The sequence below is a fragment of the Polistes dominula genome, unplaced genomic scaffold, assembly GCF_049000335.1.
Source record: "Polistes dominula isolate Pdom_NZ unplaced genomic scaffold, Pdom_raw_medaka contig_16, whole genome shotgun sequence".
NCBI lineage: Eukaryota > Metazoa > Arthropoda > Insecta > Hymenoptera > Vespidae > Polistes > Polistes dominula.
In genome coordinates, this window is record NW_028301040.1 from 771,285 (window position 1) to 843,373 (window position 72,089).

The 72,089-nt window shown below is 25.0% G+C and overlaps 2 protein-coding genes across 6 annotated transcripts in view; one reads left to right on the forward strand and one right to left on the reverse strand.

The window, feature by feature from the left end:
* Nucleotides 1–4,995: 4,995 nt before the first annotated feature.
* On the reverse strand, nucleotides 4,996–38,200 carry LOC107067214 (cell growth regulator with RING finger domain protein 1). Of its 5 annotated transcripts, none has more exons than XM_015322523.2 (7): nucleotides 37,724–38,200; nucleotides 36,136–36,339; nucleotides 27,073–27,230; nucleotides 11,082–11,253; nucleotides 8,617–8,755; nucleotides 7,923–8,030; nucleotides 4,996–7,066 (listed from the first exon to the last, which is right to left on the reverse strand). In XM_015322523.2, exons 2-7 carry the CDS (start codon nucleotides 36,231–36,233, stop codon nucleotides 6,611–6,613), a joined length of 1,131 nt encoding a protein of 376 aa, XP_015178009.1. In that variant the 5' UTR covers nucleotides 36,234–36,339; nucleotides 37,724–38,200; the 3' UTR covers nucleotides 4,996–6,610. The 5 variants fall into 5 exon arrangements, with proteins under 5 accessions (XP_015178009.1, XP_089030704.1, XP_089030703.1 ...); XM_089174578.1 differs by having other exon boundaries at nucleotides 8,617–8,758; nucleotides 37,932–38,199; XM_089174577.1 differs by having other exon boundaries at nucleotides 8,617–8,758; nucleotides 37,724–38,199.
* A 6,279-nt stretch (nucleotides 38,201–44,479) lies between these two features.
* Nucleotides 44,480–72,089, forward strand: part of LOC149031776 (octopamine receptor beta-3R-like) — an 87,567-nt gene continuing 59,957 nt past the window's right edge. The window contains exons 1-3 of the mRNA XM_089174583.1: nucleotides 44,480–44,842; nucleotides 52,671–53,913; nucleotides 55,259–55,496. Of these exons, the coding sequence (XP_089030709.1) occupies nucleotides 53,245–53,913; nucleotides 55,259–55,496 (907 nt within the window). The 5' untranslated portion in view covers nucleotides 44,480–44,842; nucleotides 52,671–53,244. The remainder of the gene's footprint in view (nucleotides 44,843–52,670; nucleotides 53,914–55,258; nucleotides 55,497–72,089) is intronic.

Here is a 72,089-nt window from a genome sequence, read left to right on the forward strand (position 1 = left end):
AATATAAGAATCAAATAAAAATGAAAATAAAAAATGAAATGAAATTAAATTAAATTAAAAAAAAATAAAAAACAATTGTAAAGATTAGAAGAAGAATCAAATACGTACAAGAAAGTAAGAGACAGACAGAAAGAGAGAATGGGAGAGAGAGACAGAGAGAGAGAGAGAGAGAGAGAAAGAGAAAAAAGGGTAGAGTCGAAGGACTCGAGTAAAAGGTGGAGGAGAAGAAGGGATCGAAAAGGGGCGGTGCCACGTTTGCGCTGTACAAAAACTCTTGGAGGGGAATATAAAAAGAGAAATATGTGAAGAAAATAGTGATAGAAAGAAAGAAAGAGAGAGAGAGAGAGAGAGAGAGAGAGTAAAAGGGGGAAAGAAAAAAAAAGAAAAAAACTCAGTGAGAGTGCAGTTAACATGAAATAGCCCTTAGCCGGTACGATAGCCACTCTTTTAGTCTGATGGACTCCTAGCTCTCTTTCCAAACCCTCTGTCGTCCTTCTTCTTTCCCTCTCTCTCTCTTTCACTCTCTCTCCCTCTATCTGTCTCTCTTTTTCTTTCGTATTATTTATTTTTTTGTTCTTTCTTTCTTTCTTTCTTTCTTTCTTTCTATCTCACTCATCGTCCTTCGCCCGTTTTTGGTCTGGACGACTATCATCACTCTTTTGATTATCTTTTTCTTTCTCTTTCTTTCCTTCTTTCTTTCTTTCTTTCTTTCTTTCTTTATTTATTTATTTCTCTTCGTCTTTTTCTTTTTTTTTTTTTTTTTCATAGATTTATTTTGCTTTCTTTCCTCTTTTTTTCTGTTTTTTTTTCTTCTCTTTTTCATTCGCATACATTTTGTTTCATAAATAATTTAAATTCTTTGAATTTGTTGTTGTTTTTATTTTCTTTTTTTTTTTTTTTTGCTCATAGATTTATTTGGTTTTTCTTTTTTTTCTTTCAATCGCGCATACATTGTGTTCAAAGGATATTTTTTTAATTCTATTAATTTCCAATTTTTTTCTGTTTTTTTTTTATGACTCCTTTTTTGTATTTTTTTATCCTTGTACTGTTGTATAAACGTACCCCACTATTTTATACAGAAAGATTTTTTCTTTTCGTAGATTAAAATAATATAATTTAATATAATTTAGTTAATCTCCAGGAGATGTCATTCTAGTACGGTGAGTCTTATTAAACTTTATTTATCTACTGTTGTTAATGTAGATTTCTATTTCTCAGATATAGAATACTAATAATTTAAAGTATTAAAAGAATTGTAGTTGAATTTATGTAATGTATGTACACGTTGCTTACAATATATTAAATATAACAATAACACATTATCTACAGTTGGTAAGATAGATTTTTTTTACTTATCATCTGATGTTAAGGTTTTACAATTGAAAAAGAAAAGACAAAAGTTAAAAAAAGAAAAAGTAACTGTATAAACACTTTCAATTTTCCCCTTCCTTTTGTTTTATTACGTCAATCATATTCAATCGGATACACACGTCTGTTACGTATATTAAGATATAACATGGCACCATCTATTGGATACTTACTCAATCCAGTCAACGAATTACCTTATATCGCCATCTGTTAGAATCTTATCGAACTAACAGAGTTAATCATGACTTTTTGTTATTAAACAAATATTTGACAATAAAATAATATTGCAATTATAAATTGAGATATAAACTATCGTATCTTTCAAGTTGAATGAAACTGCACACAGTGTGTAAAATTTTATTAAAATCGATTCAGTAGTTTAGGAGTCCATTGCGGACAAACAACGTAACACGTAATTTATATTTATTAAGAAGATATATAATATATTAAAAGAATTACTGTATAATTGTTTCCTCGTTTTATACTTACTGAAATTAAATAATTATATAATATATTATCATTATTTTTATTATTATTATTATTATTATTATTTGTATAATAAAAAATAAATAGGGGGAAAAAAATCTATGATTAAAATTCACAAAATTTATTGAATCGCATCGTATGCTTTATTAAATAAATTATGTACAAATCCTCGCATTCGAAATTTTATAATCGATAGACATACTCGACTAAATACAATATATATATATATATGTATGTATATATATAAATAAGAGTATTGTGATATTTTCTGATACAATACAATATTTTTCTTTGCACGTCGGAGGCCATTACTCTTGTCAAAAAAAAAAGAAAAAAAAATAGAAGAAAAAAAGAAAAAGGAAAAAAAAAGAACAATTAAAATAACAAGAAGAATCGGAAAGTAGAGTGAAAGAAAAAAAAAACAATTTCATTTTCTTCTAATGATCCAAAAAAAAATTGTAAACTAAATTTGTATAATATACAAAAATCATCCAATTGAATGAAACAATACGTTGAAGAGACAACTTTATTAAAAACAAATGAATTATTTATATGCGTCAATTATTGAAAATAACAAACACACAACACATTCTGTCTTCTTCTCTCTTTCTCATTTCATTTTTCTTGTTTATCTTGCATTTAAAAAAACAAAAAACAAAAAACAAAAAACGAAAAAACACGAAAAGTAAACTGTAAAAATAATTTTCATTTTCTCCATCCTTCTTTTTTTTTTTATTCCCTCAATCGTATCTCGCGTTTCTTTTGTTGTCCCTTTATTATTATTTTTTTTTTCTTTTTTTTAGTTTATGTTAGAACAAACAGCGATATTTGTTTTTTTTTTGTTATCATTTGACAATATTTAGAATTATCACAGTCTGTGTAATCTACAGCTTAAACGCTAAATACAATCTTAAATGTTAAGAAAAAAAAAAAGGACGACGACCGTTAACGTTTAACGTCCCTTTTTCATTTTTAATTTCTTTTTCTCTTATTACTATTTTTATCTTTTACCATCATTTCATTCATCATTCATCCCTATTCTCATCTTGGATCTTTATATTTTTTATCTTTATCATTATTTAGTATGCGATAAAGGAAAGAAACGAAATTAATGAAGTTTCATTGCACATAAAACGAACAATTTCATTTTGTCTTCTTATAATTCAAATTTACAGGGGTGTGATGACCCAATTCTGTATATTTTGTTTCCTTCAACACCACCATTTTTTTTCAACACCACCATTTTCCTTTAACACAACCCCACCATCTTCCTTCACTTATTTTATTGTAATAACCACCTTCAGTACCTTTTTTCCCTCCCATTTTTATTTTATTCTCATTTGAGGTTTTATTTTATTTCTTAAATGTTCAACTCTATCGCTGTTTTTCATTTTTTCTTTGTTTTTTTTTTTTTTTCTGGACGGCAGAACATTAACAATAATGACAAAGGAATTTGTTAACAAAATGCGTGCTCTTATTTTTTCTTTTTCTTTTTTTTTTTGTCTTTCTTTCTCTCTGTCGTATATTTTCCTGTTTTTCTTTCTTTTTTTTTTTTTTTTTTAATGGACACATCGAAGCAAAAATATTATCATTTTTCTTTTTTTCTTTTTTTTTTCATATGTGGTTAATTGTAAGAATTAAAAATAGTAGCGGATCTCGTTGAAGACAATTTTTCTTCTTCTTCTTCTTCTTTCTTTTTTCTTTTTTCTTTCTCTTTTTCCTTCTTTTTTTTTCTTCATAATACGTTTTTTTTGTTTTTTTTTTCATTTTTTATCCGGACGTTTCTATATTTTATTTGTATATTCGTTTATTTTTTAATTTTATTTTATTTTTTATTATTTTTTTTTGTTTATACTTTTATCTTTATTTTTAAATAATTAATATTCTCTTTCATATTTACATCTTATGTTTCTTACTTTTTATATTTCTTCTTCTTCTTCTTCTTCTCCTTGTGTGTTTTATTTTATACAAAAAGATTATTATTATTATAATTGATCTTCAAAAAGACAATCATTAATTGAAATATATATTTTTTTCTTATTCTTCTTCTACTATGTAAAATATTTCTTTTTTTCTTTTTTTTTTTTTTTTTAGTCCCGAGCGAAATAATTCGTAATGATATTGTTTAATTTTAAATAACAATAATGTGTCGATTAAACCCCTTAAAAGCAGCACGCTCGAAATAACACTAATTAACTAATTATTTTATATTTCTAGGATTTTTTATACTTAAATATAATAGAAAATGGAAACATAAGAATGTGAAAGCAAAGAAATAGAATCGTTTTTTCTTTTTTTTTTTTTTCCGAAATAGTAATTCAAAAAGAAAGATTAAAAAGCCGACGTACGTGTATAACATCGCAATATTCAGCTCTTCTCTGTAATGTGCAAACAAAATCCCAAAATTAACATAAAAATATTCATTATCACTGTATTTTCTTTTATTTCTCAAAACAATGTTCAAAACTATGTCTTTATGCCAAAAAAAAAAAAAAAAAAGAAAAAAAAAACAGAAAAAAAATGATTTTTTTTTGCCGTTTTTTTTTTTCTTCAAAATCATTGCTGTTTAAGGGTTTAATCATTCACATGTAATATCATATTCTATTTTTTCTTTTTCTCTCAACAACTCTCATTTATATTAATCGTATATTTACATATGGAATAAAAAATAAACAAAAAAAAAAAAGAAAAGAAAACACAAACATATATTCATATATTCATAAAAACGAATATCGAAATAATCTTATTATTCAATAGCATGTTTTTCTTTTTTTTTTTTTTTTGCGAACTCCGATAGAAAAAAAAAAAAAAAAAAAGAAGAAATATTTAAAACTACTTGGTGGCTGTCCGTTCTCATAATTATTATAATATAGTTATTTCATAATATTTTCTACAAATAAAAAATATATAATATATATATATATATATTATATATATATATAATTATAATTATAATTATCTATCTGTTTATACGCGGAATAATAATAATTAATAATTAACAGTAAATAATAATAATAATAATTATTATTATTATTATTATTCTCTTAGGATATATCGAATATTAATAATACTATACAATAATACGTTGGAATTTGTTTATGAATACTAAAATAAATGATATTTTCATGTTTTTCTTCATCATTCTTATTTTTTTTTTTTTTTTTTTAATATTATTATTATTATGTTGCATGTACCGTGTTGCATGTCGTTTTGTTGTTTCTATTTGTTTTTTTGTTTTAATTTTTATATCTTCAATCACTGTATCACAAACTTGTTTATTTCTCTTTCATGTTTTTAAAATAAACTCAAAACGCGCTTTTTTTTTTTTTTTTTTTTTTTAATCGATTAAGAGACAAAATCTCTTCTCTCCGATCGCTGGATACGGAACGTTTTGTTTTTGCTTTTTTTTTTTTTTTTTTCGTATTTGATCCCCGTATTTTTTCGGGAACGTATATATAATACGACCATCGAAACGAAAAAGTTAATAATTATTAATCAGGAATTTTATGATAATTCGAATTCTTGATCGTGAGATTGATGACCTTGTAGTATCTTCGTTTAAAATTCTATTAGATTTTGTATTTGTAATTAGAATTATTTAAAAACTCCTCTCTCTATATCGATAAGTTAGAAATATACATATGCATATATATATATAGATATAGATATATACATATATATCGATGTATTTTTTTTACAGATTTATTTGAATATATGTATACAGATAATTTTCTGTATGCATATACATATATATATTGTATTATTTTATACATAAAAATATAAAATAAAACGTATACGATGTATATATAAGGAGGGGTTTTTAAAATTGTTCCAATCCTTTTCAAAAGATTTCATATACGCAATTTATAATTAACGCGTTATTATTATTATTAAAAGATATTACAAGATAAGAGGAGACTTCATTTATTATCTCTATCCATTGTTTTATCTTTGTTTGTTTTTTTCTTCTTTAAATTATTTCACCAACAACAACACACATTAAATTGTGTATACACATATAAAATTATTATCTCGTCGTCTTTTCTTCTCTTGTTTTTTTTTTTTTTTTTTTCGGTCAATCACACACGAGTTTAATCACATTTGAAAAATATTTATATATATTCTCTCTATCAACGATCATTAATTAATTAATTAATTAATTTAAAGAAAAATAAAAAAAAAGACTTAAACCACACATTGCATTTTCTTTCCCCTCTCTCTCTCTCTCTCTCTCTCTCTCTCTCTCTCTCTCTCTCTTTTGTTTCGTTCATTTTTATCTTCTTCTTTATGTTTTCAAGATAAACTTTGAACTCTCATACGGTTCATAATATATATATAAAAGTAATCACGTAAAATATCCGAGGAGTCACTGAATGATAAATTTGAGCGACCTTGGGACATTAGGATATCATGTCTTGTCAGTTAATCCTTAATTCGAATTGGTGCGAGTATAAGAAGATATATATATATATATATATATATATATATATATAGTATCATTTAAGAATAATTAAAAAAAAAAAAAAAGGTTGGATCGAAAAAATTCGAAATGAAAGAGAATAATATACGTGATGGTAGTAGGAAGATTAAGAGATGGATGTTATGGGACATGAAAGGAACAAATGGAGTAGTAGTAGTAGTAGTAGTAGTAATAGTAGTAGTATGAGAAGAAGGATGTTGGTTGTCAGGAAAGGTTTTAATAATGATTATTAATAAGTGAATGGTTCGCGGTGTTAATGTTGTGAAAAATAATAATTTATCGTGCAAATCCGAGAAAATCTGTGAGTCTGTCGTTCCAATCGTGTAACCAATGAGTTGGCCCATGACTCTGTTGTCTTTGTTTGCAACACGAATTAGTGTCCTTCTCAATTGGCATATATTCTTCTCCGCGAATACAAAAATAACTTTTTATCGGGCTACGGCACATAGGACAACGATCGAGTTTACAGAAACACGATGCACATATGCATGTATGTCTGCACGGTAACAATGCACGTGACAATGGGAAATATTGACAAACAACGCATAATTGTTCACCAGCTGTGTTCCAAAATGAACCCTCTGAATCACTGTTACCCGATGCTACTAATGCACCTCTGGTAGAACTTCCATTGTTGTTACATGGCTCGGCTAATGCCAATGCTGGGCCCAATCCAGATGACACTTCACCCTCGTCGTAATTTGTTGAATTGCCGGTTGCCAAATAGAGTTGCTACAAAGTTTTATTATTATTTATAAGAGTCTAAACAAATCTCAAGAAGATCTAATATATATATTTAAATAAATGATGAAAGATAAAAATTGGTTAATGTTAGAATTCTTCATATGGTTGTTTGTAGACACATATCAAATGGAATGATGAAAGACTTAGTATTTGGGTTTATTTTTATGGATTAATATTATAGATAGTAGATATATATCAAGAGATCATCTGAAGAATCTTCACATTTCTCAATTTTGGTCTTTTATTGTAATATAATATAATATTGTAATATATATATATATATTATAATTAAATATATATTTATTTAGAAATTTTTAAATTAATTAATATTAATAATTTATATAATTTAATAATATATAAATATTTATATATGTTTAAATAATTATGTATATATTAATATATTAATATGTAATTTAAATTATAAAAAAATATATATAATATTTAATTAACACACATTATAAAATATGTATTATATAAAATAATTTAATATTATAATAATATAATATAAATACACATTTAATATAAAAATAATTGTTTCATTTTTGTTTTTGTTTTTATTCTCGAGTTATTTCTAGAAAAATTTTTAAAAAAGAAAAGAAAATGAAAGGAAATCGATTTATACAAATCGATTATCACATATCCGATTAAATTATAAATTGAAAGGTAAGTAAGTAAGTAAGTAAGTAGGAAAGAAAAAAAAACCCCAAGGAGAAAAATCTCGATCGTTTGAATCGTCTAAGTTATAATAAATTGCATTTAAAATTCAATATAACATTCACAGACGACAAAGAAAAAAAGAAAAAAGAAAACCCTAATAAAAATCAAATAATCGAAGGCAACTAACCTTGAGGCAAGATAATTGTCCATTAGCTTGTTTTAAATATTGTGCCAGTATTGAGGTTGGTAAGGTGCATACGTTATCCTTGATATGGACGACATTCACCAAAGCAACCTGTGTAACAAATAGATTAAAAAAAAAAAAAAAAATATAAAACAAACGAAAAGAAAAATGCATGCATTCAAACCTACACAACACTTAATTATTAATCTACATACATTAAATAATGATAGGCAAAACAAAAAAAAAAAGGAAAGAAAAAACAGAACCTTGACTTTTTTTTACTTTTTATGCAATCGTTAAAAGATATAAGTAAAATAAAAAATAAAAATCATGGTATGTAACTTGAACAAAAAAAATAAAAGAAGAAACAAAATAAAAACAAAATTATGGTATGTAACTTGAACAAAAAAAAAAACAAAAAAATAAGTAGACTTATGAATTTTGTCAAGGACTTCGTAATACGTGGAAAATAACACACTTATACAGTAATGTAATAAAAGAAAAATACTATTAATCGTTATATTTAAAAATATATACATATATACTGTTGTAGTAGCAGAAAATATTGACAAATATTGAATATACGTGTGCACTTAATATTAAATTTAATATAAATATATAATAAAAAAAAACGTACATATGTACTTTTGTTGTATAAAGAAGTATAATTTATTATTTCAATATAATTCATACTTACAGTTTCATCGGGATGTGGATCACCATTATCTTTACGTGTTAGAAAGATCACTAATGGATAACAAAGTCGTGGTGGTGTTCCCAGTTCTAATTCTGGGGCCGGAAGTGATAATCTCAATGTTTCTTCTCCGTGAGATTGTCTACTATATTTAATCGGTCAAGAAAATTCTAGTTTATTATTATTATTTATGAATTTCTATTTTCATTCATTTTGTGTGTGTGTGTGTTTAAAACTAATATTTTAATTGTAGTAGTTTGAGTGATTAAATTTAATCACTCGTTTAAATATAATTATTTTTGTAAACTAAAAATTTTTCATTAAAATTTAATCTTCGTATTATTTCACAGTACGATTAAAAACAAATTAAATAAAATATTATTTAATTATATTTAATTATTATTATTATTATTATTGTTAACTGGCATTAGGAACTCGAAAGTTCATTGCTGCAAATACCAAATCCCATCATTGCTGTTTCCCGTCCCTGAGAATAATATTAAATAATAATTTTAATATTAATTATTTAATAATATTTCAATTATTAATCCAATTGAAATTCTTTCAAATTTCTTTATGATTATCATTTAATTTGTCACGTTAAAAAAACAATTCAATTATATTCGTACGCTTATTGGAATTTAATAGCAAAGTTAAACCGTGACATTTTTATAAGTTTAGTTTAAAAGCATATTTCGTTGAACATTACAATTAGCATTTGTTTAAAAATATAAACGACGAATGTGAAATTTGACATTAATTCAAGAAATTAACCTTTGTTTATCAACCTTCTTGGAGTAACACGTTTACCAAACTCGGGTCTTTTGGACCCGGGTGAGAACAATTGTTATAAAAAAAAAACTATTGAATAAATTTACTTCAACATTTTTTTTGACACTTCTTTAATACTTACTTAAAATGATTATATAAGTTGTATAGTTTTAAATTAAATTTAAATATGTTTTAAAAAAAAAATGACCAAAGTTGAACAATTGAGAAAAATGACTCAAGTTGCAAAAAATGGTCTAAGGGGGTTCTTCCTTTGGACGAAGTGTGTGTTAAAGCAAAGGTTAATCCATAATTCAAAATTACCACGGTATATAAAAAACGTATAAATGTTATTGAAATTTTACTTTCGTGAGATAATACAAAAATAACGAGACGACGAGATAAATGAAAAAAAAAAGAAGAAGAAGAAGAAGAAGAAGAAAGACAAAAAAAAAGTGAAGTAAACAAAATAATTAAAAAACAAAAAATAAAAAAAAAAAACAGAACAAAACAAAAATTCCTTTAATAATGATTCAAAACGTTTAGCATTTAAATGTCTCTCCTCGTGTGATTTGTTTTCGAACTATCCTCGTCCTCTGATGGCCGTGAAAAATATGGTTAAAAATAACCAAACCCAAACGTTGTTTATTCGTGAATCTTCTTCTTCTTCTGATGCCTTCTGCTGCTAACTTTTACTTTGCCTGAACAAACAGTTTCTATCGTTTTATTTCTTTATTTTTTCTTTTAAAGCTAATAAAAAAGAAAAAAAAAAGCTTATATCTCTCTGTGATGTATGAACAGATCAAAGGAAAAAAAAAAAAAAAAGAACTTGTCTATAAAATCAATTAAAAGAAGTTTCAGGAGACAAGCATTGACAAATTTTATTAGAAAAAAAAAATATATATATATGTATGTGTGTGTGTGTGTGTGTTTTAACATTTACTTTTGAAAAATGTTTAAAATTTTCATATTATTTAAGAATATATCATCATATGAATAAAAGTTATTTGATCAAGCAATTAAAAGTGCTTAAATTAATCTCAAATATTTATTTTTCTTTCTTTTTCTCTCTTTGTGAGTATACATGTATATCTTTTGTATAAGAAGAAGAAGAAGAAGAAGAAGAAGAAGAAGAAGAAGAAGAAAAAAAAAGAACACTTATTAATGGTAAATCATTTGCTCGAAGCATTTACACAAAATTTTACACGGATTTTACGAATAGAATTTTGTGTTTCGTGCTAAGAAACAACAAATTAACGTAACATTTTTTAAACGAAATCTAATTGAACTAACGTAAATAATATACAATCTCTAAATGATTTTTATTAATAATAATAATAATAATAATAATAATAAAAATAATAATTATTGAAAAACAAAGAAAAGAACACCAAAAAAAAGTCATCACTTACAATCACAAGATTAACATTTAAAGAAAACGCATGTAAAAATGAACATAATCTAATATATAAAATAAAAAATGTATAAATGACATTACTGATAAATGATAATAATTATAATTTAATAATAATAATAATAATAATAATTAAAAACAAATATATAAATCATTAAATTCAAGGTAACATTTAAAAACGAATGTAAAATAGAACGAAGTAGTGATATGAGATAGAAAAATGTAAATGAAATTACTGATAAATAATAATAATAATAATAATAATGATTAGCATATAAAAGGATACGTTTGTGGTGGTGTTAGATATTGAGCGTGGCTTTGAAGAAGCGTACCATTCAAGGACGCTTCTCTGAGATTGCTCCAAGGTTTCCAAAGGGCCAAGTGAAGTTCCCTTATGCTGACACCCCACATTGCTTGTAGTGAGTACTCAACTTGACTGGATACTTCACACTCGACTTCTGAAACAGAGTAAATTTTTTTCATTACTTTTTTTTTTTTTCTTTATTCCTCTCTTCTTCTTCATCTTCATCTTCTTCTTCTTTTTTGTTTATTTTTTTTTTTTTTTTTTATTTGCACTCATTTTATTTTACTTTCTAGTTTCCTTTCTTCTTCTTCTTCTTCTACTTTTACTTTTACTTTTTCTTCATCTACTTTTTATGTTGTTTCTCTTTTTTTTAAGTCGAGAATAATTAACCCTTTCGCTACGGTGGGCCTCGCCGCGAAGTACCTCGTCTAGAACGGAGCGCCGTACCGAAAGTGGGAACATTAAGCGCGCGCAGTCTTTAGCATTCGGAGCCTATTGTCTCAAAAACGACTTTGTGACATTACTTTTAGAACCAAAATGATTTTTGTTCATAATTATGTGACTATAGTCTATGACTATAGTCACCCGTCGCGTATAGGTGGCATCGTGTGACGGGTGACTATAGTCACCCGTCGTGTGCGGGTGTCGTTTTGTGGCGGGTGACTATAGTCACCCGTAGTAGTGAAAGGGTTAAAAACTAGGTCAAGTTTGTTTTTTTTTTCTTTTTCTTTTTCTTTTTCTAGAAAAAGAGTGACAGTTCTCACTTTGATCTTTGTTACCTTACCTCGATGATAAGCATGAACAAAATGAACAGATTTTTGTTTTTTCCAATGTAAGTTGGTGTTTGCTAAAAAAAAAAACAATGATCTTAAAATAGGTTCAAGAGAATTCGAATTTTTCGAATGATTATATTTGAACTTATGTTAAACGGTGAATGATATTATTTATTAATATTATTTTTATTTATTATGAAAAGTTTAGAAAATCATACTGATCAAATGATATAATAAATATGTTTAATAGCACTTTTACGAGATTAGGTGTAGAATTGTTTTTAAAAATACATAGGATAGTACATTATGTACAAATATAAGTTCATTTATATATAAATATTAATATATATTATTCTATATAAATATTATAATATATAAATATATAAAATTATATATTATATATATAATTATTCTAACATATAAATATTAATATATATATTATTATATATAATATATAAATTATAATATACATATTATTATATATTATTATTATTATAATATATATAAATATTATATATAATAAATTTATTACATATAAGTATATATAAAAATATATGCAAATAATAAAATATTCTGAAAATGTAATAAATATTATAAAAATAAGAAAAAATAAAAAAAAAACAAATTGTTATCCTTGCAAATGCAAAAATACAAAAAAATACAAAAAAAAAAATACAAAATACAAAAAATATAAAAAGGCACTTTAAAATCGATTTTATAAAATACTTGCCAATAATTAACATAAAATATATATAAAAAATATATATATATATATATTTTTAATAATAAATATACGAGTTATAAATAAGCCACAATGGATACGACATTATTATATTATTTAAAACATATATAACATATATCACAGATGATTAAATATCGCGTATTATCAACGCAATAATATAAAAACATTTTGGTTTTTATTTTTATTTTTGTTTTTGTTGTTGTTGGTAGTTGTTGTTGTTGTTGATTTGGTTGGTTGTTTTGATTGTTCATTTTTACGTACCCCTTCGTGGCATTGTCAATCGATGTTTTCTTTAGTATTCCACATAGTCTTGGATTTAATCCGTCTTCTTTTATATGCATTCCTTTTATCTTCATTATCCAAGTGCCTTTAAAGAAATACAATCACACGTGAGTAGAAGCTACCATTCGCTTATAATATACTCACTAATCACATGGGAAAGGACTTCTAAACGTTTTTTCATCTCTCATCATCTTTCTCATCATTTTTCTTTTTTTTTTTTTTTTTTATCGATGCCTCGTCGTGTATAATTATTATGATTTTTTTTTTTTGATTAAACACACGTGTTGTTATTAAAAAAAAAAAAAAAAACAAACAAACAACAACAACACGATTTTTCATTGCACGTTAGGTACACATTTAACATTTTTCCAACCGATGCGTTCAGTTTTTTCTTATAATTATTGTTTTTTCTTTTTTTTCTTTTTTATATACCCGGATACGTTACAATCTTTTGATCTTATAATTATTTTAAATTAATCGAAACTTTTATCGTCGTTTGATTTTTATTTTCCAGCAATCACATTACAATGTATGAAAAAATTAAGAAAATTGTTTTTAAATTAATCTAAACTTATCATTTGATTTTTGTTTTTCCTTCTTAACGTTTTTCTCTTGTTTTTTTTTCTTTTCTTTTTTTTTTTTTAGGAACAACCTACGTCATTAAAATAAAAATTAATCGTTGCAATTAATTTACACGTAAGTAGCCTGTTTTTTTTTTCTTTCTTTTTTTTCTCTTTAACTTTTTTTTTTATTTTTTATTTTTTTTTTTTTTGAATTTTATATAACGAAATATAATTCGATTTTTCTCAAGATAAATTGTTCATCTATACTTTATTTCAATCTGATCGTACAATTTAGAAACTTTTGAATTATTTTGCATCAAAAAAAGAAAAAAAAAATAAATAAATAATAAAAAAAAGAAACCAATGAACAAGTTTGATCTTATTTTTATTTTTCCTAGCTTTAAAAATCAAGAAAGACTTGATACTCAATTAGAATATTTTCCTTGTGTTTTAAATGTTCGTTTTAACATTACATAATTATCTATTACATAATTATCTATTACAAATTAGATAATCAATAATCTTGGTATATTATATCATAGAGTAGATCGTTCATTGAATTTTTTCTTTCTCTCTATTTCTTTCTCTTTTTATTTTTTTTCTCTAATAATACCTAATGAATAAATAAATAATCAACGTTAAAAGGAAAAAAAAAAAACAAATCCTATTTGAATAAACAATTTCCTTATTGATTATAATTGCATTGCATTAATTAATTAATTATCATGTTACTTCATATAAAAATTTGTTAATACCGATCTCGAATGTTGATTATTTCTTTTAACACGTGACCAACGAAAAAATTCTATATATAATAAATAATAAAATAATAATCAAAAGAAAATGAATAAATAAAAAAGAAGAAGAAGTAGAAAGAAAAAAAAGAAAAAATTATTTATAATTTTAAACATTTTCTTCTTCGTCGTATTCATCATCATCATTATCATCATTATCATCAACATCATTGTGATCATATTCACATTTCTTGCAATAATTTACAATATAAATAATTAATATAGTTTGTTTTTTCTTTTTTTTTTTTTTTTTTTCTATATACAATTATAAACAGTTACTTTTACAGTTTGAAATTCTAATCATTTGTTTGTCTCTCTCTCTTTCTTTCCTCTTATTATATATATATATTTTTTTTTCTTAGTATTATTAAATATATGTTTCTTCATACACGTTGATATTTCTTAACAAGAATTTCAAGATTTTTTTATAATAACAAATAAAAAAAAAAAAAAAGGAGAATTAATTAACGTGATCATTTTCATTTATATTTTTTTTTTCTAATTAACAGCAGCACGTAATTATAAATGATTCGATAAAGTAACACAAATAATGAATAATTCTTATTGATAATAACAAAGCAGATTATTCAAAATAATAACATTACTCATGTGGTTTATTGATGAATTCATCAAAATCGGCATAACTCAATTTTAAATGATTCATAGAGAGACTATGTATAAGTATAAAGAGAAAGAGTGAAACAAAAGAGAAAGGAAAACTTTGAATTTACATTAAGATATCATTTTTTTACATTTTCCTTATTTCAATCAAAATGCACAGATTAATTCATGAACTTTCTTAATACAAAAAAAAAAAAACATAAAAATTTGCACATTAAAAATTAACTGAATTAATTGATACGTTGGTAATATTTTCTCTTAACATACTTGTTTAAACATTATTCCCTATTATATGTAAATTAAAGAAGATAAAAGAAGACAGTAAAATAATCAAATGAATGTGATTTATATTACGAGGCATCGATATTAATTATTATTATTATGAATAATAATATATATATTTACATATTAAAAAAAGTATTTTGTGTGATTCAGAGTATTCATTATATTTATCAGAGTGAGTATGTTTAATACATATATATATATATATATATATATATATATATAAGTTAAGCACGAACTTAACGAACGTAGCTTCTACTTACAGGATAATTGAATTTATTCTAAAGCATTGAATTTGAATTTAAAAGGAAAACACAAATATAACGAAATATAACAAAATAATAATTATAACCTTAATAATAAATTAGGTTCATTGTTTTTTTTTTTTTAGTTAATCATATACATATTCATGATTTTTGTATTAACATTATGGAGGTTGAGAGGTAAGGAGAACAATCTCTTATGGGTGGGGGTCTATGGGTCCAGTGTTTTCTAGAAATAATAATTGAAAAACCTTCCAAAATGGTGCTGGGTTTAAATAGAAGGTATGGTATAAATATAACAATTATAATAATATAGTATTATATTAGAGTATAATATATAATATTAATATTCTACTATATATAATTATAATATAATAATTAATATATTTTTTTTTATTTATTTATATTTCCAGGTATACCCTACATAGGCCCCCCCCCCTACATGTTCGTTCCCCTTGACAATATACTTAATTCTAATATAATAACTAATATAATATATATATATATTATTATATTAGTATTATTATATATATTCGAATTGTAATATTTTAATCAAAAATCGTGAAAAAAAAAAATAATATATGCCATTATGTTAGTATAAATATTTAATAATGATTACTATTTTATAAAAAAAAAAAAACCATAAAACAAAAAAACAATTCGAATTTAAGATATGGTTTAAATTTTCCGTCAAATATTTTATCATGAAAAAATATTCGATGGTGATATGATGGCTATAATAACGTCAAGGTCATCCAATGGTGTCTCGGTTCTATGGTGACGAGAAAATGAAAGAAATTTATGGTAGCAATGAATATATATATATATATATATATATATATATATATATATATATATATATATATATATATATATGTGTACATTATCATTTAATAAGGTTTGGTAGACCGTGGATGACGTAATTCAGCGCAAGAAAACGAGTCAACGCAATATGTATATATATATATATATATAAGAAACGAGTCGAATAAAAGTATCCTTAATGTTTTACGAGTTATCTCTTTCTTTCTCTAGTCCTTTTTCACTTCTGACAATGAGTTACCTTTTACTCTGTACTATAGTATACTATAAAACGTAACGAATGTATACCTAACGGTTGATTATTATTAAATGTCGTTACATAATCAAGAACTCAGTAGTGTTGCTTTTAGTTTCTCGACAAGTTCTTTTTATCTCTCTCTCTCCCTCTCTATATATATATATATATATCTTTAATTATGTTAATTTATTTATCATTCGTTTTTCTTTTTATTCTATCGTTTGTTTTTTTCTTCTTCTTTTTTTTTCTATTTAAATCAATTGTTATCTGTTGTAACTTTCTATTATTATTATTATTATTATTATTATTATTCTATAACGTGTAAACGCGTTATTTTGATATTTTCCTTTAGGTATTTTCTTAAGATTCACTTGCCAATAGATAACTGTATTTTCTTGGCTTGGAAAGTTAACTGTTATCTCTCTCTCTCTCTCTCTCTCTCTCTCTTTCTTATTCTTTTTCCATTTAGAATGTTAACTGTATTTAAAAGTATAATATTCCAAGATAACCAATACAAAAATCATACTAATTTAATATTTACTGTTATATATATAGCAATAGGTCTATTTAAACATGAAGAATGTGTTTTTATTCACAAATGTGCTCATAATTATAAAAATGGTCTAAGTGAAAATTAATAGAAAAATGAGTTTATCCGTTGTTTCACATGACATTACACTTTTGAAATTAAATAAATTCAAATGTAATTTGAAAACGATATTATGACAAATAAATCGTTAAAGATAATATATTTGTTATTTTGATATTAAATAGAATTCATTTAGTGTTCAAGTATAAATCTTATCTTGAAATATCTCGAAACAAGAGATACATGAACTTAGATCACTTTTTATAATTATGGTCACAAATATTGGTGGTTGTTCTAAAAGTTTCTTCTGGTTTTTTTTTTTTTTTTTTTTAAATAATAACTTAGTAGCACAAAATATTGACAAATATTATTGAATACATATTTATTTAATATTAAAAAGACATTAATACTCTTTTCAATAATTAGTTATAAGTAAAATAACATTACAAATATTAAGCATACGATGATATTGTGCAACTTATCATTAAAAAAAGGAAGAAATTGTCAGGACTATTAAGGATGATATTAGAAATGATAATATTTACAGCTTATAATGTCTCTTACAAAATCTTTTGTTTTTCACGTTTTCACTCTTATCAAAAAAATGAATGCACTTTGTAGTTACAATTCATTCTCAAGCTTTTGTCGACGAAGAATATATAATGCATATATATATATATATATATAGGTATGCAGCAAATGTATAAAGTGTCCTAATTATAATAGAAATACAAAAATATACATTATTACAACTTATATACAATTTTTTGGAAAAAAGAGATACATTTAAAAAGAAAAAAAATATAAGAAGATAAAAAATTGATCGTTGAAGTATCAATTATATCTGATATAATTTGCAATGATATTTGTAAGGTTTTGTAATTCGATAAAATTTCGATTAAAAAAAAATTATACAGCAAATGACTTATTTTAATAGTCCCTCTATTTAATAAATATATTCTATACAACTTTCAATTTGATTTCAAATATTGATTATTATTTGAAAAAAAAAACAAAAAAACAAAGGAATAAAAAAATTTCAGAGATGTGTTTGAATTTATCATTTAAATCGAGCCACCTTGTATATATGTTACACTGGGAGTGCCAGTTTCGCTATAAGATTTTCTGAAAGGAGGTCTCAACTTCTTTTATTTGTCCGAGAAGAAACAAGGTAATATACATATATATATATATATACACACACACACATTTATAATAAAACACAAAATAAAAATAGAGAGAAAGAGAGAGAGAGAGAGAGAGAGAGAGAGAAAGAGAGATACAAAAAATGAATGAAAAAAAAACTAAAAAATAGAAATAAAAAAAAAAAAATATCAGTTAAAAAGAAAAAAAAGAAAAGAAAAGAAAAAAAGAAAAAGATCGTTCAAATAAATTAAACTTAAAATGTACCGTAAAAAACGATGTGCGTTAAAATGAATTGTAAATAACACTGCCGATAGAGACGAAAAGAAAAAGAAAAAAGAAGTTAAGGTTAAAAAAAAAAGATACTTCAAAATTCGATCCTCTGGCGCTAGTCTAGCTAACGTGAGTTAAATGATTCATACATACGTAAGGCCACCACATGCACGTATCATAAGAGATATATACATAATATTGTACAGTGTTTCTCAATCGAATTGAAAACAAATAAATCGATATGAAGAAGAAGAAGATGAAGAAGAAAAAGAAGAAGAAACGAAGAAAATTATTCAATTTTGATTTTTGTTAAGTTTTTTTAAGTTAGTAAGAGTTTTATTTTTTTTTTTACTCCATCTTTTTTCTTTACGACGATTTCGAAATGATACTCCTGACAATATTATATTAAGATGGCGTCAAACAAATATGGCGCTCATTAAGCTACAAATATAACAAATGTAATAGAAATTTTGATTTTTTTATTGTTTTTAAGTTAATAAGAGTTTTATTTTGTTTACTCCATCTTTTTTTTTACGACGATTTCGAAATGATATCCTGACAATATATTATTGTACATCAAGATGGCGTCAAACAAATATGGCGCTCATTAAGCTACAAATATAACAAATGTAATAGAAATTTTGATGTTTATTAAGTTTTTAAGTTAGTAAATTTTATTTCTCTTCCTAAATCTTTTTCTTTTGCGACGACTTCAAAATGATACCCTGACAATATTATATCAAGATGGCGTCAAACAAATATGACACTCATTAAACTACAAATATAACCTTAAATAATAGCGTTTCAATTTTATAGAAGAGAAATAACAAACAGTAAAAAACGCGAAAGAAAATTTATTAAAAAGAATATAGAAAAAGAGAGAGAGAGAGAGAGAGAGAGAGAGAGAGAGAATGAGAAAGAAGAAAAAGAGGGAGGAGGGATAATCAATATTCGTTTGATTTTTCACGAGAAAATCACGTTGACGTATTTATTTCTAGTTATACATATATCACATGATCTATATAAATGGAAATAGCGAGGTTGGTATCTCTTTCGCGACGACCTTGAACGTTCTCTACGGCTATTCAGTCACGTAGGCAACCTCGAGGAATTTCATTTCATCTTGAAAGAAATATATTTTATATATTTTATATATATAAATTGGAAAACTTTCGTTCATATTTGTTTGTCTTGTTCTCTTTTTCTTTCTCTTTCCCACTTTCTCTCTTTCTCTCTTTATTTGTTTGTTTGTTTGTTTTTTTTTTTTTTAAATAATCGTACGATATTTAATTCATATTACACACGTATTTCGTTCGTATTAAACATATTTTGATCCTCATTAATTTTAATAATACAGGAATATGCATCTCTTTTTCTTGACAATTCATCAACAAATCATTTAAATAGATCTTTTTTTTTTTTTCGTTTGTTTCATAGAGTTGTTTCATTCGTCTGTATAATAGTTTATTTGTTTTTCTTTTTTTCTTTCTTTCTTTTTGTTCTTTTTAGTTCAAACGTTTATACTATAATTATGTATCTTGTTGTAATTTGTGTCGACAGATTTCTTTTGAATTATATGTTTTTTTCACGCAAACACTGTGACTATTACCATTTACTTTTTTTTTTTTCTTCTTCTTTCTCTCTCTCTCTCTCTCTCTTTTATCATGGAATACAATAAAAAAAAAAAATTATCTTCTTACGTGTAAACGTATATATATATAAAAAAAAAAGAGACTTAGGAAAATTTTCAATCAGTAGATTGAATTGAAAAAGACAATTTGGTCACGTATCGTTTCATTTTTATTTTTTTTATTTTTTTTTTTTTATTTATTAACACGTAATTAATATTTTCAATAGAGAGAAGAAGAACGTGTTTTTGCATATAATTATTATATTAATTTATATTGTAATATTTACTTTTTACTTTAATAAATACAATTTACATTTGTATGTATTCATTGGACACTACTACTACGTTTTTTTTTATTAGTTACGTTAAAAATCATCTTTTACATTGCCGAACAAACAATATTATTATATTTCAGTTGGTAAAGATGATTTTTTTTTTTTTAATACAATCTTCTTCAAATCTTTTTACGATTCTGTTAATATAATCTTTTTCTTTGTTTTTTTTTTTTTTTTTTTTAATATACCTCCGAGGTCTAAAGTATAAAAGTCTACCGTAAGTCGTTAAAAGTAAATTGTTAAGAGAAACAAAAAAACAAAAGGAAATAATTGAAAATAATTTTGTATGATATAAAAATTTAAATTTTTTATTTTACACAAATGTAAAATGATTATTAAATAAATTTTTGTAATGATTAAATAAATCAACAAAATATTGAAAAATGTTGATTAACATGTGTAATTATTAAATTTTCGAATATTAATCAAAATTTCATAAATTTTAATAATATTTAAAAGATATTGTGTGAATCTTTTTTTTTTTTAATATTAAATACACAACTATTCAATATTTTACAATATTTTGTCCTACTAGGGAATATTTTAATTTACTGTCCCCCTCCCCTCTTTTCTTTAACTCCATCTTTCAAAAAGATCAAAGAAAAATGCTTTGATAAAAAAAAATCTTCTAAAAAGATTGAAAATTATGCGAATATTTGTGTACCAACTTGTTAATATATGTGTTAAGTAATTATTACATAATTATATGTATACAAAATTTGACACACGTGGTGATGGTGGTGGTGGTCGCCATATTGGAATCAGAAAAAAAAAAGAGAAAAAAAATAGTAGACAAAAATAAATGAAATAAAAGGAAAGGGAGAGAGAGAAAAAGAAAACAAATTAATCTGTGGCTTCTATTATAACACAACTATGACGATGATTCCTCCAGTCAGCCTTGACACTTACAAAGGATGTCGAAATCGTTTGATGTCTCTTTGGATGGAGATGAAAATAAGGTTATGTCGCGTTACTTATACTTGCTTTCGTTCATTCGTTCATCATTCGTTCATTCTCGTTCGCGATCGAAGTGGAAAAGTAATCTCCTCAACTCGAAGGTTCGACCTCGAGCTGCGAGTTATTTTGTGTGTCAATGTTCGGTTCTTTTAAACGAATAGATTTTTATCTTTTTTTTTCTTTTCTTTTCTTTCCTTTTCTTTTCTTTTCTTTTCTTTCTGTCTGTCTGTCTCTCTTTTTCTCGTATGCTCGCGCATTTTTTTTTTTTTTTATCTTCGTTCATCGTTCGCGAATTATGCATAAGTGGTGAAGAACGTGTCCGTATTACATAATTTTTCTCAATGCAATTCACCACACAACCAAATACTACTACTACTACTACTACTACTACTAACTTATGTATTCAAATCGATGAACTTTGGTGAAAATAAAAATTAAAAAAAAAAAAAAGGTTGATATGAAAAAATTGATAATATTATTAGAAACGTTTGAGTTGAACCAAAAGTTCGGATTGAGTTTAAATAAAGTAGAAATAATTATTGAAATAAAAAAGAAAAGTAGACATAGAAAATTGTGAATAGTTATTATCAATTTATTATTATATTTTTGTCAATAATATTATTGATAATATTATTATTAATGAAATGTCAAACAATACACATTTAAGTTTAACAAAAAGTTCGGATTGACTACAAATAAAATAGATATTTTTATGGCAATTAAAAAAAGTAGATACAGAAAATGAATAACAGTATAAACATTTGAGTTTGACAAAACGTTCGGATTGATTTAAAAAAAAAAAAAATAATAAATAAATAAATAAAAATAAGTTTAGAAATCGTGCAAGAAATTATCTATGTAATTCGAATACATTGTGTCGTGTCGTTTATTATTCATATAATTTATTAGCCATAAAAATGTTGATCTTTTAACAGCGTTATATACCATTATTATTATTTTTATTATTATTATTATTATTAGGAAAATTTATATTCATTATAATTATATATATTGTGCCATTAGAATGAAACGATTACGAAAATACACGTTAAACACAGATGTCTGTGGTTGTGTTTTTTGTTTTTTAATGTGCAATGTCATATCTTGAAAATTTAACAATTTTGACAATGATTTATGTCAATGTAACAAGTTAGTATTGTTTAAATAAATGACTTTTTATTTCAACTGCAAAATTATGTAACGAAAAAAAATAAAGACAAACGAAAACACGTGTAGTCCAATCTTTTTCACAATCATACTTTTGTTAATAGATTTTAATTATAATAATTCTAAAGTTCAAATATTTAACAATAAATAATATTTATCATTTTAAAGTATTTAAAAACTGAAGAACACTTTTTTTATCATTAGTTTTTACGATGTGCATTGAACAAAATTTAATGTTTACAAAAATTAAAATTTATCGAGCATTGCTGCCAAGAGTCACCTATTCGAATTATTAATTGTAGATAGATAAAAGTAAAAAAAAAAAAAAAAACAGAAATATGAACATAAAAGTCTACGATAATAAGCTTTACAAGATTACAAAACAAAGTTGAAATAATTATTATGATCACGTATGTTCTTTGACACCTGTTTACAACACTTTTCTAATTAACAAGAAATATAATCATTCATCAACGTTAAAACAAAACATATATATATTACTCTTTTCTTTTGACTTTTAATTGGAGATATAAAAAAAAATACAAAAAAGAAAAAAAAACAAGAAAAAAAACAGGAAAAATATTTCATTAATTTAATTAAATTAAAAGTGAAATTTAATTCGAAGAAAAAATACGTACCAATTAAAATCATATCAAATGTCAAAGATATATACCAATTGTTATATTATATGCCTAGATATTTGTCTCTCTTTCTCTCTTATTCTTTTTATATATATATATATATATCTTTAGTTTTTTATTTTTTTCCCCTAAATTGTTTATTCGACGAAATACATTTTAATTAGCTTAATTAAATGAAATTAATTATTCCCTATATATGTACAAAACTATACTTGTTTTTTCTTTTCTTTTTTTATTCGTTTCGCTACAATTTTATATATATATATATATATATATATATATTAATAATAATAATAATAATAATATATATTATGTATTAATATAATTATATTTATGTTAATATTTATATATATTGTATATTATAATAATAATAACATTTTATCTTATCTTCTAAATATATATAAATTACGTGTCACGTTGTTTGTCCGCAATGGACTCCTAAACTACTGAACTAATTTTAATAAAATTTTGCACACTGTGTGCAATTCCATCCAACTTGAAAGATAGGATAGTTTATATCTCAATTTATAATCGTAATAAGGCGGTATAAGGTAATTCGTTGACTTAAAGACGTGTGGTATCGGACTGATTGTGAGTTACAGCAACGAAAAAAAGTCATTGATATTGAATTCAAGTATGTAAAAAAAGAAAAAGAAAAAAACAATTAATTGTAAGATAAAGATCATTCTTCTCGTATATTATTTTAATTTATATCATCTTCGTTATTTTATTATCTGTCATATCTTTATCTTATATTCAAACGTAATTAATAAAAAGAAAGAAAACATGAATAAATTATAAAATAATAACACACGACGGGACAAAAAACCACAAACGAATAAATAAAAAACAAAAAAGGAAATAAAAGAGGATTGAGAACACAATATTGTTGATTAATAATTACGTAATATAAATATTCACCAACACAACACATATGAGTTTGTTGAATTTAATATTCATTAAAACAAATGATCTAGTGATCGGGACAATGATTAATAAAAAATCTTCCTGTTACTACTTTACATAATACACATTTTCTTATGCGGAAGCAAAAAAAAAGAAAAAAAAAGTAGTGACGACAACGAAACGGTGAATAAATGAATGCATGTAATTAGTTACAATGAGTATAATATTTGTTATATCATGTGTCATCATTTAATAACGGAAATGAACGATTAATAATGTTTCTTTTTTCTTTTTTTTCCGTTTTTTTTTTTTTTTACTGTCTTTTTTACTTTTCTTAAGTAAACAGTGCACTCTTAACTATCCTTGAATTAATGTAAATGAAAATTCATTGATTTATAAATAAACGCGATATTATTATTATTGCATTACATATATAAACATTTTCTATTTTTTTTGTTCTTCTTTTTATTAATCTCGTTTAGTTTTTGTATAGAAAAAAAAAAATTATTTTCTATTATATATATATAAATAATAATAAATATAATTAAATTTATCCTTAAATAGTATATGTACAATATGCTAGATAATATTTATATAATATTGTGTGTATAAGATAATAATATAATATATATAAGATAATATATATATTATATAAGGTAATATTATATAATTTTAACTTATTAAAGGGTCAATTTTATTTTTTAATAATAGTTAATAGTATTATAGTAGTGTATATACAATATACTTTAATACTATTTGGTATTAGGAAGTAAGATACTATACTATAGTAGTATATATACTATATTATACTAATATATATATATATATATATAATAATTATTATCAAAAATAATGAACTTATATTTAACAAACATGATGTATTGAGAAGTTTAAATATTGATATTATTTCATCAATCATTTATATACATTTCCGTATTTATTGAGGACGATTGATGATCGATATGTTCATAATACAAGAACATAAAACATGATGAACATATAAAATACGAGATTATTAATTTGATTTCAGAACAGGAACAACATTTCAAAATAAGAATATATTATTGATATAATTAAAAATAAAAAAATAAAAATGATGTAAAACAGCGGCGATGTAAAAAAAACTTTTTGACTTCACAGACCCAGTAAATTCATTATTAAAATCTTGCCAATCACTTAATAGGATTTTTTAAGTGTTAATTATAATAAATAAATAAATAAATAAATATCAATTAATTTATATATATATATATAATAAATTAATTTAAATACCTGTTATTTGATCAATTAATTAAAAAGTAATAAACAGAATTAAATGTTAAAATTAATTTCTTCGTAATTTGTCATACACATACACAAAGAGATACACACACACACACACACATTATTATTAAAATCTTCATCTTGTTAAACAGATTATATTTAGTGTTAATAATTATAATTGTTGAGTAATAATTCGTCGTAGAAAAATATTATTACACAATATATTAAATGCACGTACTCGTTTCACCGGGTTTACTCGCTGCGCGTTCATGAATGTGAAATCTCCTATGAGATTAACTTTTAAGTGAATTTACACACAAGCACAAACACACACGTGTAAGAAAAAAAAACAGAATGAAGACTTAAAAAAAAAAAATAAAAAAATAAAAAAGAAAGAGAAAGATGAATATAAAGAAGAAGAAGAAATTATGCGAAAAAGTAACTCGTTTTTTTTCTTCTTTTTTTTTTTTTAACGAGCATATCTTACGAAATAGAATGTAAGAGATTACAATCTTGAATAGAAATTTTATATTTTAATTTAAAGAAAAAAAACCCTCCCCCCCCAAAAAAAAATAAGAAAAAAGTGAAAGAAGATTATATATTAAAATATAATTTGAATAGAGACGGAGGGTGAGGTGTGTGTGTGTGTGTGAGGAGGAGGAGGGGGAGGTTGAATGAATCATTTTAAGGAACGAATATTAAAGTGATATCAACAGGAGGATCTAACGAAATAAATGAGATAATTGCAGGGGGGGTAAAAAAAACCATAAAAATGATGGGAGATATTAGAAAAAATGTGAAATATTTTAATTAACCCTTTCACGTCGAGCGCCGCATATATGCGGCATCCACGCCATGACGTTTGGCGAATCGCCGTTCAGGGTTGGTAACTCGGCGGATGGGAGTGCCCTAGCGAAAGGGTTAAACCAGATAGAAATTGTGAACTAAATTAATAAATGACTGATTTGAATGAGATTTAACCCTTTCGCCATTACGAGCGACTATAGTCGCTCTCCATAAAATGCTACTACTGACGTGTACTACGGGCGACTATAGTCGCTCTCCATAAAATGCTACTACTGACGTGTACTATGGGCAACTGAAGGCACTCTTACATATAAAATGCCACTCACATCATACTACGGGCGACTATAGTCGCTATGCATAAAATGCCGCGTATTGTACATTGTATATAATACATAATATGACAAATGATTAAAGTTAACTTCAAATTGAGTTGAATAAAAAGTTAATATGTTTAAATGTTATATAATTATTTTATATTTGTGGAGTTTTGTTTTTTTTTTCAATAAACATCGTCAAATCAACTAATTCGGGTTGTCATGAAGCATAAAAGTGGCACAACGACCACTGTCGATTTTACTCGAGCACTGTGCACATTTTTGGCGCAGCCGAAATACCCACGGCGAAAGTGAAGTCGCCCATTAGCGAAAGGGTTAAAAAATAAATTATATATATAAATTATTCTCTGTATAATGTGTTGAAATAATAAATAAATAAATAAATAAATAAAAATACAACCATAAGAGATAATATTATGAGATATTAAATGTATTTTACACAGATACAAATTGCATTTGAATGAGTAGTAGTCTTAAGATGAGATCAAAGTGATTTTTGTACAAGAAAAAAAAAATAAAAATAAAAAGTAAAAATTGAAGAACTTACCAGCATAGGTGCTCTTGAAGCTTTCGTGAAGTTTGAAGGTGAAGGGAATGTGAACCTTCATCATTTCCATTTGTGGAATACGTGGTGAATGTGTTATGACGCTGCCCCTGCTGCCAAACAGAAGCTCGTCTCCATGAACTCGTAACACTATCATGTTCCTGCACCAACGAATTGTACTTATTTTAAACGACATTAGTCATATCTTCTAATTTTTTTTATTTATATTTGTTTAACTAAGCTAACGAGATTATCTTCATCTTAAAATTATGAAATGAAATATCTACTTTTTTTTGTTTTTTTTTTAATTTATGTTATAATATAATTATTACAAATAAAATACAAAATAATATCTGTAGATGAGAAATATCATTTTATCAAATAAATTATAAAATTAATATCTGTCATTTGATATTGAAAATTTAAGCAAAAAAAAAGAAAGGAAGAAAAAAAATATATTTTAGAAATAAATTTAATTATTTAGTATAATTGAATTATAGTATTTAATACTATATATTAAATATTATTTATTATATTAAAAAAATATATACTATATTAAATTATATAATAATATTAATATATATATATAATAGGTTTAAAAAAAAAGACACGTTAATATAATTATATGCTCGATATGACCTCGTTTCTAAATTGTAACCATTTCTTGTTCTACCATTGCAATTTGTGTTATTTTAATTTTAATGGCCTGTTTGAACTTTTTGTCATGTTTACTTTTTATTTATTTTTTTTATCTCATGTTTTAGACACATTCAAACAAAACACTCGATATTTTTTAAACGTATTAGTAGATCTATGATAAATCATTTTTTGAAGTTTGCATTCAAGTCATAAGTAGGATATACTTTGAATAGTTTCAATGAAAATTATGTTACAATATTTATTAATATATACAGTATTAATTACATAAGTATAAGTAATATGTATTAATTACATATTATTAATAATATTTATTAATTAAATAATACAGTTACAATTTAGATAATATTTAGGTATATAAAATTGTACGAATGTTTTGTTTGTCTTTTTATTTTATTTTATTTTATTTTATTTTATTTTATTTTATTTTATTTTAGTTTATACTTAAATCATTATGTAAATATTATATTCACATATTTTCAAACAACGGTACATTACAATTTATTTATTAATAATTATTATACAAATAATACAAATGTTTTTCTATATGCTCACATATGTATATATATATATATAATATAATTAAATAAATATAATTAAATAAAGTGACTATGCCGTTTTTAATTTAGTAATCGTTGTTGATAATTTTATCTTAATATTTTATATTAAAAAAAAAAAACAGAAAAAAATAACAAAAACAACTTGTTATAATAAAAGCCATTTAACACGTCATAGCGCGGAAGAAGAAGAAAAAAAAGATGAAGTATTTTGATAATAATATTTGATAAAAAATATTAATAAATGTACTCTTGCTTATATCACGATTATTATCTGCTTGCAATAAATAACACTTGACTGAATAGATTAACATATTAAAATTTTCTAAGGTAAATTTTAAGTCCATAATACTTATTTATACGATTTCAATGATAATAACAAGTTAGCGAGATTATCTCTTCTTCGACTTGTTTGTTTGTACTTTTTGTTTTTTCCTTTTTTAATTTCTTTTTTTAGATGCAGTAAAATATTTATCCCATCACGACCAGTGACTAATTGAATAATACTTCTATTAATTTTAAGTTGTGAATCAAATACTATTAAATATGTTATATATATATATATATATATATATATATATATATATATATATATAAGACTTTGACTCTAACTGTATTATATATATGTATATACTTATCTTGTGTTAGTCAAAAGATTAAAAAAATCTATCAGATTTAAAGTAATATATAAACTATGACAATTTATGCAAACAAAGATGAGATTATTTAATGAATGATATAACATTTCCGGTGAACATTTTTTTAAATGTTTTTTTTTTATCATGAAACAAACAAAAAAGAAAAAGAAAAAAAATATCACTATACCAAAAAAAAAAAAAGAAACTATTAGATATGAGTCAGCCTATATAGATATAGACAAGAAAAGGTGTAAAAGATAATTGCGCTATTCGCAAGTAATATGACCTATATATATATAAAATATGATTTCGCGTGTATGTTGCGTAGATAGGAATGAACATTGCGTAAACAAAAGGTGCAAGGTAAAAAATAAAAAAAATAAAAAAAGAACTATGATGAGATACGATATGCCTAAAGGAAACAGGCGTGACCGTAATGTGTTAACTGAGAATCCTTTTATTGTGCAATAAACATTTTCCTTTTTGTATATATATATATATATATATATATATTTTTTTTTTAAATATACAAGTCGATTCAAAAATTTACTGCTAATGAACTGCTAATTAACACTGATTGTCATATTTTATTTAATTGTTCACGCAAAAATACACAGCTTTTTTTTTGTCAACGTATTACAAAATTAAATTATCTTTCTATTTAATATAATCTATTTTTCATAATTATTATATTAAATAGAAAGATGTTAATTTCTTAATGATATATTTATTTATTTATTTATTTATTTAATATAATTAAATTGTATTAAAAAAAAAATAAAAAAAATCACAATTGATTGATTGACCTTTATAATTTTTATTAAATCTTTCTCTTTAAATTTTTTAGTTCTTTAAAAAAAAAAAAGAAAAAAAAAGCCACGATCGACCTTTGTAATTTTTGTTAAATTTTTTCTCTTTTTTTTTTTTCTTTTATTAACCATTAACTTTAATTTCATTTCACCATGTTTAATACTCTCTTTGACCTATTAAATTTTTTTTGTTTTTTTCTTGTTTTTGTTGTTGTTGTTTTATTTTTTTATTTTTCTTTACTAAAACATCAATCAAACGTTCACACACAATCAGAATTTCCTTTTCCTTGATCTAACCAGAGAACATTTTGAATGAACATCCGAGGAGTGGAGTTACGTAAAACTGCTGTTAAACTATGTACGCTTAGCAACGCCAATGACCCAAAGTAATTCTCGTTTCTGTGACGTCGTGACTTTTTTAGAAAGTAGTTGTGAAGCACACGAGGAATATATGTATAAACGAGAGTTAAAGCTTTTCTAGGATTTTAACAGGATAAGTGTTCTTCCCTTCTTATCTTTAATGATACCGATCAAATCATCGTTTCAATTACGTGCAACAACACGTTTTTTTTTTGTAATTGTTCACATTTTATTTTCACGGTCTTTATATATATATATTTCTTATTCTTACGTTGTAATTACTTTATTTCGAATTTTTTTCTTTTTCTATGCACATTTCTTATTTTTTTCATTGGAAAAATTTAAATAAGTTTTTTTTGAAGTGTTTAGTTAATTGTTTCTTTACATGCATATATTAATTTTTGTTTTTTACAATAATCGTTTAAATTATATTTCAAATGAATTGTGATTTTGTTTTGTCCTATTGTATTTATTATTTATTCATTTTTATATATTATACACACTTTGTTGTTCATTAGACAATTTATATTATTTTGCATAAAGATAATTATATTTTTTTTTTATATTGAACAGATTTGGTTTTTGTTTTTTATTCTATATAATTTATTATTAATTAATTTATATTATTTTGTATGAAGATAATAATATTTTATATGAATTGTGATTTTGTTTTTTCCTATTGTATTTATTATTTATTCATTTTTATATATTATACACACTTTGTTGTTCATTAGACAATTTATATTATTTTGCATAAAGATAATTATATTTTATATAAATAGATTTTTTTTGATTCTATATAATTATATTATTAATATAATTTAATTAATAATAACCGACATTTTGTATATTATTTTATTATATGTATTTAATTATATATATGTTATATTATTTATCATCAAGATTTATATCGTATCTATATCTATAGTTTTTGATATATTATGAAGAAAGAATAGCATAAGTATAGGTTCATTAACAGTTATGAAATTTGTAAGACCATAATTTTCTTTTTTCTATTTGTAATAATTACAATGGGAGAAATTTATAGCAATTTACATTTCCCTTGACATGCTTCATGATAATTTGTGAAAGCAGCAAAATTGTGAGTTCCACGAAAGAGCAAAAAAAGAAAAAGAAAAAGAAAAATAAAAAAAGAAAATAAAAAAAAAAAAAAAAATAAATAAAAACGAAAGATATGTGTCGATGACATACTTTTTGTAGAAAATATATATGTCATCTTAAGATAAAAATGTTCTTTTTTTTTCTGTTTTTTTTTTTTTTTTTTTTTCCATTCATTATAATAGTCTACCAGTGAAATATATTATTCGTCGTTTAGAAATTCTATTCTCTCTCATAAAAAAAAAATAGGTAGCTAAGATATTCATATGACTCACCTGATACCTATATATATATATATATATGTATGTATATACCACTAGTATAAATTTTACTTTTTATTCTTGGCAAACATTAAAAATACAATTACTTTACTATCATAAATATTGTTACTAAATTTTTCTGTTTTTTTCTTCTTATTTTCCAATTTTTATTTATACCATTTTTACCAACTTTAAGAACTGTTCTCTTGTTTTTGTTTCTTAAAAAAAAAAAAAAATAAAACCAAAAGGCAAAAAGAAATTTTTAAATAACAGAAACTAAATAAATTAAAAAAAAAAAAGTTCACGATAAATAATTAAATATTTAAATTATAATATTACAAATATTTACAAAATCGTATCAATTAAATATACATTTAAATAACTAACAACTCATTGACGTATGTAAGATGTTAACATATATGTAATGCTTATTAGTGAATTCAATCGTATTGATCTGTATATATATATATATATATATATATATATATATATATATATATATATATATATATATATATATATATATATATATATATATATATATATATATATATATATATATGTCTATATATTTGATTGACTTATGATTTATTTATGAGAGAAAAAAACAAAATAAAACAAAAAATATAATTTACAATTAGAGACGTCACTTTTTAATAGCCAGCAACAAAAAAGAAAAACAAAAATAAGATCTCGGATGTTATATATTATACATTTGTTACGTTTTTATTATCATGATTATTCATTTATATTATTTTCATAACGTTATATTTAAAAAAAAAAACAATGTAATTAACTGTATGTAAGATAATTGAAAATATTTAGTGGAATAATTATAATATATATATATATATATATTTGAATAATAATACATATAAATGAAAAATATGAAAATCAATTGTAAATAATAATTAATTGTAATAATAATTATGTATTGAAATTAATTGTATGATTTGTATATATATATATATATATCAATTTGTGTATTATTTTAAATCGAATGAAATTTAAATCTAATCAAATTTCTAATCATTTGAACTATAATATTTGTTTCCTTTTTTTAATCCAATGTGATCAATTGTTAACCCTTTGAGTGCTGAATACTTTTACCTGAAAAAGTAGATTTTAATAATAAATTCAAGTTTTTATTTTTAAATATAATTTAATTTAATTAATATAGACATTAATATATAATATATAATAATAATAATAATAATAATGATAAAACAATAATAAAATAATAAATAACAATATAGACATTACATTACATTAATATTAATATTAATATTTTAAATTAATATCAAATCTTACATTAATATTAACAAAATACGTATTATGTGTATATGTGTCGAACGACTAAACTAGTAATTTTTACCAAAAACGCATATATGCGTCTATAGCACTCAAAGGGTTATAAACAAATTTTATATTTCACATACAACAATGTTAATAGATTACTTATTTGATTCAAATTGTACAAAGGATTCTATTAAACAAAAAAACAAAAAAAACATATACACAATTTAGGTTTTACTAAAACACATTTTAAAAAATAATTTTTTAACAAAATAAATATTAGACCTATGTGTAAAAACCAAAATCACAGAAATAGGGAAATTTGTACTTATTTACAATTAGTAAATATATAAGTGTTTTAATGATTTACAAATATATGTATGTATATATACATACACATATATGTATCTACAAAGAAGAAGAAGAAGAAGAAGAAGACACTTTCAAGTTACCTACTTTCAAGAAACGTTCCAGCGAATCTACTTGAAAGTGACTTCATCATTCGAGAAAATCTTCGATATGTCAAAGAGAGAAATGACAGTTACATTGCTAAAATATTAAATCCTTTCAATTTTATTTAAGTACTTTCCATTTTTTTTTTTTTTTTCAATCCAATTCTCATTCATATAAATAGAAAGACGAAACCAAAAAGAAAAAAAGAAAGAAAAAAAAAAAGAGAAAACAAATTTTTTTCTTTTGCTTAATTTAAAGCTTCATCTTTTTGCATTCATTTCTAAAACCTTCAGGTAATAAAATAAAAAGTGTACAAAAAAAAAAAACAATATTATATTGGGTTGTCCAGAAAGTTCGTGCTGATTTTTAGTAGATGATGTGATATACAGTTTTTATTTGTTGAAAAATCTGAGAAATTTTGGAAGGACGATTTTTGTTGTTATTATTCATAAAAATGGAGAAAGGTTGTGGAACAGAATGGCACTTAAAAATAATTTGAATTACGTACGTAAAAGTTATTTAATTTTTTTTGTTTTTTTCACAAAGAGATATCTCATTTAATCGTATTTACGGATATCTAAAATTTACTCGAAACATCAAAAGTAAATTTACAGTCTTGCAACAAACATATCGAGAATGATTTAAAACCTCTTGGCGTTTCGATCTATTGAGTAGCATTTTTTTTTTCTACCATTGCATCACAAATGCATCACAAATGCATCACTTCTTTTTTTTTTTTTTATTACCATAAAGATAATGATACTGTGCAAAAACATAAGTATATATACCAACATAATTATATATCATTTATTGAGAGGGATTTTTATATGAACGTCAATGTTAAATATTCAATTTTAAATCAATTGAAAATCGTATATTTTTATTAATTGGAAAATAATTGAAATTATAAAATACCTAATAGCAGAAAATATTAAAAAAATATTGAATACATGTGTATTTTAATATTAAAAAGAGAATTAATGTCTATTTTAATATTAAAATACATGTGTATTCAATATTTTTCAATATTTTCTGCTATTAGGGTAAATTGAAATTTAAACGAAAATTAAAATACCAGCTGATTGATAAAATACAATACCAATGATTGAAAAACAAAAAAAAAAATAAGTGTAAAACTTACATAAAAAGAAAAAATAATAATTTACAATAATGATGTGAGATCAAATGGAAAATTACAAAGTACAATTTTGAAATTAGGATATTGAATGAGTTCAATGATATTAATAAACGTTGTATAATATAATTATACAGTAAAAAAAAAAAAAAAAATATTCCGATCTAAGTATACACATATAAATAGAAAATTATTGATCAGTGACCAACCTCAGACTTGTAATTTAACTTTTACTTCATTTCATTGCATTAGAAACACGTAATAATTATCTGTCCTTTTTTTTATTTATGTTTTACGTTCTTTTTTTTTTACTTCTTCTTCTTCTTCTGTCTTACGGAAAAGAAAAAAAAACATGTCGTAAGATACGGAAAAGAAAAGAAAAGAAAATAAAATAAAAGAAAAAAATAAAATAAAATCAAGATCTTGATTTATTTATATTTCTCGTCAGTGACATACGTCAGGCATAAAAATTGTTATGCATGACAAGGAATCAATTATACTTCCGGGATTATTCAATTCGATATGAACATAAAAACATAAAAGAGAGGAAATATTTAATAAAATAATAAAAAAAAATAAAATAAAATAAAATAAAAAGGAACAAAAAAATAAGAAGAGTCTTCCGGTTATTATCGTAATTTACATTTTGTATAATAATAATACTACTACTAATAATAATAATAATAATAATAATAATAATAATAATAATAATAATTAAGTGTTGATTGATCAAGATAATTTTATTCGAATATTTGAACGATCAATATAAATATTTTAAGTAAGTAAATATCATTTAACAAAAAGCAATACCATTTAAAATATATTAAATAATTTTGATTAAATTCATAAATGTTAAGAAGAGTCTTCCAGTTATTATCATAATTTCAATTTTGTATAATAATAATAATAATAATAATAAAAATTAAGTGTTAATTAATAAAGATAATTCCATTTGAATATTTGAACGATCAATATTAATATTTTTTTTAATAAGTAAATATCATTTAACAAAACACAATACCATTTAAAATATATTAAATAACTATTTGATCGAATTCATTAATATTAACAACGCCAATCAATATTTTTGTAAGAAAAACAAAGAATCTAAAAAGAAGATTGTGCAATTAAATCTTTCTTGTAATAAAAAAACAAAAAACAGAAATAAAAATAAAAATCGAATGTGTATATTAAAACAGACATTGGCGTTGAATTTTTATGCTGTTTCGACGAAACATTATTTCATTGTCGTATTATATTATATTTTTTTAATAACTTTTTAATAACCCCACTCTCTCTCTCTCTCTCTCTTTCCCCATATTTGTATATCATTTATTTCTAATTATTTACTTTTAAAACGTATTGGTATAATTTTGTGGAAAAAAAAAAAAGAAACAACTAAGAGAGACCATGTATATAATGATGTTGAAACATATGTTCGGCCAAAAGTCACTAACTAATATTTATGTTAATTCTGAGTGATTGCTCGTCAAACAAATTCTTTTTTTTTTTTTTTTGTTAATGGGGAAAAAATAAAGTTGGAGAAAAGTATGCTTTGTTTTTTTTCTTTTTTTTTTTTTTTTTTTAATACTTTTAACGCGCTATTATCGATGCTTTTTTTTAATGAAATAATGTGATTAGTTACTTTTGAATATATAGTAATAATATATTATATTACTATATAGTAAGATATTATTTTATTTTTAGTTTTGTTTGAGCATTATATTAAATTAATATATTATTAAATGAAACATTAAAATATATATTAAAGATAATAATTACCTCATAATAAATAAGAAGACCCCGCAGAAACATATCAGTACAGCTAGGACAGAAAAAATGTTCGACAATTCTGCGACGGACACCAACATTGCCGTCATCTCGTATCAATTCACTATGTTATCCTTCTTCTTCTTTCTTCTTTTTATATTTCTTCTTCTTCTTCTTCTTCTTCTTGCTCCTCTTCTTCCTCTTCTATTTCTTTTTCTTTATTTGTTTACAAAAAGAGTTTTACAAACGAAAAAGAAAAAACAAAAAAAAAAAAAAAATAAATAATAATAATAATGTAATCACAATGCGAAGACACACGCGAAATCGATGTGTAAAAAATAGGATACCGAAATAATTACACAAAATGAAATTAGAAAGAAAGAAAGCAAGAAAATCAAGAAAAGATTGACAAGAGAAAGAGAGAGAGAGAGAGAGAGAGAGAAAGAAAAGAAAAAGAAATATAATATAGAAAGCAAAACTTAAATTTTCACTTTTATTATAGCACGTTTGAGAGATAAATTACGCACGTCAATGATAATTGTATTCCAGAAATAGATTTGTAGGTTATGGAATAAAAAAGAAAGGTTTGAGAAAGGAGAGAGAGAGAAAAAGAAGAAAAGAGAAAGAAAGATAGAAACAGAGAGAGACAGATAAATATATAGAAAGAGAAAGGAGTAGAAGAAAAATGAAAACAATTGAGTGAAATGACATGCGATGTGTGCGTGGGTGTTGTGTTTAACTCGATAAAACGAACGACGACGCGACGACGGCTAACCGTCAATGGCGCGATGCCATCGGATTTTGGCGAACTACCATCGGAATCTTTCGTGCTTCTTCGGTGTTTAAGAGAATAACGCGAAGTGAACGCGTTTAAGGACGAAACAAACCGAATTATTACGAACTGATGAACGACACACGCACACACCACACATACACACTCGCGTCTAACTCGAGTTTGTTTTTAAATGGTCGCTCGCTTGACTGCGATTATTCTTATATTATAAAATAATTAAAAGAAAAGATAAAAGAAAAGAGAGAGAGAGAGAGAGAGAGAGAGAGTGGGAGAGAAAGAATGGGAGAAAGAGAGAGAGAAAAGGAAGTGAATACGCATGCGTGGACAATTTTGCTTTAATTTGTTTAGAAATATATTGTATTTTATTAACGTATTTATATTGAAATAAAAATAAATATTATTGAGGAAGGAAAAAAAGTATTATACGATAATAAATTAGATTAGATTAGACTAGATTAGATGTATGTTGATAAATTACTTTGTTCGCACTTCGTTTTATTTTATTTTATTTTCTTTCTCTCTTTCTCTATGTGCTACATCTCATAGTTAACCTACATATATCTCTTCCTTTCTCTCTCTCTCTCTATCTCTCTTCCTTTCTCTCTATGTTGTTTTTCTTTTTCTTGATCTGTCACACTTTCTTTCTTGCTTTCTTACGTTCTATCTATCTATCTATCTCAATCTATAAATTATTTTTTATATATATATTATTTGTAAATCTCGACGACTGTTTCTTTCTTTTTCTAACCTAACTACTCCCTCTCACCAACCCTCTCTTTCTCTTTCTTTCTTTCTTTTCCTTTTTACCAGAGTAGAATTGTCGTAAAGTAAAGGCGATTAGCCGTTCTCTTCTGACGTTGCATGCCGACACCGAGGTCGCGCAAATCGGTCGATCGATAACTCTCTTCTTCTTGGCGCGGATTATCAAGTATTAGAACTATTTACCGGCTTGCTTCTCTTTCTCTCTTTATCTATCTTATTATCTATATAAACCTATACTGCTTCAATAATATACCTTTTTTTTTATAAGTTTGTATTTTTGTCCACCAAACAAATATTTTCTCAAAAGTCAGTCTCCCTTTTTGTTTTATTATCTCATCTCAATATATTATTTAATTTATCTCACTTGTAGTATCGCGTCGATGTATCTAATATATTATAAACGTAAGAGAGAAAGAGGGAAAGTATGTCGTTAGATTCAAAATAAAAAGATTAAAAACCCGAATAAACAACAACCATCAACGAAACGATCCGTGCTATCTCTTGTATGACCTAAGACTGGCCGTGCCGGAACACGCTTTACTCGACTTATACGCCAATCTTCTATCCTTCTCTTGTTCCCCCACTCCTACTTACTTCTCCACCAACCCTTCCCCCTTCCCCTTACTCTTTTGTTTTCTTTTTGTCTCAATTTAAATACCGACACGACCTCTGGCGGTGCAGTGAACGCTAGGGTAAGGGTAGATATCCGTTGATGTCTACGATCCAGTTATCGAAACGCCACTTAACGGAAATTAATGGTAATTACAATTGAACAAGTATTTCTTCATGTATTTATCTTATTCTTTGTTGTTTTTCGATTACTTTTAATACGGATAATTATTATGCATTGGCTTAACGTGATTATGAATTTTTCTTTAATTTAATTTATAATTTTTTTTTATTTACGTTTAATAGTAAATTATTTATTCAATTGTTGTTGTTGTTTTTTTTAAGTAATACGATTGCAATGATCGAATAACAAGGTTAATCATATGAAATTAAGTTCAATTTGATTCGATTCAGTTAGAAGTATCTGTAGTGTTATTTAATTTATCGGTCGAGTTTATTTTCACGTTTTATTTTTTTATACCATATAAAATGGTGTCTTGATTAATATTGATGAAAAATAATATGATTATAATGTTACATGTATTAAATTACAAAATTTGCATCAAATGCAAAAATACGATTGACATTATAATATTACCGATCGAGTTATTGATAAAACAGAATAATGATACGTCGGTAAGAATGTTTAACGTATTACCGATAACCGTTTGAAATTTTGTAGCTGCATCAAGGAATATAGAAGTACATATATATATATCTATATACTTTAACTGCATCAATGAATGCACATGATCGCGCGCATGAACGACGGTATCGTCAACACGTTTTTATCAAAGCAAAATATGTATATTTGAAACAATGCAAGTATTTATAAATTTATGTAATTTTTCTTTTATTTAATCGTATTTTATATCGTCCTTTTTTTTACGATACGACAAATAATTACATTAACAACGATTTTACATTGCAATACGATCGTTGTTTACATCATGGCTATTACTCGTCAAAGAGCTCGAACTAAATGCATGCTAATTAACGTTATTCAATATATACAATGTAGAGACACAAAGACAGAGAGAGAGAGAGAGAGAGAGAGAGAGAGAGAGGGAGGGTATGAAGTAAGGTGACAGAAACAGAAACAGAGAGAGAGGTTTAACTAAAGCGCCTGTAATTAATAGGATCAATTGTAATTTCGATTTCGCTTGTCGGTTAAATGTATCTGAGCAATCGATCGCCACTGTAACTGGCATATGCATTTATGCGTATATTTTACTGTTAAATTTAATAATACGTACTATTCGTGAAATAACTAGATAATACGTGAAATGATTACACGTTTTAGGGGAAGACCATATAAAAAGAATTTAAATACACGTATTAATTCATTTCTTTTTTCTTTCATAAAATAATTAGGTAATATATATATATATATATTCATGAAAGACGAGAGGAGTTAAAGCATAGAAATTGAAATTTGATCCATCTTTAAAGTTTGCTTTTCTTTCTACACTAATGCTCTTAGTTATCCGGTTATTATCTCTTCTTGTAGTTTGAAAACAAATGTTCTGTTAGACTTGCTGTTCTATTGGAACTAATCTACGGATCAAATTTCAATTTCATACTTTAACAAATCACTTCTTGTAAATTCTTATATTTCGTAGTTAAAGTATGTAATCATATGTGCCTTCTTTTTTTATACTTTATGTGGAAGTATAAAAGTTATTTTAGGATCTAACTAATTATTTGACGAAATAACAGATTTCAGAGCTTCAACGGCAACACATTTGCTTTTGGAACACGTACGTGACGTTCGTACTTAATCAATGAACATCAAACTAAATTTAATCGATGTATGTATGTGTTGTTGAAATTTACATAAATAATTTTTTCAATTGAAATGTGCATCATTCGTATTATATAATAATGTATTGTTATTAGTTTCTGATGTGATAATGGATGATCAGAAAAGTTTATTAATTTATCATCGAAATTTTATTTAATTAAATTGATTGACAAATCAATTTCTTTTGTTTGCAATTTTCAAAACGAACATTTCGTGGCTTCCCTTTTTGTACAGGAGAGATAAATTTACGGAATTTCAATAACGTATATTATATATATGTATTTATAATGAAATTATTTGGTTAGCGCGAATGTGAAATAAATTTTCAAGAGAACATTTCTCATTTTATTCACGTAGTAATAATAATAATTATAATAATTTCTATTATTTATAAGTGAAACATAAATGAATGAATTAGAAAAAAAAATTGTGAAAGCATTTAATGCACTATCTACTTTAACACTTAACCTCTATCTGGTTATTCATTTACATAAATCTCAGCGATTTTTTCGAATGACCTCTAATTTATTTTTAATATATTATTAAAAAAAAAAAAAAAATAAAAAAGAAATAAAAAGAAAAAAATCCCCCAAAAAACGAAGAAGATACTTTTGTTAACGAAAATAATAAAAACAAAAACAAAAAAAAGAAGAAGAAGAAACAGAAACGAAAATAGAAAAAATAAATAACCGAGGAAGAAAATGAGAAGAAAACAAGAGGAGAATGAAAAAAAAATCGATAATGGGGATGTATAAACGGATTCACGAGTGTATAGGGAAGAAAAGGGAGAAATAAAAAAAAAAAAAAACAGAAAAAAGGAAAGAAATAGAAAAGGAAGAGGAGGGGGGGTGAAAAAGGTGGAAAAAAAATGCTGAAAAGTAGATGGAAACTCTCGAGGGTAGCGCTTCCGATTCGGAAGAGGGTATTCGGCAAGAGTCGGGTTATCTCGGTACTTCGTCGCGTTTCTCCGTGCAAAGTCGTCAAGGTCGAGCGTGCGGAGGTCGCATTGCACGGTATTAGTGGTGGGGGTAGGCGTTGCATGTACGGCATCGATTATACACGCGTGACCCTCATTTCGTCGTTGTAGCCGTCGCTGACTTTGCCAATGGCGAGGCTAATCGGCTCTCTCTCTCTCTAAGGGTCGAAAGAGAATAAAGATCAACAAACAGAAATGATGAAACATTACTAACCAAAAAATATATCCCCATTATTCTTATACACACAAAATTTTCTTTGCTATATTATTTAACGTAGACGAATTTATATCGTTTTTTTCTATTTTCTTTTTTCTTTTTTATTTATCAAGGATAATTCTTTATTTACCAAATCATATTATTGGAATGTATTTTTAATAATTAATTTTTAGGATTATTTTACTTTTTTTTTATTTTAAATATATATTTTAATTATATTAATATCAAATTTCGTCTATATATATATAAATCTCCCTAGTTACACTCATCGTATTTATATTCATTGCAATATAAACATTTCTTTTAAATGACTGTATAATTCATTATTAATTGCTATTATATTTTATTTTATTATTATATTATAATATTTAAATATTTATGTATATTAAATATATGTATTTATATAATAATAATTATATTATATTTGTGAATATTTTTTAGACCACTGCTACTTTTGACAAGAGTTGATGTTAAACTTTTAATATTGAAGATTTATTATTGAGAGAAATAGAAAAAATAAAAGTAAATTATGAAAAATTTGTAAATCGATACGATTTCTATTTCAAGGTCTTCTAGTGTAGCGGGTAGATGAGAAGGAAAAATGGTATGAGAAAGTTGAAATTCGTAACGTTGCCAACTATCGTCGTCTCTAGTATCCCATTTTAACGATGGACCAAAAACGAGAGCTACATTGAACTTATCTTCCACCAGCAACGGAAGAACAGAGTATACCTACTTTCGGGTTCCCTGTACTTCCGGCTTGTGAGTCAGCCAAGGCCTTGAGAAAAGAGCAAGGACAGGGATTCTGGCTCGATCGAGACTACTCGACACACTGATCGTGACACTGACTTTTTAAGTTTTTTCATTGTACTCTTTTCTTTTCTTCCCATTTTTTTTATATCGAAACGATTAATTTTTGGAATATAATAACGAATTATTTTAATATATTTTAATATGAGTTCAGTATCAAATTAACTTATAACGATTTTGTGAAAATTATTTAAAAATAATATTTAAATTTATAAAGAGATAAAACGTCCAAGCTAATTTGTTTGAGCTTACGGTTTCATAACACTCTTACCAAATATCAATAATCCCCATAGTACGTAACATTGTGGTTGTACGATGGGGCTTAATCGAAAGATGCTTTCAACATGGAATTATCTTCAAGAGAAGTTTCTATTGTCTTAGACAATTCCTATTATTTATGAGAAATATCGAACACACGATAAAATTATTTCTTAATAATTAATATTAACATAATTTATTTCAATTGACAATTTGATCGTTGATAAAAGAAAGCATACGAGACGTTTGAAAAAATGATATTTTGTAATAGTTTAGAAATACATTTGAATATCTATATCTTAATATATATAAATTACGTGTCACGTTGTTTGTCTACAATGGACTCCTAAACTATTGAACCGACTTTAATCAAATTTTGCACAATGTGTGCAGTTTCATCCAACTTGAAAGATAGAATTGTTTATATCTCAATTTATAATCGCAATATTGTTTGATTGCAGTAAAAGTACGTGTATATCGGACTGATTGTGAGCCACAGCAACGCGTGGCGGGCCACCCCTAGTATTAATTATATCTAAATGTAATTAATTGTAATATCTAATTATGACTATTCGTTTGTAATTACATATAATGTATAATATCAAATTACAATTTTGATATTACGAAAAGGATAGCAATCGTATTATAGAAACCATCTATGAGATCAACACGAATATCGTTAACTTGTCTCTATCGATAAGCTTAAACGTGGCTGTTTATTAGGTCCAATATCGTTTCGAAGGATAGAAAAGGTAATCCGATCAGCGTACTACCTATTTTCGATTGGACTTCTGCAGGGGTGCCGATAAATCGTCATCGTAATTTTCGATTTTCCTCTTTTCTTTTTTTTTTCTTCTTCTTCTTCTTCTTCTTCTTCTTCACGAATCTTTTTACGAAAGAAATGACTTTTTCCGAGTAGATTTATTTTTATCGTGTCTCCATACAATTTTTCTTATTTTTAGTTCTTTTTATAATATATATATATGTATTTCGTACAATAAACTTTTACGGTTTAGTTTAATGCCCATTTTTAGCCTTTTTGGTTCTATAAATAAGATCAATTTTTTCAAATTGAATTTTCAATTATTTAATCATTCATTCGTTCAATATTTTTTGATATTATTATTATTATTATTATTATGAGTTACCATTTGAAAACTCCTGTATTATGGAATTTTATTTAGAATGACTTTAATCCTTTGAGTGCTGTGGACGTATATGTGCGTTTTATTAAAAATTTGAGTATAATATCAATCGAAAATAGGATAAATTGGGATGGAAAAAGTTAATAATAAATGATAATAATTTAGAAGTTACTTTGAGCATGGTCATTTCGTTTTCTCGTTCAACACGCTTATAACGATTTCTCGTTCAATGCTCGGTCATTTACCATAAGAGGATTCGAGCCAGTACACATAGTGAATGGTCGACGACTACGATTTCCCTTGAGTGCGATATTACAGTTTTTCCCTTTTTTACTTTTTCATCTTCTCGTTCTCGTTCTTTTAAGGATTTGTGCATCTCTTGAAAAGCCATAATCTTTTAGAAAAATATAAAAAAAGAAAGAGAAACGCGTAAGGGGTGGCGGGGCGGGGCGGGGCGAGGATTTCTCTCTTTCGTATAAACGATTGTTAACGTCAAAAAGGAAATTTACATTCACCGAACGAAGGATTTGATTAAATTTATTTACAATCTTTCCTACTTTTCGTTATTTAAATTCTTTAAATCGTTTGTATTATATATATATATATATATATATATAAAATGTTCAGAATATTTCGAATTGTATAAAATTGAACCAAAATGGCGGCCAAGATGTTTACCGTACAGATCGTAAATCCTTAGTGCAATAAGAAATTAATTCTGAAACGATCGGGTAGAAAGAGCCAAAAATGGAATGGATAGGGGGTGGATGGGAGGGTGGGTTGGAGTGGGGGGTGGTTGTTGGAAAAAAAGTAAAGTATATAGTGATATGATAAAAGCAGGAGTAAAATAGGAATGATAGTAGTGGGGGTTGTTGGAATCGGTCAAAAGGGTCGTCGTTTCGGCTGCGCCGTCGTTTCGGTACGTTCGTTGGTAACGCCGCGTAGCGGCAACTTCTTGAAATGTTCGATTGTTCATTGGAAGAAGGGACAGTGCGCCCTGACTACGCGGTACGGGCTGAACTTTAAAAGCACGCTTGGTCTTTGCAACCCTTCCGTATTTGCTACTTCGTCGCATGCTACGGTGTCTCGTTTCAAAACGATGAATGAAAGGTTACATTTACGCGCGCGAAAATTACCTTACGCGATACTAAAAACGTTTTATTCGATTTAATTAATTAATTCAACGAATTAATTGTTGCGACAATTTGATCAATTTTTTATGTCAATAATTTATGTGAATGCAAAATTAAAAAACAATTAACATATCCTGATGCTTTAATTAATCATCTCAGTCAGAGTATATTTTTTTTTTTTTTTTTTTTTTTTTAATCCTTTCAATTTATATGTACGTATATGTATGTGTGTCTCTCTGTTTGTGTGTGTGTGTGTGGGCATATGCTCGCGTGCGTGCGTGCGTGAGTGTGCGTGTCTTTTGATACACGATCAAAAGTGTAATTTAGGTGAAATACATGTTTGATTAATTTTGACAAATTTTGTTTATGAAATTAATGATTAATTTTGAGATTAATTTGTCATGTAGGAAAATAAATCTTTTCTTTATTTTTTTTTTTGCTTAAGAAAAAAATTTTTCTTACAAATAACAATACACGTATGTTTTTTTTTCTTTTTTTAAATTGGAGTGTTTACAGGGTAGAAAATAGGGAAATGTATTATATCGGTTGTATTTGATTGTGGTAGAATTTCTTAGGGGGTTGTTTACGGGATCACATGACTATATGTATATACATATACATATATAGACATATAATTACATTTATATGTATGAGATGTACTTACTTAAGTTAGGGTTGCACGATTCGTCGTAGGCTGCACTTCCCGCGGAACTTTAATCGATACTTGACGTTGGATTCATCGAACGGCGTAGACCCTGGACGATGCAGGTTTTAGGGTCAAGAGTCGTCGTGTCAGTCGAGTGTTCTCGATCCGTCGATCTCTCTCTCTCTCTCTCTATCTATCTATCTCTCTCTTTCCCTTTTTTTTCTTTTTTTTTTTTACTTTGAATTTGTATTTCTAAAGACTCTTCTTCTTTCCTCTTTTACTCATACAACCCCTCTTTTCTCCTATACCTCTTATCCTTCCCCTCTTTTTTCTTTTTTTTTTAATCCTTATCGTGAAAAGAAAAGCTTTCAACTTTTTGGATACCACAAAACAAAGATATTAATCACAATGATTAAGATTTGTTTATCAATAATAATCACCAATATAAAACGATAATCAAATTGTTTTCTCTCTTTTTTTTTTTTTGTTTTTGTTTTTTTAATATCAGATGAATCGAAATGAAATTTGATTGAAACGAGATATCGTCTTAATTATTTTGTTATATAATAATGTTAATTATCTATCTGTTGATGATCGTTGACTATGATGATGATGATGATAATTATGATGATGATGATGATGTTTGAGGGGTATGATGATAAAGTAAAGAAGAATGGTAGCAAGTAAACAAAATAGTAGGGAACGATAATAAGATGAATGAATAGAAATTTGAATCTGACGATACTTTTTATTATTTTTTTTTCTTCATCTAATTGTAAGATTAATTAAATTTTTTCAAAAGAAAAAAAAAATAGAAATTTCGATGAAAAAAAATGAAAAAACATGTTACTGTGGTCATTATTAATTAGATTGTACAGTATGTTGGTGACTTTCGTGTGTGTGTTGTCCTTGAAAATGATATTTTTTTTTCTTCTTTTTTTTTTGTGTTTATTTCATCATTTAAGAAAATCGATGGAACCACTCTCGAATTTATAAAAAGATTCTTTTCTTTTTCAATTTATTTGTAATTATGTATTGGATTTGTTCGGAAAGTAATTTCGTTTTTTTTTCCTGATACAATAAAGTCCTTAATTTAATGCAAACCAGTAAATACCAAAAGATCGTAAAATCGGTGAGAGGTTAAATTTATGAAATTCAACTATTTAAGTCAACTTGAAGGGCTCCTAGGTTTAAACCTGGGAACGAAAATTGTCGTCATTTTCACCAAAAAGAAAATAACACAAAATCACTTTTCGATTAATCCAATATATATATATATAAAAAAAAAAATAAGATAGAGAAAGAGGATAAAAAAAGGGAGATTAAAAGAAAAGGGATGGGGAGGGGTGTAGGAGGAAAGTAATATAGTGATAATGAACATAACAGGTACGGCATGCGAAAAGGATGATATGAATATGCATGTGCAAGTTCACGTATTAATTAATTTCAAGACATTTCACCTAACGAATAATAGTGTTAAGACCTTTTAAGTATTAATCTTGCGTTCCTACTTTTTTTTTTATAATAATAATAATAATAATAATAATAATTATTTTTATTTGAAGTTTTTCTCTATCTTCAAAATTCTCCGAACAGATATTTTTCCGTGACTTAATCTTTCTACAAAAATTATATTTTGAAAATTGTCTATCCGTTATTTAACCTAATAATAGACGTTTCAAGAGAATATTTATCGTATTTTAATATTTCTCAAGAAAATTTGTTATTTGGTTTTATAAAATTTGTCATTTTATTTGTAACTTCATGTAATTCGATGATAGTTTAAATTAAAATTAAATACAATTCGAATATTTCATATTTATTTTCTGATAATTCAACACCATTAAGAATTCTTGCAAAAGTTTGTTGTTCTTCGTAATTGATATTAAATAATTGATAAACATTGAATAAAAAATTCATGACGTTTTGAGTTAATTTTATTCGTTTCTTTTTTTCTTGTCTTTTTTTTTTTTTTTTTAAAGATACACACAATTTTCTTTTCTTTTCATACTACGAGATCTCGCGTATTATACCACGTTGAAAAATTATTTTTCTTTATCTTATCTAACTTGTCTGAATATTTAATTTAATAAAATATAATTATCTGTTATTTCTCATGGGACGAATTATTGTTCAACGAATTTTACGTAGATCAATTTTGTTTTTTTCTTTTTTTAATCAAACAGATTTATAAACTCTTGTTTATCATTTTTGCAGTAGGTTTAACAAACGATAGGTATACATATAATAAATAATGAAGAAAAAAAAAAATAATATTGAACACCTTTCTAGTTTATTCGAGCGAATGTCTATTATTTTCGAGATAAAGTTTCCTTTATACATACAACAAGTTCACAGAGATAATAGTTGGAAGTCTCGTATGTTGGTTGTGTTGAAGCTCGTTAAATCGATCTGCATCGTGTGGTATTTTTTTTTTTTTTTGCTATCTTTCCTTTTCTTTGCTATCTTTTTTAAATTATCATTCATCGAAACCACGTAACAGCTGATCCTCGTCCACGGTTTCGTCGATGTTATCATTCATCCCTTATCGCATATCGTACATCGTTCTAGTATTAGAACTGATCGTTTATTTCAGTCACGATCAAACTGTTAAATCGTTTAATTTTTCACGAAGGTTACAAGCAATAACAAATTTCTTTTAAAACCAGTCGGAATATCATTTGTCTTATTTTTTACTTTGTTTTTTTTTCTCCCCGTAAAAAAAAAAATAAAAAAAAAAAATTATACACATCGTTTGCGTTTTATTTTCGTTTTCTTTTTTTTTGCATTATTCTTATTTTCTATGCGATTACGTATAATGTTTTTTTTTTTTTTTTTACTTTTTAATTAAAATCTCTTTTATATTATTAAAATTAATTTACAATAATTATATATATATTAATAATTATAATATATAGAATATATAAATTATAATATCGATAATATATTATTAAAATAATATAAAATTTCTTTCTTTAATTAAAATTATTTTAAAATAAATATATAATATTATATATATAATTATAATTAAATATATTAATAATTATATTAAATAAATATATTATTATACTACATATAATTAAAAAAGTTTAACATTATTTCTTTTTAATTAAAATAATCGTTCAAATTAATTTAATTTTTTGATTTAACAAGTGTAAAGATTAATACGAATAATTTATTCTAATTTCATATGAAAATGTGATATTTAAATCGAATAAACAAAAATGATCCATTTTTTTTTTTCATTGTTTTTATTTTTCAGGAAAAGAAAGGATTAGTATTAAAATCAATAATAGGACTCTTCTATCTGGGAATGAAATTTTTTCGATGCTCGAATCGTCGAATTTGGCCTCGTAGTCGGATATTTGTCAGCAGAACACCAATAGCCTCGTTAATTGTTCCCAATTGGATTTCGTGCTTCGACATCGACAAGTTCATTTGCCATCGTTTTCATCTCGGACACATGTACATATACACACGTATAGCAAAGTATTTACATGTAGTAACCGTGCATTATTTTATTTTTATTTTTATTTTCTTTTTTTTTTTATCTCAATTTTTATTCGATCAATTATTAATACTTTCAAACCGGACATTACTCGACGAATTCGAATTATTTCTATTTTGTTTATCAATGAATAATTAATCATTTTTTATTTTCTCTATTAATGAAAAATTAATCATTTTTATTTTTATCATTTAAGTATTATCTTTCAAATTTTCCACATTCAAAGTTTTGATTCTCTAATTGGATATTCGTTCATAATACTGCAATTATTACAAGTTCGATTTAATCTCAATTAATTGTTCGATTTATAAAACTAGTTGAAAATTATTGAAAAATAATGGAACGAAAAAAAAAAAAAATAGAAAGTATCAAAAAGAAAAGAAGAAAAATGATGAATTTCATTCATGTGTATAAAAATATTCTTTCAAATTTGAAATTTATTGAAAACATTTGTTATTTTTGATGAAAATTCATACTTCGTGTTCGTATCAACGTAAAAAATATAAATTGTGTTTGATGTTTTATAATATAAATATATAAAAGGAGAGAAATTTTATTTTGAGATTTTTTCCTTTTTCCACCAATTGAAGAAAGTAATTTTTTTTTCTTTTTTTTAGATGAAAAATATCACACGTCGAGATACGATTTTTGCATTTGGCGTGTCAATTAAAATCATTCATGCGAATATTATGAAAGATTGAATTTGTGTGGGTTTTTCGAATGAACAAAACTTTATATACATATAAAATAAATTAGTTTATTTGATCTTTTTTTTTTAGTTTTTGTTCGAATTTGATTGAAAAAAAAAAGAATATTTTTACTTTGAAGAAAATTACCAAATACATTTGACGTTTTATTTACGTTCGAATAAATGCAATAATTGCTTTATATTTTATTCTTTTATTATTATTATATTTTATTTTTTTATTTTATATGTTTTCGAACGTGAAAAAAAATATTTAAAAGAAAATAGAAAAAAAAATAAATTAGAAAGAAAAAAAGGTCTTTTTTTATTTCTTTTTCTATTTTTCATTTTTCTTCTATCGAAAACTATCATCGATCTTGAGTGTACTATGCTGGTATAATATCTAATATTTTCCTAGCATACTCTATAAATAACGGATCGAGCAGAAATCGTTATGAAAAATGAAGAATAAGCGTTGAAGTTAGATGGTTCGCGTGGTAATTCATAATAATATTGAAAAGTTGTGTGGGGTTGTTGGATGAATCGACGATATAAATAATGGAGAAAAAATTGACAAGATAAAATAAAATAAAATAAAATAAAAAAATAAAAAAATAAAAACACAACAATATATCGTACTTCAAATCGAATTAAAATGATATTATAAACCGTAATAATATATAAATTATATATTTTTAATTATAACAAATAATGAACAAATACTTAATTATTAATAAATTATTATTAATTAATATTATATATATTATATAATATAATATAATATAACAATTTTATTATTTTTATTATTTTTACTTTATATATATATTATTTATATTATTTTATATATAATTTATTACAAGTTCGCATGGCTCAGTGAGGCAAATCACACCATCCAATAATGTCCATACAGTTAATCGTATGTTCCCGAGTTCAAATCCCGGGGGGAAAAAAAAAATCCATCATGTCCTAGTAAGAAGTTCGGCAACAAACTACTAGACATCTTTTTTATGACTGTGTATAATTTATATTAAATAATAAAATAAATAATATATAATATAATATATAATTAATTATTATATTATATAATTATATAATAATTATGGTAATATAATATATAATTATATAATAATTATTATATTTATATAATATAATCTCATGAAAATAGAAATAAATAATTGCAAAATAAAATAAAGAAAGAAAAAAATATTATAATTTACAAAAAAACTAATTATCAGTGAACACCCTATTCTTCTATTTTAAAACATTGTATAATCATATTCCTAATTATTTATTCAATTAAATGATAATACGTAAATAATCTCAAAAGATTAATTAAAATTGTTCACATGTTACCAAAATCATCCTGTATAAAATATACATTATCTTAACACTTGTATACAATCTTGAATAATAATATTATCTTAGAATTAGATATGACTGAGAATTTGTCATCAGATTTTGTGATATAAAACAGATCAATTTCAGAAAGCTTTCAAATAAATTTCGTACAAACGTAAAAGCTGTGTGTAAGTGTGGATGAGTTAAGAGGAATGTTAGGGAAGGATGGGGGCGGTAGAGGAAGAAGGGGGTAGGTAAGGTAAAATGGTTGAGGGGTAAAATGGCGAGACGTTTTCTATCTCGAGGTCACAGTCGTACTCGAGATATCCGCTTTTCGAGCGGCACGTATCGCTTCCGGGAAGTTGTTAACCTCTTTCCTCTTAAATACAAGTTCCGTCATCTTCTTCTTCTTTTTCTTTTTCTTTTTCTTTTTCGTTGTGTCGTAGTTGACGTTGTCGTTTAACGCGTAAAATTACGTTGATAATGTAATTAAAGTTTACCATCAAATATAAGACAAGTGTTAATTGTTATAAATTGTCTTGTATAATTAATTAACTTTTATTTCTTCTTTTTTTTTCAACCAATTAACCGCCACAATACGAAAATTATTAAATTAAATAAATTCAATTAACTGTATAATGATATTCATATTAACCAAATAAAACTATTTTTGCAACACACACACACACAGACATACAATTTTTCTTTTCTTTTTTTTTATTTAATATTTTAACCCATTTATTTTATATTTATTAAAAATAAAACAATTGTTTGCAAAAAATCGTTCTATTTGATTGAATACGAATATCATTATACAGTAATTTAATATTGTAACAGTTACTAATGAGTTGGTTAATGTGAATTATATTTCAGATATAATTACTTTCATTTGTTTTTTTTTTCTATTGACCCATTTGTCAAAATCTATTTATGCATAAACAAAAATATCACATCAATTCTCTTGTCTTAATATACAACATCACGAAAGAATACAAAAAATTACATAGTAGAATGAATCTAAAAATTCCTTTTTTTCTTTTTTTTTCTACCGTAAAAATTTTACCCTTTTACTGTCGTAATCTACATTGTAATATTATCTATCTAGTATCCATTCTTTTTAATGTATCTGTATATGTGTGTCTGTGTGTGTGTGTGTGGCTCGTGTCTACAAACATTCAGGTCGTTTTTTTATTCACGATATCGTTCGTGTTCACAATCTCTTTATTTTTTCTCCTCCTTCTCCTCCTCCTCCTGCCACCCTCCCACTTTTCGATTCGATTTATCTATCTATCTCTTTCTTTCTCTCTCTCTCTCTCTCTCTCTCTCTCTCTCTTTCCAAATATCATTCTCCAATTCTTTTCTTTTTTTCCTCAGCCCCCTAATATTTATCTTATTTCGATGAAATTTATTTACTCGTAGCACGTCAAACTCTAATCAAGTATTACAGTCAAATTGAAACGTGTATAAGTTTACGAACGAATGTATTATTTGTATTTGTATATTTTTATTTTATTTTTATTTTTATTTTTATTTTTATTTTTATTTTTATTTTTATTTTTATTCTTTCTTTCATTATATTATTTATCTAATATCTAGGAAGATGTTTATCGATATTTATTTCTATAAATACACATGAGGACGCACGCACGTACGAACGCGATTAGATTTTGATTATAATAATAAAAAAAAAACAGAACAAGTCGACGAATAAAATTATAATAATAGATTAATTAATTATTAACACATTCGCGACCGATGACGTGAATTTACGTCATTTTATATTTTAAATATTTTGCCGATTCTTTAGTATTAGATATGGAAAAAATCTATCGGCCATGAATGTGTTAAAATGTGAAATTTTAGTTGCTAGAATTTGAGGAACGAGAAGATAATCGAACGATAATTATAAACAAAGCAGAAGAAGAAGAAGAAGAAGAAAAAGAACACACACGCATACACGACGCACATACAAGCGACGACGCAGCATAACAAAGAAAATTGAAAGAAAACTTTTAGCAATCAACGTTTTATGAACCCAATGAAAAACTCACTGAGATTGTACGACGTGGCTCTTCGGGCCAGAAGAAGAAAATGTCTTATCAAGAATCCACGAGAAAGACTCTCGAGGAGTCGTAAAATAACTGGAAGATGAAATAAAATCTAATTCACGTACATACACAAAAACACACATACACACACATACATACAATAATTCTAATAATTAAATATAAATATATAAAAATAAATGAAAATAATCAATAAGAGGATTCAAATAATCTTCCAATGATATACACACACACACACACATACAAATACACAAATAAATCGACGTAAATGATTTAAATGATTAAATGATTGACATAATGCTGATCGTTAATAAAAAAATATTGAAATTATTGGAAGAGTGGGTCGAGATAATCGAGAGGGCAGTTACGCCATGTTGAACGTAATGGCGGCAGCGGCCGTAACGATGAGTATACCATGTAGGGTGGTGGATCCGACTCAAACTACAGGAAGTAACGCTAGCACGACTTCCGCTGGTGGTGGTGGTGGTGGTGGTAGTAACAACGTTACATCGGTACCGGTTGAAAATCCAACCGTTGAAAATTTACCGGAAAATGTGAATGTATTTGTCGTAGTGATTAAAGGTATTATAATGGGTAGTATAATAACAACAGCTGTATTAGGTAATGCATTGGTCATTGCTAGTGTCAGAAGACACAGAAGATTACGCGTTGTTACAAATTGTTACGTCGTTAGTTTGGCAGCCGCCGATTTGTTGGTTGCCATGTGTGCAATGACCTTCAATGCATCGGTCGAATTATCAGGTGGCAGATGGTTATTCGGTCGTTTCATGTGTGACGTATGGAGTTCGTTGGATGTTTACTTCTCAACCGCATCTATACTCCATCTTTGTTGTATCAGTGTTGATAGATATTATGCAATAGTGAGCCCTCTCGAATATACTGTCATCATGAGACAAGGTACTGTCGGTTGTATGCTTGGAAGTGCATGGATCCTACCAGCTCTAATCAGCTTTATACCTATTTTTATGGGATGGTACACCACAGAAGAACATCTTGAATTCATGGTTAAAAATCCCGAGGTATGTATATGTTTGGTTTTATATTTTTTTTTATATTTGATTTTTTTTTCTTTTTTTTTTGAATGAACAATTCTTTTATTTTAAATTATATTTATTACTTTTCAATATTATTACTCTTATATTTATCCTTAATAAAATTAACTATGTATATCAAATTGTTCATAACTTTTCTTCTTCTTCGTTTTTTTTTCTTACTTTCTTTTTTCTATCTTCTAGATAATATTGAAATTTTTAATTGAAAAATTATTTTCAAGATTACTCTCGGCAAAAGTTATTTTTACATTAATGAGCTACAACGAATCAAAAACACGAAAATAGACACTATCCTTGTTGATGGGAGAACGTAATACTGTTATAAATAAAATTCTTCGGTTGTTATATAAAAAAAGTTACTTTTTAGTTGTTAGATACTCGTTAAGAAAATAAAAAATGAAATAAAAAGAAAAACAAGAAACAACTCGATTTAAAATTATCTTCTCTTTCTTTCTTTCTCTCTATTTTATCTCTCTCTTTGTTAAAGATAAAAATATCTCATGACAGTTCTAAGTACGATGCTCCGGTTACCTAAGGAAGATATAGGTAGGGTAAGGTGGTACGAATCCTTAACTAATATAACGTACATCACCTGTGTGCTAGTCGTTTATAAGAGGATTACTATTGATCGTAGACCTTAAAATGCCTATCACCTGGCTAATATTTCTAATATAACAAAACTGATATACCTTGTTTGAGTTGTTACATTATTTAATAGATTAAATGTATTTTATTCTAGAGATATGTATATATATATATATATATATATATATATATATATATATATATATATATATATATTTTTTTTTTTTCATTAATTCTTCAATTAAATCAAAACATTTAATATATATGATTATTTTATTTATTTATTAATAATCATTTTTATTAAATATTATTGAATATTATTATCGATAAGTTTGTACCTATGGCTAAGAATACCAATCCTGATTATTTTAATGTAATGTAATAGAACAAAAATTGTTCTTTAATATTTTGTTAGAAAATATTATTGATAATTATAATCTATTAATTATATATATTATTTTATTTTATTATTATATAAATTTTATATATTTTTATATTATAAAATATATATAATTATATAATAATAATTAATATTATTAAAATTATATTAAATTAATATTAAATGTAATTACATATATATATTACGATACATATAAATAATATTAATTAATTATAGATAACAAAAAACAAATCTATCATAACTAATATAATATACCTTTATTCGTTTATAATAAAATAAAAATAAAAAAAAAAATAATTATTGAATATCTTCTTTGATTTATTTCAGGTTTGTGCATTCATAGTGAATCGTCCTTATGCAGTGATCAGCTCGTGCGTATCCTTTTGGATACCTGGTCTGGTGATGATAGTGATGTATTGCAAGATCTACAAGGAAGCGGTTAGACAACGTAAAGCATTAAGCAGAACATCGAGCAACATCGTTTTGAACAGCATCCACCATCACAGATCATCGACGAGACAACACCATCATCAGCAGATGCTATTGCAAGCTGCAGCCGAAACCGGTGAGCTAGTTCTTCACACCGCACATTGCAAGATGCCCAACACCAAGCTCCACCCCATTAACGGTGAGTGGAGCTACTCACCGATTTTATTTAATAATGGGTTTGATCATACATTTCTCTTTTGCATCATTCATTATTTTCAATTGTAAACAATTTTTTTTTTATTTTTTTTATTTTACTTCTTTATTTTCTAGACTTTTCATTCTCGTACGAATGAAACGAATTGAATTATTTTACAACAAATGACAAATTTAAATGAATCTTGCATGAACAAAAATAATAAAATAATAATTTTATTTCTTTATTCCTTTTTTTTTTTGCTTTCGATATTTGTCTAATGAGGGAGGGTAAAAATCCTTTTTCAAACTAGTCGGTTGCCAAACGTTCGGGTAGATCTACCCTTTTCATCTGATGAACGCTTTTTTCTCTATAGAGCTTATTTATATTGGGTACAAAATATAATAAAATGCATCAATTTTGGAAATCTTTCATTGCTCATTATTTTTTTTTTCTTTTTTTTTTCTCTACATATATATATATAAATTTTTGTTTGTTTATTTGAGTTTAATGTTGCTTCGAGTTTTCGTTTAAACGATCGATACGTACTTTAAAGTCTGATTTATCGACTCAACTAGAATTAATTGGTACGAATTTACTCGAACTATTTTCTTTTCTTTCTTTTTTTTTTTATCATCACACCTCGCGGTGTCGGTTTTTGCACTAGAATATTTTATTTTCTCTTCTTCTCTTCTTCTTCTCTCTCTCTCTCTCTCTCTCTTATTCTTTCTCTTTATCTTTTTTTATTTTTGAACCGTAAATTTGGTTGCATTAAAACTCATTAAATCGGAGCTTTTAAACACAGTCTCCCATCAAGACAAGGGTTCTTCAAAAAATAACTTAAAAAGCTCTTGCCCTTTTTTTGTGTGTGTGTGTTTTTTTCTTTTCTTTTTTTTTTTTTAATTTACATCGTGCCCTTTTTTTTTTTTTAATTATTTTCCTTTCGTTTCATTTATGTGTTTTCTTCTTCTTCGTTGATTCTTGTCTGTCTTTTTTACTTTTTTTTTTATTTGTTAAATAAAATCTTATTAATTTTCTTTTTTTTTCTTTTTTTCTTAGAGCTTTGAATATTTTTTTCTTGTGTGTGTGTGTGTTTTTTTTTTATATTTCAAAAAGAGAAAAATACGAACGAAGTGTCAAACGAACAAGGAAAATAATGATCGGAGGTACTAGAGATGGTAAATTGCATCATGGCTAGGCTCGTTAGCAGGAAAACGTTTGTCATTTCAGGGAGAAAAAAAAGATAAAAAAAAAGAAGAAGAAGAAAAAACAACCGGAAACATTTAAATGAAAAAGAAAAGAAAAAAATAAAGAATACGAAAAGTGGATTCGTAAAAGGGGGGAAAACGTTGTTCTCTCACGATTTTATCTTTTCTACTCATTTTCTCATTTATAATGATAACAATTGCGATGACGAAAAGACGACGATGATGATGATGATGATGATGATGATGATGATAATGATAATAATAATAATAATAATGTATACTTAACGAGAAGAATTTAAGAAATACACAAAGTAAAATGGGTTTCATTGGTTTCCTTACTTTAAAAATTTATAAAGAAACATCAAACGACGTTTCTTCTTCTTCTTCTTATTATTTTTTTTTAGACTTTTATACTTCTTCTTAATAACAATAATAATAATACTAAAAAAAAGAAAATAAATAATTATGATAATAATGGTATAAATAATTCGCAAAAATTTGTCAAAATTTAATAATTTAAAATTAACAAACGAGATACCCTTATAAATGACGCTATAATTTCATTTAATTACAAATTACAACAAAGTATTCAAGTATAACATGATCAAAAAAAAAAAAAGAAAAAAAAAGTAATAGAAACCTTTAATTACAAATTATAATAATTATTAAAGTATAAAACGTGGTTAAAAAAGGCAAAGAAAAAAGTCATAGTAATAACCTTTAATTTCAAATTATAATAAAATACTCAAGTATAAAACATGATCAAAAAAAAAGGGAATGGAAACCTTCAATTTCAAACTACAATAATTATTAAAGTATAAAACGTGGTCAAAAAAGGAAAAAAAAAAGTCATAGAAATCTTTAATTACATGCTATAATAAATATTAAAGTATAAAACGTAGTTCGAAAGGAAAAAAAAAGTAATAGTAACCCTTAATTACAAATTATAATAATTATTAAAGTATAAAACATGATCAAAAAAAAAAAACAAAAAGGAATATAAACCTTTAATTTCAAATTATAATAATTATTAAAGTATAAAACGTGATCAAAAAAAAAGAAAAAGAAGTAAAAGTAAACCTTATAATGATACGAATAAATTAACAAACAAACAAATGTCACGTTGATGTTTTCTGTCATTTTAATCGAAAATGAAAAATAAATTAACTAAATAAAGAACGGAGGGATGGGTGGGGAGGGGAGGGGGAGGGGAAAAACAGAAAAACAGAAAAACAGAAAAATTCTTTACTTTTTAAATAAATATTCTATATCGAATTACGTTAAATCTGTATTGCAACGGATAAAAGGGCTTTTAGCTTTGACTTAACGCATAAGTGTTTCACTCCTGAAAGCATCTGATTAAATTAAAGCATATAGATTATAATTAATTTATCGTGACCCATGGATAGATAGATAGATAACGTAGCTACTAATTCAGATTTCAAAGTAATAATTAATTAGTCTCGTTGAGAATCGTTTTACGTTTACGTATTCAATGATAATAGTCAAACAGATATATGTATCTATGTATGCGTATACGTTTAGTCAATTTTTATTTACAGTCAGATTGAAAACATTTAATTTTCCAATTAATTTTTTTCTTTCTTTTTATTTTTTTTTTTGGTTGTATTTTTTTCTTTCCATATTTTTTTACAAAAAAAAAAAAAAAAGAAAAAACAAGTTACGTTCTCTTTTTGATACAATTTAATTTGTAACTTTTCTCTCTCATATTTATCAGTAAAAATAAAATATCCGAAAAACGTTTAAATATTATATTTTTATTTGTTATTATATTAATTATATATATATATATATATATATATATTTTTTTTTGTGTGTATTTAAATATGTAATATATAATTTTTAAATGATTAATTATTATTGCTCAATTAATTTATTTATATATAATAATATAATTTTGTTAATATATTATAAATATCGTAAAATCTATTAAAAAAAAGCAATATGATTAGATATAAATAGATTAAAAATCAAATATAGATCAAACAACGTACGATTTCTAAATGCAAACGTATTATTATCTTTGAATACATACATACAATATATATACATATATATATATACGTACAAAACAAACACATCGTTATCATCGTCGCGTGTTCTTTTCTAATATTGTCTAACCAATCGAAATATTATTTTAATCATATCGTAAGAAAAAAAAAATAAATAAAAAAAGAAAGAAATTTACTCTTACGATACAATAATATCTTTTTAATTTTTTTTATTTTTAACGAGATTATTTATTCATACTAATCACATACATATACATATATATATACATACATAGTAAAGCAATCAAGTATATTCGTATGTCCAATTGCTTGCAAATTTTCCGATAAAGATAATAATAATAGAAGTTATGGTAACTTTTGCAAAAACTTGCCCTTTTCCTTTTACCCCCTTTACCCTTATCTTCCCTCTATATTCCCCCATTCCAATCCCCCTTCCAATCCCATTAACAAACTCTGTCAATGATAGGAAATAGATGTCGTTTAATGCTTTGGAAGCGAATGCGTTTAACTATGGTTATCGCATAATCTGTTGGCCATTTTAGAACCACCTCATTCCAAATAAGGTATACACGTGTGTGTGTGTGTGTGTGTGTGTGTATATTGTGTAGTCTATACTTGTGTATACTTATCATGTGCATACATAAGTATGACAGTTACATAGGAAATACGATCGAACCCCTTATTGTCATATTATACACGTACACACGCACATATATATATGTATAACATATACATAGACAAATATAAATACAAATACAAACTCAATCACACTTATGTAACACATGAATATACTTATATATACATACTATATATTTGTAAAGTATATATGTGTAGAGATGTATATACATATATTGATATATGAGAGTTAAGTACATAATGGAAAATGAAATCGACGGTGAAAGGGATGCGACAACGTGAAAATCGTTTTCCAAGGATTTTGGTTAGGGGAAGGTTAATTCGTTGATCGATTAAACCATCAAATGATTGATTTTACGTATAATGAAGGATTTATTGGACTAGTTATATAGGTATATATATATGTATACTTTCAATGAAGTATTTTCACTTACAATTTGAAACACTTATCTCATCGAAGTATGGGAATATAAAAGTTGACGTTTATAAATGATGATGATGGTTAGTGGTGGTAGTTGGTGGTGGTTGGTGATGATAGATATATTTTTGTTGTTTATAATGAAAGAGATTTCTTCAAATAAATCAATTTAAAATGATAATGTTAAAAGATAATTGTATTAGTATATTTAATGAATTTTTTATTTAAACAATCATTGTTTGTTATTAAAATTATGATGATAATCGATGTTTATATTCTCAGCACTGATTATTACAGTTCGATGTATCTTTCGAAAATGAGTATACTCAATGTTTCCCCCAAGTAACATATCCAAGTAAATAAAATTATAATATAGCTATATGATTATCAATCTCATGGGAAATACCTTGGACGATCGATATATACCTTGTCCCTTATCTCCCTTATTGCATCGGCATCCATAATATGATATTTAACGTTCTTCCAATCGAATTAATCCATCATTCTTTATTCTTTCTATTAAATATTATATATATGTATATAAATTGTTAATGAAATGTTGTTTATTTAGTTTTCCGATAATATAATAATTATATAATTATTAATTTATAATTATTATATAAATTATAAATTTATTATATATATATATATATATATATATATATATATATATATATATATATATATATATTATATAAATGATATTAATATTATATTAATATAATTAATATAATAGAATTTAATAATTACATTAATATATCATTTAATAATTTAATATAATAATAATTATATAATTTAATAATTTAATAATTATATTATTAAATTATATTAATATTATATAATAAATTATTATATTATTAATGTAATATATATATATATATATATATGTATATATAATATATAATAATAGTTATTGTTTAAAATAATAATTAATTTATTTAAGTAATAATATTTATTAATTAAATATATGTACTTATTAAGTAAGTACTTATTAAAGTAATAATAATTATTTAAAATAAATCATTATAATATAATTGTTGGTTATATTATAAATAATAATCAACTAATGCAAAAACAATATATCATAGAATATTTTCTTTAAAACTGGGACGGAATTAATTAATGTTTTTTCTCTCTCTCATTTTTAATTCAAATAAAAATAATATTAATATTTTTATTTTTACAAATAAAAACAAAAAATCTGTGCAACAATTTCTATTGACCAATTGGATACTTTGAACAATCCCTTTTTTTTTGTGTTTATTTTTTGAAACCAGTCGTGATATAATACACGTACGCTGAACAACACACAAACTAACACACACATACAGACACAAGTACATCATTGTTTAGATATCATTAGTGAACAAAGCCAAGAATTTTTTCTCTACGAGATTTTTCTTTTTTTTTTTTTCTGCACTTTCAGTATTTTTTTTTCTTTTTTCTTTTTTCTATATTTATCTAGAACAACCGAGTATGACGCAGAGAAAAATTTAATGGTAATTCGAGAGGAGGTGGAGGAGGAGGAGGAAAAGGAGGAGAAGGAGGAGGAGGTCAAAAAACAAATTCCTGAATTAAGGGGTTGCAGTGTACCGTAGTAAAGGGAAAGCAGGGATGAAAAGGGGAGGGGATAGAACAGGACTGGAATAAAAAAAAAAAAAAAACAGAGAAAAAAAGTAAAGCGAAAGCTGCAATGAATTTTTATATTTTTGCAAAACCAACATCTACCTGTCGTGTTAACCTACACCTCCTACGTAGGTGATGTAAGCACTTATATTTACATATATACTACTATTGTATAGTACTATAATACTGTATAGTATATAGTATATAACTTGTATAGTATGGTATATTGTATAAGTTATATATATATGTATATATAGTACTGTGTAATATATAGTATATAAATATATACAGTATAGTATACTACTACTGTATAATACTATAGTACTACATAGTATATAGTATACAACTTATATAGTATAGTATACTGTATAAGTTAAATATATGTATTAAAATACTATACAGTATAGTATACTATATATACAGTACTATACAGTATTGTATACTACTACTGTATTATTCAGTATAGTATACTACTACTATATAGTACTATAGTACTGTATAGTATATAGTATACAACTTATGTAGTATAGTATACTGTATACCTTATATACAGTAATAATTTTCTAATTAACGTCCTTTCAACTTCACGAGTTCAAAGTAGAAGAAGAAGAAAAATAAGGAAAAAAAAAAAGAATAAAAAAAAAACAGGTGAATTTTTTTTTTTTTTATTCATCCCCGTATATATTATATTTCTCTTTTTTTTTTATTCTTTTTCCTCCTTTTTTTTTTCTATGCTTCTGCAGAGTATTACATAACAGAGTTACGTATAATATAATATAAGTGTACGTCAAAAAAGGGGAAGAAAGAACAAAAAAAAGAAAAAAAGAAAAAAAATTAGGAAAAGAAAAAGAAAACGAATGACAAAAAAAAAATATTACCACCGAAGGATCAGAGAAAAAGGGTCTTACGTGGTAGAAGTCTAATGTAAGAAGTCTTAAGGGAATCACGTTTACATATACATGTATACTTATATATACATAAGCATGCTTTTACCCTTTCTCTCTCTCTCTCTCTCGAGCTTGAGCTTTAGAAAAATTCGAAGATCGATTGATGTTCTCGTTTTTTTCCTATTCTTTTTTTTTTTTTTACCCCTTACGAACAACAACAGCAGCAGAAGCAGCAGTAGCAACAACAACAACGTTGGTTGAGTCAATTAAAACGATGAGATTAGGGTACTTACTTTACTCGAAAACGAAGCAAAATAAAAACGGAGAGAGAGAGAGAGAGAGAGAGAGAGAAAGATTGAAAAAATAATAAAAAAAAAAGGAACAGAAAAGAAAAATAGATTAAAGGAAAATCCGATTGACGTAGAAAAATAAAAAAACAAAAAAAGAAGAAAACAAAAAGGCAAAATGAAAAAGAGACAAGTGCTTTTTTAATTAACTTCTCTTGTTTTTGTTACTTTTTTTTTGCCCTTTTTTATTTTATCTCTCTCTCTCTCTCTCTATCTCTCTCTATCTCTCTCGTTTCATGTCAGCTGATAAGCTAAATCTCTACTTTATATATATATATATATATATATATTTTGTTTATGTATATAAATGAAAAAATTTGGACGTTTCTCAACTAAAAAAAAAAAAAAAAACCAAAATAAGTCAAATTAATATATTTCTCCATAATTACATATAAATTGCTAACAAAATACACTAAAAAAAAAAAAAAAAAAAAAAAAAACAAGGTGATTCTTAATTGCGAACAAGTTTTTTTTGCTGGTTCCTAAGCGAACGAATAAATTGTTTATTATTATTATTATTTTTTTTTATCAGACATAAAAATGATTAACGCGCTCGAAAAGTAGGTTAATAGTTTTACAAATTTAATTACAGGACATCAATCTCCTACTCTCTCTCTCTCTCTGTCTCACTCTCATACAAAAACACACATTTAAAAGAGCATTCAATTGAATTTGAGCATTAAATTTGAAAATTATAAAAAAAAAAATATAAATTATATAATATATTTTGAATAAAAAGATTCTTTTCGATATCGAAGTTAAAAAAAAAGAAATTTGACATAAAACATTAAAATATAAGTTTCAATTTTCTTTGTATTTTTTTCTTTTCTTTCCTTTTTTTTTTTTTTTGATACTGTTTGGATGATGAAAAATCGTGCTTTTAGATTAACTTTAGTACAAGGTAAACCCTTAACAACATGGGTTATTACGTTAAACGTTGGCGTAACATTCGATCGTAACTCTAAATCGACCCTTTCTAATATATATAGTTCTATATATATATATATAAAAGAGGGGTTGAAAAAAAGAAGGGAGGAAAAGAAAAATGAAGAAGAAAGAAACGAAGTGGTTACTTACTAAGTTACTTGAGAAAAATAAAGTACAACCAATAAGAAAAGAGAATGGAAAATAATAGCATACCTTGATGTAATTTTACAATATTCTTATTTCATGGAAAAGTAGTGAGGTTTTTTCCGAAAAGTAATGATATTTTTTCCGAAAAGTAGTGAGGTTTTTTCCGAAAAGTAATGAGGTTTTTTTCCGAAAAGTAGTGAGGTTTTTTCCGAAAAGTCCGTAGGGATTTGTTTATACTTTTCAGATGACTCCCATTCCAAAGAAGTGTTCACTTCAAAAAGAAATTGAATATAAAAGATGTTCAATTTTGTAAGACGCAGAAAGAAGGTATAAAAAAAAAAATTCTTCTTTTATCTTTTTTGTGAATTGAAACTTATCCCTGCATTTATAAGTAAGTAGTATAAGTATATATACATATATATATATATATATATATATATATAGTTCGTGTGTACGTTTGCAATTCTCGATGAAGTTTCCAGTTGGCTATTTTGAATGTTCAATTTGCAATGAAACAGATGTTATCCTAGATCGTTGAAACTACAGAGATGGATGTGTATTTTCTGTAACATTTCTCTCATTTGGTATTTGCGAAAACCACGTACACTAGGCTGTCCGTTTGTCAGTATTTTCACTACTTACATTTTACTACTTCTCGGCATTTACAAAAGACTAGTAATAAGCTCGTACTAAATTCAACAAAATTCTCAGTACTCATTAATTCAAATTTTCAAATGGCTAAAACACATATACATACATACATATACATATATATATACAGACAATAATATTAGAATATTTTATTAAAAAAGTGTTTTATTCTTTTTTTTTTCAGAATAATATCTTATTTTATTTTTAATACAAATATTCAAATAAAAAATCTATTATAAATTATTATATTTTAATTATCATTTAATACGAATTTATTTTTAATACAAATTCTCATTTGCAAAATCATTTATTTTCCCATTAAATCCCACGCAGAAAGAGAGACCTTTTAACATCTATTCAAATGAAATAAATAAATTAATTAAAAATTAAATAAATAATATTATAAATAACATATCTAAATTATATTAATATTCTATTAACCTTAAACGAAATAATAAAAAAAAAAAATAGAAACCCCCTGAATATTATTCGTGACACTCTCCACCTACCCTTTTTTTTTTTTTTAAATTTTCATCTTTCTTCCTTTCTTTTCTTTTCTTTTCTTTTCTTTTTTTTTTTTATCATAACCAAAAGCTTTTTGTTCAAAACATCAACGTCGTTTATCGTTTTTGAAAACGTTTATAAATCTCTCTCGAAGGTAATGTTTGTAGTACTATAACATTTTTGATTTATGGTCTAGTACATAGCCACGACGTATACAATACGTTTGCTAACGAAAGATTTGCATTGTTCTCTCATTCTCTCTCTCTCTTACACATGCACACACTCATACACATACATATAAATATAGACACACATATATTCACCAACATTCTTTCTCATTCACTCAGTTTCTCTCACAGTTATTCTCTACTACAAACTATTCAACCGATCGTTTCGGTAAAAGTCAGTGTTAAAGGGTCACCAAGCGATACTGAATGAATAACGGGCTCGTGAGAGGCTTAAAGCTGGATTATATGCGTTTATATATGTGCATATGTATGCACACACTGAGTTGCATTAACGAGAACGATGTATCACATGCAGATAGACTTACTATTGTGTCGTGTTCCTTCTTAAATACATTTACATACACGTGCATACGTACATATATGCAAATGTGTGTGTGTGTGTGTGTGTGTTTGTGTGGTTGTGTGCATAAATATGTGTATGCATATATATAGATGCATTCAAGCTGACTACTCGCTTTTTCGTATCATAAAAGCATAACCCAGATTCTGATTCTTACTATTACATTCTCACTTTCATTCCTGTTATTTTATTGTCAACACGATAAGGAAGCCATTGATTATACGAAATAATACATATGTAATATACATATGTGTGTGTGTAAACAATTGTTATATTAAAATTATTCATTTTAATTATTTCGTTTGAAATTACTTGAAATTACTGTGATTACGTAATCTTTATTAATTTTTGTTTGTTTGTTTATTTGTTTTTTTTTATATAACTTTATTTAATATCGCATCAATTAACCATCGGGGATTATTAGCGACATAAGAGTTATAAATTATAGTTTATTATATATATTAATTTGTTTGAGATATTTGAGTAGATTTATTATAATTGTTTTGAAATTGAGGTTGTCTTTAGTGGTGGTGATTTCGATATGCCTCGAACAATTGTTAATTTGTTGTTTTTTTTTTTGGGGGGAAGTATTTAATTATTATGTAAATTGTTTGGAAAATTTGATATAAAAATTGACACAAATCAAATTGATTTGATATAATATAGAAAATATTAAATAAGAATTATTTTTAACTATTCGATATTTTTCTTAGTTTTTTTTTATCAAATATTTGTCTACATTTTCCTTTCATGTTCGTACCTTGGTATTTTGATCATTATTATTACTATTATTATTATTATTATTATATAGGAACGAGGACAAAGGTATTTCATTTCTCAAGTACTTTCAATGTTAAGATATATATTCACGTGACTATTTTTACCAGGTGCTTACTTACTTGCTTGTTTCTCAGCCATCGTATACTTATCTAATGACGCTTGAGTGGTTTCCTTTAATATTTTACATCATGTCGACATTAAACACTGGTTTTTGCAATGAAAAAGAAAAATACGATGAATATAACGACGACAGGTTTGATTTAAAAAAAAAAAAAAAATATATATATTTATTATTTGTATCGCAATATATAATCGTAAACGTTGCAATAAATAAATCTTTCTATATAACATATTCATATTCATATTATTATTATTATTATTATTATTATTATAACAATATTAAAATATTCTTTTTCATTCGCATTAAAAGAAAATACAAATTATTTTGTACAAATAATACAAAATTTTCCATGATTATATTTACTTGTCTTAATTATAAAAAAATTCAAATTAATCATCTGAACATTTTGAATATTTTTTAGCAATCATTTAACGAAACAAAATCTTAACTAAATTTCGTTAATTAAAAGTCATAAATTTCAACGAACCTTGACGATCGTTAATTCAACATATTCTCTCTATCTCTCTCTCTCTCTCTCTCTCTGTCTTTCTTTCTTTTTTTTCTTTTTTTCTTTTTAAAGTTGGAAATAAGTGGTGTCGAGGAGAAAAGATAAAAGGAGTATATAAGATAAAATTTCCAAATTAATCCATTCGTTCTTGAACAATTCAAAGAGATATCATCACAAAGCTTAAATCAGTGAAAATTAAACGAAATTATTTATGGAGAAGTGATATGTTAATAATCGTTTTCAAATTTTCCAGATGAAATTAATTGACAACATTTCTTCTGTTTCCTTTTTCCTTTCTTTTTTTTTTTGGTTTCGTTTATAAAACTTTTTAATTATTGTTTCGTAATGATGAGAAAAAATGTATCTAATCATTTTATGAATTTAGCTAGTAATTTTTTTTACGTTTGTATTTCTAACTATTTACCATGTACTTGAAAATATATATTTAATGTATTTGTTATGTTAAATTCTTCATCGTTATGCTATCACATTTAACCACGAAACTTCAAGACGTTGTTGATCCTCTTAATATTCTTTTTTCTTCTTTTTTTTTTTTTTCTCATCATCATCATCTTCTTCTTCTTCTTCTTCTTCTTCTTTGGTCTTTATCTACCTATCTATCTTTATCTGTTTAATTATCTTTTTCTCGCAATTACTTTTATAATTCTCGGTTCTAAAGTTATTTGCATTTTACCGAAAGAAAATAATGAAACTTCTCTTGATGTATATTGCAATTACTCGACTCTACATTTACTTGATATAAGAAAAAGTAAATATCAGAATATCAGAATTGTTAATTTTTTTCTTTTTTTTCTTTTTAATGAAAATCATTTGCATATTTCGTATTTTTATTGTAATTATTATTATTATTATTATTATTATTATTATTATTATTTATATGCATCTCTTTTTTCGTTATCGTATTATTAATTATCGAATAATAAAATGATAGTAGAATAAATATTAACACGTCAATGTTAAAAAAAAGAAAAGATATAATAAATTATTACAAAACACAACAAAACGAAATAATTAAAAAAATGTGTGACAATTAATTTTTATCAACATGAACAAAATATAAACAACAATAAAATTCTATAACAACAATAAACAATATAAATACAATACAAACAACCAAAACAATGCACTATTCAAGTAATTTTACTTCGATGTTCAATCCAACTGATATAAAATCCAAATTTCGCGATGTTCGTTGTAATAACCAAATTGTTTGATTAATTTATCAAATGTTTACAATCTTTGATCAATGAATGATCAAATTAATTAATAATATTAATTATCACAATTATTCATCATAAATAATTTCATTAATAATATCAAACGAACGAACAACATATAAAACGTACAGAAAAAAAAAAATGTGGAACGAAATAGTCGTTGATTTAAGCGTGTAAAAAATACCACACACATATATATAATGAAAACACACACACAGACACACACATTGAAAAATAATGTTTATACTTCGACTTACTGAATCGATAATACGAATTCTAACAAAATTTAGATTTATAACATTCGAAAACGTAATTGTACCGACACGATTATGTTATCTGAAAATACACATGGTAGAAAATAAAAAACAAGTATACACATGTATATATATATATATATATATATATAATAGATGGTAGTCGATTGAGATAGAAAACAAAAAATAAGAGAAAGAAAATGATTAAGAGAGAGAGAGAGAGAGAGAGATAGCCTTCGAAAGTAATAACAATAAATTTGAAAGAGTCATGTTGGCCATCGTGCGTTTTTCGTACACAGAATTGCAATGTCAATACGAAAAATGGCTGCAATAAAGAATAAAAAAAAAAAAAATAGAAAAAAAATAGAAAAAAAATAGAAAAGATTAAATGCCAAGTTATGCTATGATGTGGATGAATATTTTTACACACTTACACGATATCTTCATATTTATGTATATATTTGTATGCGTGGGAGTTTTCGTGAGATTTTTTATATAAGTGTGTGTGTGTGAAAAAGAATGAGCAAAAAAAAATGAATATAAGTAAAGGTTAAGGTTATCGTACTGGAAGCCAATTTTTACAACTTGGCTGAAAAGCTCTTTGGCAACTACGTTTGTTAAACTTGACACCGACTTTAAAGGGTTTCTAAAAGGTTTCTCTGTATATATATATATATATTGTTTTCTCTCTCTGTCTCTCTCTTTCTCTCTCTCAGTTTGTTTATTTTCTGTTTTTCTTATCATGAATACTAAAGCTTCATTTAGAAATGAATTTTCTTAACACTTAACGAACGGGCCCCGTAGATCAACATTTTTTCATGAATTTTTAGTATGTTGCATTAGGGTTTTTGCACATTGTTATTTTTTCATGATACCATCAATTACAGATAGAAATATAACGTTAATAAAATATTATAAGAAATATAATTGATTTAAATAAAACTATAACGCATTAAATTCATATATTAATGTTTATTTAATTTTTCTGAAAAATGTCTGAAAACTAAGAAAGACAGAACAGATTCGACCCGTTCAGATTTAATCCATTTAAGACGATGATTTTTTTTCGAACACGGTCTCCAGAAGCGAAATTTCTTTTTTTTCTTTCTTCTTTATATTGTTCATTTTTAATAATAATAATAAAAAAAAAACATGTTTACTATGGAAATCATCCAATTCGTAAGTGAATTCACATAAACAAGATCATTGGACACCGGGTGTGCAATGTTAGGTAAAATGAAGATACATCATTAAGAAATTTATTTATTTAATTTTATTTATTGTTCTTTATTCGCGGATAAAAATGGCGCGAAAGAAGAAAAGAAGAAAAGAAAAAAGAAAAAGAAAACTTTTCTTACAGAAGAGTTAAGAAAAATTATGAATACGCAGACTGCGCAGTCAGGAATACAAACTAACTATCCAATTTGCAGAATTATTTTTTTTTTATTACTATACGCAAGATATCGCGGTCAGTAAAGTTTCTCAAGTGTATTACGAATCTCATATAAGGGGGAGTAAAGGGGGAGAAAAGGGAGGAAAAAAAAAAGGAAAACTTTATTTGGCAAGTTCCCAGATAAATTTGGCACGGACAATCGTGTGTTTTTTTTTGAAGGTCTTTCTTTCATTCAATCTCTCCCTATCTTTCTCTCTAACTCCACTCTTTCTCACGGCCTCCCCCCCCCCTACTATCATAATTTTCCTTCGTTGGTATGTTTTCAAAAAAAAAAAAAAAAAGAAAAGAAAACTCGGCCATCTCTTTGAACTTTCTTCCAAATTCAAAACGACGACCATAAGCCTATATTATTTCCAAATGAAATATATTTTGCAATTTTTGTTTCTTTGTTTTCCTTATCATGAAATACTAAAACATTAAAAAAACATGTATAAAAAAAGATCGATTCTAATGTTTTTAGAATATATAATCTTTATTTTGATCGATTATTATAATTACTATTTCATATATTATTTATAGTATACAATATTATAAATTATAGAATACTACAAAATATAAAATACTGAAAAATAGAAAATATTATATAATATTAAATATATATATAAAAAAAAAACAAAGAAATAAAATAATATTATACAATATTATAAAATATGAAATATAACAAAATATTATAAAATAACAAACTGATTAAAAAAAAAATAATAATGAAACTACCCAAAAAAAAAAAAAAAACAATTATGATAAAAGAAAAATAATGAACAAGAAATAAAAAAAAAAAATGATATAAAACTTATAAATTGTTAATGTTAATATTAACATAATAAATAATATAATATAATATATATATAATAAAATATAGATAATATAATAAATATTAATATTAATTTAAACTTATAAATGTTGTGGAATAAGAAAAGAAATGTTTGATATAAGTATTGGTAGTTGTGCTTGTAAAGATTTCATAAAAAAAAAAAGAAGAAAAAAAGGACCAAAAAAAAAAGAAATCAAAAAAACATCATCCATAACACGCAAATCGTAAATATATCCACCCACCCACGCATTCACGCACGTATGCACACGCACACACACATACACACACACAAACACATATCCTACCCAACTTTCTTTTCCACCCTTCGATGTCTTCTCATCCCTATTCAAATTTCAAACGAAGATCAACCAGGGACAAGCGTGAAAGGAATTCTGATTTTTAACCTCTATCCAAAGTTCTTTTATTTTTGGTTTTCTTATATATTTTATTTTTTATATATATATATAATATATTATCTAAAATTTGGTCGACAAATTTGATCACACACACCAAGTAGATAACTTTTTCTTCAATATATTTTTTTTTATGTACGTAATATATTAGGTGGTTCGAAAAGTCGTTTCGTTTTTTGTTCTTTTTCATTCAAATTATCTTATAAACAATCTCGTGAAATTTTCTGCCAATCATTTGTCATTTTTCTTGTTTTTTTGTTTTTTTGTTTTTCGTTTCCATAGTTCATAAGAAAAAAAAAAAAAAAAAACTAGAGGAAAGATAAATATATATTTGAGCTGCCAAAAAAAAAAAAAAAATTATCTTTCAAATTATCTTTACTCTTCTTCTTCTTCTTCTTCTGCTCTTTTTTTTTTTTTTTTTATCATTTCGTACTCTCGTTTTATCTCGCAAACTTTAATGAGTAAAAATTAAATGGGTATAATTTGTGATTTATCATTAAAAAAAAAAAAGCAAAAAGATAGTACCATCTTTTTTATTTTCACAGAACTTTTAGAGAGAGAGAGAGAGAGAGAGAGAGAGAGAGAGAGTTTTAGATAACTATCTATCTTTATTTTTTTTTTAAATTTTATATTCTTCATAAATTTATCTTTTATTATCGATGATAAAAATAATATCTTTTTCACGATTTTTCAAAATAATCTCAAAGAATTTGATTTCTTTGATTGTATTACAACAAAACTTTTCACAGGAAAAAAAAAGCCCTAAGCACAGGAGGAGTAAAAATACTAATAATAATAATAATAATAATATATATTTGAAATATAATTTGCCAATTTATTTCAACCCCTTTTTTTGTTTTTTTCTTTTTCTACGTAATATTGTCTTTTATCATACGCGAGACGGATAGAATATTTTCTGGTTTTCTTACACCCATCTCCCATTTCTTCTACCCTTTTCTCCATCCCCATCGTCTCGAAAAAGAAAT

What these genes read in the sequence shown, in the direction of transcription:
- LOC107067214 (XM_089174578.1), bottom strand. Translation starts at nt 36,233, where the DNA reads ATGACGGCAATGTTGGTGTCCGTCGCAGAATTGTCGAACATTTTTTCT. An exon ending in GTCTTCTTATTTATTATGAG is followed by an intron (nt 27,231 to 36,135) that starts GTAATTATTATC and finishes TCGTTGGTGCAG; the next exon opens with GAACATGATAGTGTTACGAG. An exon ending in CTTCAAGAGCACCTATGCTG is followed by an intron (nt 11,254 to 27,072) that starts GTAAGTTCTTCA and finishes ACTCTGTTTCAG; the next exon opens with AAGTCGAGTGTGAAGTATCC.